The sequence below is a fragment of the Neltuma alba genome, unplaced genomic scaffold (genome assembly GCF_004799145.2).
Source record: "Neltuma alba isolate B1F8T4 unplaced genomic scaffold, ASM479914v2 tig00011195_pilon, whole genome shotgun sequence".
Taxonomy (NCBI): domain Eukaryota; kingdom Viridiplantae; phylum Streptophyta; class Magnoliopsida; order Fabales; family Fabaceae; genus Neltuma; species Neltuma alba.
In genome coordinates, this window is record NW_021635919.1 from 321,167 (window position 1) to 393,255 (window position 72,089).

The 72,089-nt window shown below is 33.2% G+C and overlaps 5 protein-coding genes and 1 long non-coding RNA gene across 6 annotated transcripts in view; 5 read left to right on the forward strand and 1 right to left on the reverse strand.

Annotated features, from left to right (window-relative positions):
- The first annotated feature begins 681 nt into the window (after window positions 1-681).
- Window positions 682-5,950, forward strand: LOC114762124 (disease resistance protein RML1A-like). The gene is made up of 5 exons (XM_028951582.1): window positions 682-777; window positions 1,891-2,956; window positions 3,066-3,365; window positions 3,463-5,528; window positions 5,863-5,950. The coding sequence occupies exons 1-5, from the start codon at window positions 707-709 to the stop codon at window positions 5,948-5,950; spliced, it is 3,591 nt and encodes a 1,196-aa protein (XP_028807415.1). The 5' UTR covers window positions 682-706.
- Window positions 5,951-10,403: 4,453 nt separating this feature from the next.
- On the forward strand, window positions 10,404-17,233 carry LOC114762125 (disease resistance protein RML1A-like). The gene is made up of 7 exons (XM_028951583.1): window positions 10,404-10,944; window positions 11,502-12,579; window positions 12,685-12,984; window positions 13,064-14,040; window positions 14,070-15,000; window positions 15,363-15,507; window positions 15,838-17,233. Exons 1-5 carry the CDS (start codon window positions 10,445-10,447, stop codon window positions 14,962-14,964), a joined length of 3,750 nt encoding a protein of 1,249 aa, XP_028807416.1. The 5' UTR covers window positions 10,404-10,444; the 3' UTR covers window positions 14,965-15,000; window positions 15,363-15,507; window positions 15,838-17,233.
- Window positions 17,234-31,273: 14,040 nt separating this feature from the next.
- On the forward strand, window positions 31,274-37,436 carry LOC114762126 (disease resistance protein RML1A-like). Its single transcript, XM_028951584.1, has 4 exons — window positions 31,274-31,752; window positions 33,659-34,703; window positions 34,811-35,113; window positions 35,214-37,436. Exons 1-4 carry the CDS (start codon window positions 31,274-31,276, stop codon window positions 37,434-37,436), a joined length of 4,050 nt encoding a protein of 1,349 aa, XP_028807417.1.
- Window positions 37,437-50,139: 12,703 nt separating this feature from the next.
- Window positions 50,140-51,680, forward strand: LOC114762128 (TMV resistance protein N-like). The gene is made up of 3 exons (XM_028951585.1): window positions 50,140-50,670; window positions 50,809-51,558; window positions 51,659-51,680. Exons 1-3 carry the CDS (start codon window positions 50,177-50,179, stop codon window positions 51,678-51,680), a joined length of 1,266 nt encoding a protein of 421 aa, XP_028807418.1. The 5' UTR covers window positions 50,140-50,176.
- A 13,700-nt stretch (window positions 51,681-65,380) lies between these two features.
- LOC114762129 (disease resistance protein RPP4-like) lies at window positions 65,381-69,916 on the forward strand. Its single transcript, XM_028951586.1, has 5 exons — window positions 65,381-65,862; window positions 66,500-67,553; window positions 67,661-67,966; window positions 68,073-69,828; window positions 69,900-69,916. The coding sequence occupies exons 1-5, from the start codon at window positions 65,384-65,386 to the stop codon at window positions 69,914-69,916; spliced, it is 3,612 nt and encodes a 1,203-aa protein (XP_028807419.1). The 5' UTR covers window positions 65,381-65,383.
- The window catches only part of LOC114762103 (uncharacterized), a 17,455-nt gene continuing 15,282 nt past the window's right edge, over window positions 69,917-72,089 (reverse strand). Inside the window, exon 3 of the long non-coding RNA XR_003742223.1 lies at window positions 69,917-70,000. This is a non-coding gene — a long non-coding RNA (uncharacterized LOC114762103). The remainder of the gene's footprint in view (window positions 70,001-72,089) is intronic.

Sequence of the window (72,089 nt, forward strand, 5' to 3'; positions counted from 1 at the left end):
CATTAATTGATAATTGATTCGTACAAATCGTGGTTAAAGGGTGAACAAAGTTTCCTGGGAAACTGTGAATATAATGAAGGTGGGGTAAAATGGTGACGAACTGCACGTATCCCCATGTGAAAAGAGTAAAGTTCGGTTGCTGTTCATTTGGCTCCCAAGCTTAGCAAGTAAGCCAAGTCCATTCGATGCCATAATATCCTCCATCGTCACTATGAACTTTTCTCATCAGCAAAGAAGAGAGTGCAAACTGTGTTTTTGATCACTCTGAATAGCTGATCACAGTACCATGGGCGCTGCAGCTTCATCATCCTCCTCCTCTTCTTCTGCATATTTTCCCAGAAAATATGACGTTTTTCTGAGTTTCAGAGGTGAGGATACTCGCAAAAACTTCACCAGCCATCTTCACACTGCCCTATGCATGAGTGGTATTCGAACCTACATAGATTATGAACTCCCAAAAGGGGATGACATTTCCCAATCTCTCATCCAAGCGATTGAAGATTCAAGCATATCTGCAGTAATCTTCTCAGAAAACTATGCTTCCTCGAAATGGTGTTTGAATGAACTGCTTAAGATACTGGAGTGTAAAGAAGTCCAAGGACAGCTCGTTATTCCTATTTTCTACCAAGTCGACCCATCTCATGTACGCAATCAAAAGGGAACATACCAGGAAGCTTTCGAAAAACACTATACACAAAACCCAGAGATGGTGAAGCAGTGGAAACGTGCTCTTTTTGAAACTGCAAACTTGGCTGGTTGGGACTCTCGGATCTATAGGTCAGTACGTGGTTGAAAAATTATACCTTTGAATTATTAAAATAGACTTTCATACTTTGTTCTTTTTTGGGTTAATTAGCTACTTGATTTCGTACTTTTGTTTATTCTTTTGATTTATCTTGCTGACCAGAATTTCATTGAGATCTATACATATTCATTTTCAATCTTTCAAGTTGATCTGCTTCAGCTTTCTGTTGAGAAAACTTGTTTAAACTATGTTAAAATTGTGCCTTCAGCTCTAACTTCAATTATTATAGTTAATCAGCCTTCAATATATTAATTGGGAGTATGAAGGACATGAATATAAATAATTAGTAGTATTACAAACATGTTTTGTGTTTCATTTGAGATTGAGATTATACGTGTTTTCTTCCATTCTTTTCATGAGAGATTTGTGTACTTTTGGTAAATAGTGAAGATGACTTGGTAAAAAGATTAACTTTCTTAACTTGATATGAGTTATCATGGCTTTTTTTTTTTTTTTGTCGAATGAGTTGTTGCGGCTCTTATCTCTTAAGCAAGTGATTGGTAGTTAATTTCCATCTTTTGCGTATGGGAAAAAACTAGTTGAGTAGCATCTCTCTATCCTCTATATATGCCTAGAAAGCTTAGTATCTATTATTGATAGAAAATAACCCCTCCCCCAAAAAAAAAAAACAGAGAACTGCGTAATCTCAACAAAAATTATGTTATTTTGCATGGTTTGCTATTTCTTCTAGGAATGTCTACTCTCTTTTATCCAAAATGGTTAACTCCACATGCAAGAAATCAACAATTATGAATGAAACATTTGTTTACTTTAGTTCTATCGCTCTTAACTCACTTTCTTAATGATATTCACATTGAAGATCATATGGTGCAATCACTTCAATTTTTCCTTAGAAAATTATGCAAATTCCTACCATGCATTGATAACTCTAAAAAATACATCAAATATCACTAAATATAGAATGTCATCAGTTATGTAGATGTAATGAAATTTATGTAATTTGATCTGAATAAAATAACATCAATTTTATTTATTACTTTATTCAATATATATATATATATCATTTATTTAGTAGTTTCTTTTTTTAGTTGTGTTAATATTTTTCTTTCTATTTTATATTTTAGGGACGAATCACAACTCATTCATAATATTGTCAATGACATTTTGAAAAGATTGGAGCACATGTATCCAAGTACATTACAAGGTCTTGTTGGAATTGAAGAGAACGCTGATTGTATTGAATCATTATTGGAAAATGCCTCAATAATTGGAATTTGGGGCATGGGTGGTATAGGCAAAACAACTATAGCTAAAGCTGTATTCGCCAAGCTCTCCTTCCAATTTGAAAGTAGTTGTTTTTTTGAGAATTTAAGAGAAGAATCAGAAAAATATGGACTAAAGCATATACGTGATAAACTTCTTAGAGAACTATTGATGGAAGAAGAGTCCATGGTTAGGTCCACGTCATTTGCCATGAGAAGACTTAGTTGTAAAAAAGTTTTCATTGTGCTTGATGATGTCAACAAGATAAATCAATTAGAATATTTGGCCAAAGAATGTCATGCCTTGGGACCTGGTAGTAAAGTCATCATTACTACGAGAGATAAACATTTGCTTCTTGGAAGAGTAAATGAAATATATGACGCCAAGCCATTGAGCGATTACAAATCAGTTAGCCTTTTCAACCTCAAAGCCTTTCACAAAGATGATTATGAAAGCGGATATGAAGAACTATCTGAGAGAGTTGTTGCTTATGCTAAAGGCAATCCTTTAGCTTTAATCACCTTGGGTTCATTTCTATATTCCAAAACTATAGATGAATGGGAAAGTGCATTGACAAAATTGGAAAAGACAAGCCATGAAGATATTCATGCAGTGTTAAAATTGAGCTATGATGGACTAAACTTTGAAGAGAGAGAAATGTTTTTAGAAATTGCTTGCTTTCTAAAAGGTGAAAGTATTGCTAAAGTAGTAGCTCTTTTAGACAGCTATGGCTACCATGCAACAATTGGCTTGAGGACCCTCGTAGATAAGGCCCTCATACGCATTTCTTCTTATTATGTGGAGATGCATGATTTAATACAACAAATGGGTCGTGAAATTGTTCGTCAAGAGTGTGTAAAAAATCCTGGAAGACGAAGTCGACTATGGAATCCTGATGAAATCTATGATGCATTGAAAAATAATCGGGTAAGAAAAAGAAGCAGTTTGCTTTCACACAAGAAATGTCTACAAGTGAAAACAATTACTAATATATGATGATATTTTCTTACTTTTATTTGAATTTTGTGTACTTCAGGTAACTGATGCAGTTGAAGGCATAAGTTTAGATTTGTCTCAAATTGGAGATATATGCTTAACTTCCAACACCTTAAAAAAGATGCCTAATTTGAGATTTCTCAAATTCTATTCATCTAATTCAGATAGAAGGTCATGTGTGAATATTCCCTCAAGCCAAGGGTCATTTTCCAATCATTTATCTTATCTTCAATGGGATAATTTTCCTTTTGAGGCTCTACCATCATCTTTTTGTGCAGAGAAACTTGTTGAACTTAGTATGAATGGCAGCAAGCTTAAAAAATTGTGGGATGGAACACAGGTGCAATATTCAAATATGATTAGTTCAATTTTTTCATGTCAATTGAAATTTTTTACTTTTGTTTCCCAAGTAATGTTTCCCTTTTTAATTCATACAGGATTTGGTAAATTTAAGGGGATTAGACCTTGGAGGATCTAAGCAATTGGCAGAGCTGCCTGATTTCTCCAAGGCACGGAAACTTGAATGGGTGAATCTCTTCTCATGTGAAAGTTTAAGCCATCTGCATCCCTCTATTTTATCTCTCCATAGATTAAAGTCTTTGGGGCTCACTAATTGCATAAAGCTGAAGCATTTGCAAAGCGAGAGCCCTTTAAAATCTCTAGAGAGCCTTAGTGTTGATAATTGCTATGGTCTCAAGGAATTTTCATTATCATCAGAGAGCATGACAGTTTTACAATTAAATAGAACTGGCATTGAGTCATTGGGCTCTTCAATTGGTTATCTCCAGAAACTCACTAGTCTCTCACTCAATTGCTCAAGACTAAAGAATATTCCAGTCAATGAGTTTTATGGACTGAGATCTCTAAAAGATCTTACTTTTTCTGATTGTGGAGAGATAATTGATGAATCAAAGTTATATATCCTATTTGATGCTTTACAATGTCTAATAAGTATTCATTTGGATGGGAGTTGCATCTTGACCGAGCTCCCCGACAATATCAAGCATCTATCAAGACTAGAATTTCTTTCCTTGATAAATTGCAAGAGCCTTCAATCTTTACCAGAGCTTCCTCCATCCATCAAAGACTTAGATGCTACCAACTGCACATCATTGGAGACGCTAATACTCACTTCTCATACTGAATTTCCATTGTTGCCACAGCAAATAATGCAGAATTTAACACCCTATTCCTCAATCAGGTATCTCAGAAATCTAAGAAGGCTTATTCTTTCATGTTGCAACATAGGGAACCGTTCACTTTCCCATATTATGGCGTTTGCTTACTTCTGTTTGAAGCGTGGTGTGCAAACAAATCAAATGGTTGATGTTTGCTGTCCAGGAAGAGAAGTTCCAGATTGTTTTAAACATAATCAGACAACTAAGGCTCCCAATTTCATAACTATTGAGCTTTCTTCAACCATGAACAACTTGCAAGGCTTCATTTTCTACTCTGTTCTTCCGCAGATCACTCCAAAGGAAAGCTGTTCTTACAGAGTAAAATGCCAAATTTATGATGAAGATGGTGAATGCGGCACAAGCTTGAGTTTTGTTATAACAAATGTTAATTCACACCATGTTTTTCTGTGGACCACTCATAAAAACATATTCACAAAATATCCAGACGCCAATTACAAGCCAAAGCTTTCATTTGAATTCTATGTTGTTACATATGATAGCGATGATTTTATTGGGTTCGGTTTTATGAAGGAAACAAAACACGATGGCTTGATTGAAGCATGTGGAGTCTGCCCAATATATGCCCCAGATTATCACAACTTCCTTCAGCAAGAGGAATTGGAGGTGGGAACAAGGGAGCAAAGGACTTTTGAAGATATTGAGGAGCATTCATTTCGTGGAATACTGGAATATGCTAGTTTCTCACTGAAGCAAGCAAAATATGGTGGTTTTGAGACAAGTACTATTCCAGAGTGGTTTGCATACAAAAGCTTGACAACAGGGTCTTCTGTCTCTGTTCAGCTTAATCCTAGTTTTGATGGCTTATTGGGTTTCGTTTTCTGCTTTGTTATTCCTCAATTCTCCTTAAAAGAAAGGGATCTACGGCACTCATCATGTGGATACTATGATGAAAATAACATTTATCAAGAAGGCCCTAGAGGATGGCATTATTCAATGATCGGATTGAATTCAAATAATGTTTTCCTATGGTATGATCCCCTCTATTGTGAACTCATTCTGGAGGATATTCAAAGCAGAATAGGCCCCAGTAAATCTGAGAAATATGAATCAAAGGTCACATTTGAATTTAAGTTTGGCGATTGCTTGATCAAAGAAGGTGGAGTTCGCCCAATATATGCCTCAAAATACAGAGAGTTCCTTCAACAAAAGGAATTGGAGTTGAAGTTAATAACAGGAAAAAAGAGGTGTCGGAGTATTGATGATGAGCCACAGCAACCCACTGCCACAAAGAAATGGAAGACGTCTTCAATCCTTCAACCTGTTCCCCTGAGTTCTGAGTCCAAGACATCTCATGATTTTGATGAGTTGATATTTTCTCTATCACAATTGAATTTGGAAAGCACGAACGATAGCATTCGTCACATATAAATTATCTGTGATTCCTGTTCTGGTATTTATATGCCTCTCGTTAAAATTTCATCTAGTAAGCAACTGTCTTTATCTATTATGCAGTCATTGTGTTAGCAAAAACTATAGGGATGGTGAAAAAATGTATAAAAGTGGATATCTTCCAAATAAAATATCCGTTCTGTTTTTATGTGAAAAAGCTATTACCTTCTAATGTATTTAATTCTGTTGATATGTTTGAATCGCCTTGTTTCCTAACTTAAGCTTTTATTTATTGTTGGCTTATTACAGTGGCCAGGTTTCTTCTCAAGCTAACATTGTTGGCATTTTCCTGGATGCAGTGTGTAGCAATAGGCTATATGCAGTTGAGTTGGATTAAAGATTGAGAGGTGCTATTTGTTACCTCGAAGCAGAGTACTAAAGTGATGCATGTATGACTTTGAGCAGATTAACTTCCTATTGGTTTTTCACCGTTGCTTCGAAAATAGTAACTATTTAGAATTACTTCTTCTAGCATAACTCTGAGCAGATTTGTATTCCTTTTCTACTATGTTGTCACAGAAATGAATTATAAACATGAGCTCAAGAACATAATGCTGATCATACCTGTGAGTTTCTTGCACTTTTGCCAACTGAGACTTGTACCTCAGATTGTTCCCAGCTACTATTTCATATCTGCATATCCTCAGTGAAATTGATGATATTGTTGTTATTCATAACCTGCTTGATATAACACTTTGCAGCTTTCTTGTTCAAGCAAACAATATTAGAAGAACAACTGTTCATTATCTATGAAAAGTGGAGTTCCAGAGTGATCAGATAATATTGTTTTGTTTGTTTTCTTTCTTCTTCATAATTTTACCGCAGCTTAAACCACTCTCTGGTCAGGAAGTCTTATCGGTCTCTTCCACCCCAAGCAACTAAAATTCATTCTGATTTAACAGTATCCTGTCATAGATTTTAGTTGAATTGCAATTTGTTCTTTGGTTATTAACATCTTTTTTTAAAATATTAAATGACTTCTGTACTAGATTTCTGTTACCCCAAATGGTCCAATAACACAATAGCTCAAATACGATTTAACAAAATGCTGTGATGAAGGGGATCGGGTGTGAATGGACGTCACAAAGTAAATTATAGTCAAAGCACATTGAGAAAAGACAATAATAAGGATTATTTAATCATAATGGAGGAGCACTAGTGCTTCTTTATTCATCTGCCTTCTGTGTATTATTTAATATGCGTTCATTTAATAACAAGGATTTGGAAATAATTATTGAAAAATTGTAAAAAAGAGACCGTGAAATTTGAAAAACTTTAGACAAGGACCTGTTTATAAAAATTATTGTCAAAACCTATACTATTATTGTCAAAACCCATAATAATATTGTTACGGGTTTTATTTGCAATGTTTCAAATTCTACGGCTTTTTTTAATGATTTTTTAATAATTATTTCTCTAATAAACCATAACTTCCATCTCAATTGTTATCGCTCTTTGTTCCTCTTAAGTTAAGATCCCTTTTCTTCATTTAACCATCTTCTTTTGGTATAGCTGTCGTCTTTTTGTTTGGTTAGGATTTTTTACTTATTAAATAAATCTAATTAATTACTTTCAATTATTTTTTTTGGCCAACACCGTTGCTTTCAAATTACATCTTCTTTGGACCATTTGCAAGAGTCAACTCAATATAATCGACTTTGTCACAAACTGCTTTGTCATAGGCTTATTGACTTATTTAATAGTTTTAATGAATAAATAAATTGATGTAATTTTAACACTAATTAATCAATAATTAACGCATTTGCATATTGTTAAACACTAACGCTTGAGTAAATAAATTGATTCATTTATATGATCAATAGATGTACATTCAATACGCAGTCTATTTTGCATCTAATATTATCTGATTTCATTTTGTTTTTGTTGGCCATGCTTGACTCACTAGCGTAAAAATAAGAAAGTTTGTTGTTTCTCAATTTTTAATGAAGAAATTAAAATTATCCGTAGAGAAATAATTTGCTATGAAAATGTATGTTAAGTCAACAAATCAGGTTACATTTATCGAGATTTTCTGGCCAAGTCATCCTATTTTAATTTTATATCATCCCCTCATATATAGGGAAAGAATTTTAACTCCGAATCAAAGCGAAAGTTAAATTGAAGTCAAGATAAGTAATGGATAAATAAATAAATAAATAGAAGTAATTTTATATAGGAAAAAATGGAAAAAAATTCCCATTAAACATTTTATTGTTGATAATGACTTACTAAACTTTTATACAAAAAAATGTTAATATTCTGTAAATTTTGTACACAGATGATGCCGGTAATCTCTTATTTACATTCTTATTACTAATAAAATTTAAATATGACTGAGAAAAAGCCTAAAATAAATGGGTGTGGCTCAGAAATTGACGGAACAAAAAAAAAAGTCATAATATTATACTATCCTCCGATCCTTAATATAAAACCCATTTAACTAATTTAATTAGATTAAGGAAGTTAGGTAAGTTAGTTCATTATAAAAAATATGACACTTTTTTCCTAAAATACCATAATCATCTTTCTTAATACCCCCTCTTCCTCTTCTACTTGATTATGGTTGAGGGAGTATCCATAGGGGTAATTTAGAGAGGATTGATAAATATGATAAATGGGTCTTATATTTAAGACCAAAACTAACTCAACAATTGGGTCCTATATTAAGAATCGGAGGAGTATTATGCTATATCTGATCCTTGATCTAAGAGTTCGTTTGACTTTTATTTTCATCTTAAATATAAAATTTTAATTTATTTTATTTTTTCTTTTATATTTATTTATTTTGTTTCAACGTAGTCCTTATAATAATGGTAATTCTAAATATTTACTTATTATAAATAATTAACTTAATTAATTTTTTTAATTTATTTAAATTAATGAATTAATTTTTATATTGAGAATTAGAAATACTACTTAAAAAAAGAAAAAAAAGGCAACGACTTTTGTTGCTTATTTTACTTGTATATTTTATTGTTTTAATGATTGCAATTGGACATGGATGTTTCTTTGGCCAAAAAAAAAAAATGGACGTGGATGTGTTTACCCCCGCTAATAGGAGAGTGAATTATTAAAATGGGAGAAATTCTTACATGCTCCCAGTGCACCACCGTATCCATGCTCTGACAAATAAGATCATGACAACTCAACAGCTTTTATCTTATGTGTCAGCCTATGTGTCAACCATTCTCTTCCTATTATTTTAATCATTTATTTTTGAAAAGCGTGCTGTTATCACCTCCCTCCTCTCTCTCATGCGTCACTTTACTTTTACAAAAACCCTCATCCCTCTTTCTCACTTGCCATCTGCTACCAGCTCCCCGCCTCGATCTCTCTCTGCCCACCCACAAGTACACCACTCTCTCCGCTCCTTCCTCCCTATCTCTCTCATTCTCATATTTTGTATTTCTTCATTTCTTAAACATTTCAAGTCTGATTTCTTTCTCAATCATAATATTTTATTGACCTTTTTCTTTTAAAAAAATAGAATTGAAAGGTAAATATATATATATATAAGTAATATATAATTCTGTTTTTTTATTCTCACGTTTTCTTTTAAGGAATAGAATTAAAATAATTAATAACTAAAGAACATAAAATGACAAATTTCAAAGTGAAAAATAACAACAGATTCATGCTTGATTATCTATCAGTAAAATTTTTTAATAATTAAATTTGTTTTGGGACCCCTGATGATTCTCCCAAGTCCCAATATATTACTTCTTTGGTACTATTTACAGGATACTGAGAAAATTTTTTTATATTGATATATAATTTTACCTTCAATTGATTTTTTTACATAAGGTATATTATATACTATCTCTAGTTCTATTTATATTTATAGACTATAAACATGGTCTTATAATTAGAACTGGGGATAGTATTAGATAGGGATAAAGTTGAAATATTATTGAATTTTAAATGATAGTTAATAAAGTTCAAAATTTTTCTTGGTTTATATAAAACATGTTAGAAGTGACTTATAAATAGGATCAGAAAAATATGAATGAAAGGTCTAAATGAAAAAATTGGAGTTAAATCTAGATATTATTAAAAAAATCAGGAGTTCAAGAAGTGTGAATAAAAAAATTAAAGTTAAGTAGAGATATTATAAAAGAATCAAGAGTATATTATAAAAATAAGAGTTCAACGAAACATCAACTCTATTTTTTTAAAAAAAAAGAAAAGGTAAATAAAATATTATGATTGAAAAAAAAAATCAGACTTGAAATGTGTGGGAAACAGTAAGAATGAAGGAATACAGAATATGAGAATGAGAGAGATAGGGAGGAAGGAGGAGGGAGAGTGGCGTGCTTGTGGGTGGGCAGAGAGAGACCGAGGCGTGTAGCTGGGAGTAGATGGCAAGTGAGAAAGAGGGGTGAGAGTTTTTGTAAAAGTAAAGTGACGCATGAGAGAGAGGAGGAAGGAGATAGCAGCACGTTTTTCAAAAATAAATGATTAAAATAATAGGAAGAGAATGGTTGACACATAGGCTGACACATAAGATAAAAGCTGTTGAGTTGTCATGATCTTATTTGTCAGAGCATGGATACGGTGGTACACTGGGAGCATGTAAGAATTTCCCTTAAAATGGACCTACCATCCAATCATCGTCGTCGATTTCGAGTCGATTCTACAGAGCGGCTCCTTGTTTTTTTTTGTTTTTTTGGTGAAATACAGAGCGGCTCCTTTACTAATGAAGCTGCCACATCCTCATCAACCATCGCGACCTCCTCATTGTCATTCTTGACTGATCAAAAAGCTGAGTTTTTTCTTTTTATCCCCCCCCCCCAAAAAAAAAAAAAAGAAGTTGCTGCCAGTAGTCACTGCGATGGGTACTGCTTCTTCTACTTCAAGATCTTCCTCTCAATCAACTTATTCAAAGAACTATGATGTGTTCATCAGTTTTAGAGGAGAGGACACGCGCACAAATTTCACCAGCCATCTTCATTCTGCTCTCACCCACAAGTCCCTGAGAACCTTTATTGATTATGAGCTTCCCAAAGGCGATGATATCTCGGAATCTCTCATCCAAGCAATCAAGGATTCTAGTATATCTGTCGTGGTCTTCTCAGAGAACTACGCTTCCTCAAAATGGTGCTTGGATGAACTCGCCCAGATACTCCAGTGCAGGAAAGATTTAGGCCAGTTTGTTATTCCTGTGTTCTACAAGGTTGACCCATCAGATGTTCGCAAGCAGAAGGGGACTTACGAGGAGGCATTTGCAAAACATGAGAGAGATTTCAGGCACAACCAGGACAAGTTGAAGAAATGGAAAGATGCTCTTTTTGAAACTGCCAATTTAGCTGGATGGCACTCTCAATCCTTCAGGTAATTATTCCTTTACCAATATTGAATGATTTTTACTTAATTATTTCGGATCGAGTAGTTGGTTTCGTCTTTCTTGGACATCCATGTTTTGGATTACTTATTCTGTAAGGGGTTTTGTATTTTATGACACAAACTCCCTCGCATATTTATATTTATTATGGAGCATAAAATCACTTAAAATAACTCATCTAAACAAGCGTGAATCTAAGATTTTCTTTCCGCGAAAATTAAAATTTTATGGACTTGTGGCAAGTCATCCTCATCTGTCACACGTCTTGATGCTAACTATGTGGTGGTCAAAGCCTAAAAGAGAATTTGTGTCATATGATATAATTAAGCCCAGGAGCCGTACAAAACGCGAACAAAAACCTGTTTATAATAAAAACCTATTTATAAATAATTTATTTATTTTTTAAATTAGTATTATTAAACTGCTATGTTCTTAACTACTAGTTAGTTCGTCAAATTTTATTTTCCACTTCCGATGATACTATATATATATATATGTGTGTGTATATTGACTTTTCCTTGTTTTCTTCAATATTTTTGTGTGCTAGGGACGAAGCTGAACTAATTCAGAACATTATTAAGGATGTTTTGCAAAAATTGGATCGTAAGTATCCAAGTACATTAGAAGGTCTTGTTGGAATTGATGAAAATTGTGAATGCATTGAGTTGTTACTGAGAAAATTTTCAATAATTGGAGTTTGGGGAATGGGTGGGATAGGTAAGACAACCATGGCTAAGGTTGTATTTGACAAACTATCTCCTCAATATCAAAGTTGCTGTTTCTTAGAAAATGTAAGGGAAGAGTCAGAAAAGCATGAATTAAAATATATACGTGATAAACTTGTTTCAGAGCTGCTTATGGAAGAAAATATCCATCTTACCCAACCGAAAGTTTTGGGATCTACTTTTGTTAGGAGAAGGCTTAGCTGCAGAAAAGTTTTCATTGTGCTAGATGATGTTAATAGTTCAAAGCAATTAGACTATCTCGCTAGAGAATGTGATTGCTTGGGGCAAGGTAGTAAAGTCATCATAACAACAAGAGATAAGCATATGCTTATTGGTAGAGTTAATGAAATATATGAGGCCAAGCCATTGAAGTATCAAGAATCCTTCAAGCTTTTCAACTTGAAAGCTTTTCACAATGATCATCCTGAAATTGGATATGAACAGCGATCAAAAAGGGTTGTTACTTACACCAAAGGCAATCCTTTAGCTTTAATAGTTCTGGGTTCTTTTCTTTACTCCAAAACTAAAGAAGAATGGGACAGTGCGTTAAGAAAATTCAAAAGGATTCCACATGAAGATATTCAGGAAGTGTTAAAATTGAGCTACAACGGATTAAACGATGAAGAGCAGGAAATATTTCTAGACATTGCGTGCTTTTTGAAAGGTGAACTTAAAGAACATATAATACAGCTATTAGACAGCTATGGATTCCATGCAAGAATTAGCATTAGAACCCTCCAAGATAAGGCTCTTATTACTGTGGGTGAAAGATTGTGGATGCATGATCTAATACAAGAAATGGGTTGGGAGATAGTTCGTCAAGAATGTATTAAAGAACCAGGAAGACGCACTAGATTATGGGACCCTAAGGAAGTCTATGATGTATTGAGAAGCAATCGGGTAAGCCCTTCATCTCTTAAACCTCTGTGATCCTTGGTGAGAAATGTAGCTAGCATGGTTTAGTTTACTTACTGTTATTCTAATTTTCATTTTGATAATTGTTAGGGAACTGAAGCTGTCGAAGGCATAATCTTAAATGTGTCTCGAATTAAAGATATATACTTGGATGCCGACACCTTCAAAAAGATGACTAATTTAAGATTCCTGAAATTTTATTCCTTATGCAATACTGGATCATTCAATGTGCATCTTCAGAAGGGTCTTGAGTCTATTTCTGATAAATTAAGGTACTTTCAATGGGATGGGTACCCTTTGGGTTCTTTGCCATCAACTTTTTGTGCTGAGAGCCTTGTTGAACTGAAAATGCAATACAGCCATGTTCAAACACTTTGGGATGGCGTGCAGGTATAATGTGAATTAGTGTGTTTTTCATTTTTAATAATTGAAAGAAGTCTTTCTGATGTCTGTTAGTCAATTGTTGCAGGATTTTGTAAATTTGAAGAGAATAGATCTTCGTTTTTCCAGAAAACTGAGACAGTTGCCTGATTTCTCCAAGGCCCATAATCTGGAATTGGTGAATCTATATTACTGTGAAAGTTTGCGTTATGTCCATCCATCTATCTTATCTCTCAAGAGCCTTGTTTCTTTGGATTTAGGCAAATGCAAAAACCTCGAGAGTCTCCAAAGTGATACTCATTTAAGATCTCTTAGAAAAGTCCTTGTTCATGACTGCCCTAATCTGAAGGAATTCTCTTTATCATCCAAAGAACTAAGATGTTTATTTTTAGGGTCAACTGGTATAGAAATTCTACACCCATCAATCGGAAGTCTTGCTAAGCTTAGAAGTCTTCATCTCAATGGTTCAAAATTGAAGAATCTTCCACTAAAGGAGTTATGTTGCTTAAGATCTCTTGAGGATCTTGGTATCTACAACTATGCGTTTGACAAACATGTGCTGCAAATGCTATTTGATGCCTTGCCTGCTTTACGAATACTAAGCTTCCTGAATTGCTCTAACTTAACTGAGCTCCCAAACAACATCAAGCAACTCTCAAGACTTCAAAGGCTTCATTTGAGAAGTTGCAGAAATCTTCAATGTTTACCAGAGCTCCCCATGTCTGTTAAAGAGCTAGATGTCTCCAACTGCCCATCAATTTCAATCAACTGTAAGTTGTTGAAGGAAGTAGGAAAATTGGTTCCAGCACTGCACACCTCCTCAATTGGGCATCTTGCCAATCTCAAAACTCTACTTCTTGATGCTTCAAGTCTTGGCAATCTTCCAATAACTGAGTTATGTTGTTTTAGATCTCTCATGGAGCTTCGCCTTCGAAAATGCAGACACCTAGTGGATGAACCAAAGCTACATATACTATTTGAATCCCTGCAATGTCTACAAATACTGGATTTGGAGGACTGTTCTGGCTTAACTAAGCTCCCCAACAATATCAAACATCTCTCACGGCTGCAAAACTTACTTTGAACGGTTGCACTAAGCTTCAGTTTTTACCCCAGCTTCCACGGTCTCTTAGAAATTTTATGGCCAGTAATTGCACATCATTAGAGAGAGTGTTTGCTTCAACAATTTCAAGGCTATTACGGGTAAATGGTCATAATTTCATTTCATTTCACAATTGTGAGAAATTGAACGAGCGTTCACGTTGTGCTATTGAGAAACATGTGGAGTTCTCATTGAAGCAAGCAGTACATAACAAGCAAAGATTTACAGTTTTTTATCCTGGAAACAGTGTTCCATTGTGGTTTGGCTATAATCGGTCAACAAAGGGTTTGGTAACCTTAGAACTGTCTTTGGCCTCTGATCATTTATTGGGTTTTGTTTTCTGTTCAGTCATTCCTCAATTCATCTCTAAGGAAAAAAATCAAGCGGCTGTGACCTGCAAGTGCTCCTTTGAAGAAGGTGAAGCAGTTGAATTTCAGATTTTTGATCCACAATATGCAGAATTCAGCTCAGATCACATTTTACTTTGTTGTGATCCATACTTCTCTAAATTAGTATTGGAGAGATTTAAAGGAGGCAATGGAAATGATGAAGACACCACTTCTAACAAAAAGGTTTTGTTTAGTTTCGTTTCTTGTGATGGCTTCATCGAAGAGTGTGGGATCTGCCCCATATATGCCTCTGAATATCAGAATTTCATTCAACAAAGGAAAATGAAGTGTGAGTTGGGCAAGAGGTCAAAGCGGCATCGAGATATTGATGAAATGGAGATGGAAATCTGTAAATTTGGAACCGGAGTTGGAAACTCTGATGGGGAAGAAACAGTGTCTCCATGCAAGAAATTGAAAATGGAGTTGTGTGCCCAGCCTAATGGACAAGAAGATATTGAAGAATTGGAAGCTTTGCTCATGAGAATCAAAATCAGCTAGAACCATTTCTTAAACAACACCAACAGATCATTAATGGTAATAAACCTTCTACCATTACTTAATCATCGATATCTCCCTCTTGCATTTTATTCTAGACTTTTTTCTGTGTGATTCCATCTGAAAAGGAGGAGCGTTTACTCATACTTGATATCATTGATACCGATGCATGCTGGCAACTGTGAAATATAGGTTTTGGGCATAGTAAGTATTAAATTTAAGCTTTTATGGATAACATAAAAAATAATAACCTCAGACGGAATATGGTTGTCAAATTTCAAAAATAAATATTGGTTTTTTTTTTTTTTTACCTTTTGATTTTAAACTCTTCTCTGTCCCTTGATGTCCTTGTTTATGATCATTGCTTTCATGACTGCTTTTTGACTTGGTGCGGTCAGCAGGTTTTTTTTTTTTTCCCAGAGAAATTTTTCAAATCTGGTAAGCTAGGAGCCTAGGACTGAAATAGCCGTCTTCTTGTTCGTGCTGTTGTGTTTCTTAATTTAAGAAGAAACATAAAAAATAATTTGAAAGTGCAGAAACATAACAGTAAGTTCTCAGTGCTTATGCTTTTGATATTGAGGCAATTTCTTTTGTTTTCATAACCTTTTTCCTTTCTTTGCCATGCTTTCTTCTTTTTCTCTGCTGTTAGAAGTCTATTGAATCAGGTTGCGTAGCTCTATATAACAACAACAACAACAAGCCTTATCCCATTAGGTGGGGTCGGCTACATGAATCACACGACGCCATCGTGCTCTGTCAACAATTGTGTGGCTCTATAATTTAAACTTAAATTATTTTTCAGTGTCAGAGTAAAAGATTGTCTTCAAGATGTTGTTAACTTCAATTGTAGATTGTGAAGAGAAATTGATTGTGCAGGAATTCCATCTCCTTGCTTGGGCCTTTTTCTGCGGCGGAGGATATCTTGATGAGGGCTGATGACACACTGCAAGAACTGCTTCATGGCTAATCTTAATTATACTTGTAACGAAGCTTGAAGCTATCATGTACAATAGTATTTTATGATGCCCATGTGGTGTGTATAATTGTTGAAAATTTAAGGGAAAACATATATGGGAGTGCTTATAGTTTCACTTGATTTTGAATTAGGCATTTATAGTTTTTCTTTTTATTAGATCCTTAGAGTTTTTTAACGCTAATTACTAGTCCTTCTGCTCATATTCTGTCTGCTATTCTAAATGACAGGTGACTGTCACGTGGCCAAGAAGAAGAGTGTAGTTTTTTGCTTTTTTCTTTTTTTTTTTGCCTGAAGAAGAGTGTAGTTTTCAATAGTCTTCAAAACCAATTTCTTTCCGACGACATGTGATGCTGCGCAAGTTACCTTGCTTTTGATAGTATTCCCAGCTGGTTCTTGCACAGGGAAACCAACCTTGACTAGTTTTGTCCACCTTTAACCAGTTTCATCACTATTGATTGTGCCTATGAAATGGCGTTTTGACCGTGCTTTTCTTTTCATCACTGTTGCAAAAAGGGACCAAGCCTCACATGGGAAGAAAATTCAAGAAAGATGATGCATATCTAAGAAAACATTGTGCAGCGTTATTGACGCAAGAAGAATAGGAAATCCTCTTCCTGTCCGCCGTTAACGAGTTACACACAACTGACACAAGCCTCATAACTCTTAGCTTCTTCGTTATTGTTTCCAAAGCGTCCAAAAATAGGGCCAAACAGAGCAAAAGCGTCGCAGTATTTTGGACGACATGGAGCCAAGTAGGACGATGATGGATTTATTGGCAAAGGCAAAGGTAACGTCCGCCGCTAACAACACTAATAAGAACATGAATCTTCTAGCAGTCTTCTTCCCCGAAGACGATTCTGCCATTGCCAACAAATCCAAGCATTTTTCTTCCCCCTGTATCGCTTCATCTTCATCGTTTTCACCGTCTAATCACTCGGTTCCTCCTTCAAAAGAAGTTGGGGCTACCTTCTCTGTGCGGGATCTAGCTGAGAGAACTACTAAAAGCAAGGAACTTGCGGAGCATGAAATATGCTGTCGGAAAGAAAATCGGTTTTGGAGACTACTAAAAACTAAACTCTTCTGCTTAACCACGTGGCAGTCACCTGTCAGATAAATAAACGCCGTTGAGAATAGCAGACAGAAGGAATAGTAATTAACGTTAAAAAACTCTAAGGATCTAATAAAAAGAAAATAAACTATAATCAAGTGAAACTATAAGCACTCCCATATATGTTCTCCCAAAATTTAAATATCTATTTGTTATAAGGATTATAAGTTACAGTGCTTTGTGGATGTTTCAAGCCTTCCGAGATTCGATTTAATGAAGTGAACTTTGGGTTTTTCTTTTTCCTCATCAGTTGGGTAATTCCATTACAGGGAAATGATGACCTTATAAACTTCATACCAATGAAAATTTTGGCAGGTGAATTACTCTTAACGAATGAGCATGATGGTGTTTGTAGATGAAAACAGAGCAAAGAAAACAGAGCGTGAGCTCTTACTCCTCCAAAGTGAGTTTTAAATGAAAGTTTTTTAATATAATTAAACTGATTATGATTGTCATATTGATATTTGTCGATGAAAAGTGGAGACTTGAAAACAGAGCATGAACGAAACGTGCCATAGTTTGCACAAGCCAACTTGCCATATTATAGCGATTGTGGTAATTATCCTTTGTAGATTATCAGTCAGTCTTGGTGGAGCTTTTGCATTATTATTCTGTGTGTCATTCTCAAACCTTGTGCATTTTAATTTGGCAACAAAGTCTCTTAATATTTCAATGTTACAGCATATGTAGCATCAAAATATACTTCAAGGAAAAAAAAAATGGAGTTTGCAAACTTGCAATACATAGCATTTATGTAAATTTAATACTACCTCCCCTCATGAGTATATGAGCTAGTTGGGGATTAAATTTATTTTTAAATATAAGATTTTAATTTATTTTTTCTTTATCTTTTATCAAAATATCTCTATTAATTATAAGAGAGTACTGTTAAAGGCAAGGTTAAAAAAAACCAGATCAGTTATTGAACCAGTCAAGATAGCGAGTTAAGAATTAATGGGTTAGATTGGAGTCAATCTAAAGTTAAACTGATCATGATTTATAAACTATAATTTAAATAAATGTTTCAAAAGTATTCACATTTAATTATAAAAATAATTCAATATAAGTAATATTTTAAATATCTTATATTAAAAAATAAAAATAAGATATGTATATATGGTGTATTGTAATATACTCCATCCATTCTTTTTGATAACATAAAATTAATCAAATTACGTTGTTGGAAAAATTAGTTAAAATTAGTTAGGTACAGTAAATATGTAAAATTTAAATTTTGTTTTCCAAAGGAAAATATGGGTGAGAGAGATTGAATGAAAAAGAGAGACGAGAGAGACATTTAATTAATTGAGGCTAAAACTATAAAAAAAAAAAAATCTTTCCGTTCTAAAGATAAGACCCATTTTGTAATATAATTTACACTATAAAATGAGTCTTATATTTAGGACTGGAAGGAGTATTAAATATTTTAAAAAAACTCTAAAATGTATCTTACAAAAAAGATCATAACTATTCAGAGCAATAGAGTAATAAAGTAATAAAGGACCAGTACATTTTTGCTACCGTCGGGCTAGGCTTCTTCAAATATAGGGTGATGGTTGCATGGCAGAATGTGAAGTGCAATACAAATACTATTAATATTTGCATGACGACTGATATAGCCTTGGAAGACGAAGAGAAAGAGAAACTCCTAAGCTACCAGCCACCTATTACACGTTTTCCCGACCATCATTAACGCATAAGGCAGCTTTTATTCATCCTTCTTTTTGAATTTGAACTTCTGCCTTCTTCACTCCGCTGTTCAGTTGCCTGAAACTTCTTTTACTTTCTGGTCTCTCTCTCAGCTGGAAGAACAAAGAACGAACTTAAAGTCCTCCCTCCTTTGAGATTATCATTTTCCTCTTTCTTTCATGCATTTTCTTTCAAAAACAACTCCTTCACTTCATTTTTTGTTAAGATTTTACTGTCGTTTTTACTGTAAGCTTTTTTTTTTTACATCTTCTTTGTTATTCTTTTTATCTTCTTCCTCTCTGTTCTTTTTTCTTCTTCTTTCTCCAGATAAGCCTTCTTTTCTTTCCAGATTTCTGGCGTGATTTATTCCAGTAAAAAAGTTGAACTGGTTAACCCATTCAACCCAAAGAGTTACCCCAATTGACAACGGGTTGCACTGGTTTTGTTCTGGGTTGACTTTTGGCCGATTCAAAAGCTAAACCAGGCTGGACGAATGGCCAGTTTACCAACTCCGGTGCACCTTGCTGAATACAAGAAATGGCTTTACAAATTGTTCATGAAGAGAATATTAATGAACCTGGAAAAGCCATAGAGAACAACAATACCTTACAAATAACCAAATTGAATAACTAATTTATGCACATGACCATAACAATAATTGTGGTAAGGGATTCATATGTTCTCATGCTTAACCACGGCAAATATGACTTAAATAGGCATGCAACCAATACAAAATATAATAAATAGTGATCCTACTACTTTTTTCTTTCTCCCTTTCTCTTACTCCTTCTTGGTGTCTCTTTGGCGGGTTTGGACACAAATCAAATCCTATAAATTAGGGAAAACCATATTGAAGATGCCTATACTTTCTTTCAATTTTTAATTTGGTACCTATGTGTTTTTTTCCTTTCAATTAAACATTTAATTTTATCTTTTTAGTAATATTAACTCTTGTAACTTTGTTCTATTGATATTTTTAGTTTATACATAAGGATTAATAATGTTAATAGAACAAAATTAAAAGATTTAGTTAAGAACAAAAAACACATAGGTACCAAATTAAAAATTGAAACAAAGTATAAGTACCTCCAATATGGTTTTCCCAATTATGTGTGTGTGTGTGACAGGTCAGTATATAAACTTTTTGTTCATTTTCTTTATGCATAATTAACCTTTACCAACCGCCAAACTCACGTTACTTTTAGCTCTTTAATTGTTGCTATTTCCTTAACTTTGTTATTTTCTATATATGTAATTCCTTCTTTACTATTATAAATATCTCTTAGGGCCTACTATAAATATATATTAGGAGTATAGCTGGGAATACGGGCCAACCCGCGGGTTGCGGGCCAGCCCGCCACAACTCGCGGGTTATGCGGTGTGGGCTAGAGCAGCTCGCATTTTGGCAGGTTAGAAAAGTCCCAACCCTAACCCGCCACAGCAAGTTGGCGGGCCAGCCCGCTAGCCCGCCATCTTTTTTTTTTTAATTCTCTATTTTTAAATCTTATTTTTATTTAATTTTTTAAACTAATAAATAGTGATCCAAAATTTCAAAAGTAATCACAAGTATAAATTATATTTAACCACATTTAAAATAGTCAATATAAATATAAAACAATATATTACAAATATTTTACATGACTAACATTCAACATCAACTTATCAAGTGATAAATTTTATAATTTTTTTATACAAATGTCATGTTTGATACAAAACACTATCTCTTAATAAATTAGAAGTGCATTTATCTAACTTTTTTTAAAGTTCATTCACCTTATTTTTCTAAAATACTTTTTTTCTATAATAAATATTATCTTATATTTGATTGTAGTTATTAAATTTTTGCTACAAATATGGTATGCTTATTTTTAAAAAATATTTGTTGTTTACATATGTATTATGTAACATGAAAATTGAGATATAAATGAGAGAAGAAAAATTTCAAATATAATAATATATTATTTATATGAAAAATTTAAAAAAAAAAAAAAGGTGACGGGTTAGGCGGGCCAACCCGCCAACCCGCGGGCTATACGGTGCGGGCTAGAGCAGCTTGCATTTTGGCGGGCTGACAAAATGCCAACCCTAACCCGCTCTTTTATGGCGGGTTGGCGGGCTGGCCCGCGGGCCCCAACCCATATTCCCGACTCTAATTAGAAGTGGTTTGGGGATTTTGAACACTCACTTCTAGTTTAGTATCCCCAAAACAGTAAAGAATTCTTAAATTTCAGCTTTCCAAATTTCCATCGTATTCTTACTTCAATAAATGAAGTTTAAGCCTTGACTTTCAATAATCCAATTTACTATAACAACCATAACCATGCATACATACAATATAGCATTTTCTTAACCCCATGTCATAATAAGTTCACCGGTTTAAAGCAATTACCATTATATATACCTATTGAAATACTCATTTTTAATAAATTTGAATTCTTTCCTTGAATAAAATCAGCTGGTCGAACAGAGTTTGGGGGGGGGGGTTAACTTAAGTCACTTAATCTTCCGTTACTACCAAGGAGCATCTAGGCCATTTTATTACTGAGTTTATCACTTTATAGCAATCATATCCTATTTTAGAAGCTTCAACCTTTCAATTTTATATTATACATCCATCCTCAGATGTTCAACATCTCTAAAAAAATATTCTAGCTTCAAGATCAAGTTTTAAATCTTTATTTCAGTTTCTAATTAAGCATAATTCAAGCATATAAAATGACCATTATTCTTTTAGGAGCTAATATCTCCTAAGATTGTGAATGGTCGGTGTGACGGTATACTGAGATGTCCGTAAGATATGTCACTACAAAAAAAAAATCAAATTAGTGACGAAAAATGGAATTTCCGTCATTAATTAAAATTAGTGACAGATTAGTGACAAAATTTAGTTACCGACGGAACTAGCAACGAAATTTTTTCATCACTAATTCCACTGTCACTAATTATTCAGTGACGGAATTCAAAATTTCATTGCTAATTATTGATTGATTAGAGACAGAAATTAGTGACAAAAAATTTCTATCAGTAATCCATTGCTAATTAGTCAGGGATATTGTAACACCCCAAATTCTCTAACTTAGGATGAGCAGAAAAGAGAAAATTCATTAAAATTATTTAATGGCCAAATAAAATTGGGAAAAATTATGGAATATTGATTTTCAGGGTTTAGAGATATTTTGGAAAAGTTATTTCCCCAAAAATGGCTTAAATAATTTTAATAGATAATTTTAAGAGAAAAATGGTTTATTTTCTTAGAAAATTATTGAAAAATACCTAGAGATTTGTATTTAATCTTAACATTTTAGGATAACCATTTGAGATAGTAAAGAAGGTAATTGAGGCATAAAATCCTTAAAATGATTTAAGGATTAATTGTTGGAATAAATGGCTATTTTCTTGGATAATTGAATAAAAATAGTTAGAATAGGATTTTGATCCAAAAAATTTTATGGGAATTAATTTAAGGGTCAAATAAGCTATTGGATAAGGGAATTTCAAATTACTCTTTATGGATTAAATTGTGGAAGTATTCATTGCTTCAGAAAAATAGGAGACGGATGAGATTGGAAATGATGAAGCATAAAAGGATAAAGGAGTCATTTTCACTCCTCACACACACCTCACACGTGTGCTTGGCCCTTGAACCATCAGATTACATACCCACCTCCCTCATTTCACTTCTGCTTCACGCAGAGAATAGAGAGAGAGCGCGAGCGAGAGGGACCAGAGGTGCGCCACCGGCGAGAGACCATAGGAGATCAAGAACCTGACATGCAATCACTGTTCTGAGCTTGGGTAAACCTCCTAACTACCCTTCCATCTTTATTTCTTTCGATCTGTGTTTAGATTTAGCTGCTCTGGTTAGTGAGAGAAAGGGAAGGGCTGGAGAGGAGGATCGATGAATTTATGTCCTATAGTAAGATTGAAGTGTGCGATGGTAAATTTTGGGTCTGCATGTTGATAGACAGTGTTGCATGTCTTGTCTATGATTTTGAAGCAAGGTTTGAGCAACCTGGCATAAGGATTTGAAATCTCTGAGTTGTGTTTCATGGATTTCGAATTTATAGAGTTAAGAAGTGAAGGCCGAAATTGATAAATATAAGTGTGTGTATATATGTCTAGTTATGTGTTCTTGCTCTGTTTTTAAGTCTACCGAACAGGGGCTATAATCTCTACGAATTTAAGCTTTGGTTCCTTGTTTATTTAGTTATAGGAGTATGTTTTTGGTAGTTATATGTGCTTTGTTCTCTCTCTGTTATGGCTGTCGAAAACAGAGACCATGGATGTTGGTGAAGATGCTGTGTTATGCAGAGAGAAGCATGTAGTTGCATTATTTGTTGTTGCATGTGAGTGAGTGCTTTGTTTTTGGTTAGGCGGAGCAAAGATTTTGCTGGAGTGTGTGTGTGTGTGTATATATATATATGGGAAAGCCGTGAGAATTGTGGAGTGGAAAACATTGAAATTGAAATGATTAATTGGGAGGAAGTTTAGGCGTGATTATATATATATATATATATGTCTACTTATATAGGTGTTTTGGATCTGAAAATAGTTGAGGAAAAGGTTGTAACGGTGGAGCATTGTCATTATCTGTTATATATATATATAGGCTAGGTGGTGGCCGAATAAAAAAGGAAGAACTGAAACTTATAGGTGGATGTTTGTAGCTGTCATGATGCTTGAGACTATAGCATGTAAGATAGTGGAAATAGGAGGTGGTATGGGTGAAATGGATTTGAGGGCGAGGGAGATCAAAGAAGAATAGAAGTATGGGTTCATGGAAGTGACATGTAAATATGGAAGAAAAGGTGATTTAATTAGATAAAGAGTTACTGTTTGGTTTTGAATAAATATGAGTAAATGAAATGTTTAGATGCTTATGGGAAAGAGAAAAGGAGAAATCAAGATAGGATGATAAGCTTGAATTGTTGGTGTAGTATTGGTTTAGGTGTTCGAATGATAAAGAGATTAAGAATGAAATTGGAAGGAGAATAATGGGATTAAGAACATGGTTTATAATCAGTCATGATTTTAAGTTATTTAAATGGGGACTTCATATTGTTGATTTGAGGTTGTTACATTGAATGGGAAAAAGAAATTATTAATTGAAGGGTGTACATAGAAGATTAACCTTGAGGTTGATTGATGGAACTTAAGTGAATTTAATAGAGCATTGAGTAAAAAGAACTTGAGGTGAATATAGGTGAGTATATATGTGTGTGTCGGCCAAAGTTTGTAAAAAAAAAAAAAAATTGACATGAATTTGATTGTTTGAGATTTCCAAATGGTGGTTGGAAATTTTTAACAGGCAAATTAATAACCATGATATTTATAAATTATTTCAAAGGTGCACATTAGGAAAAATTTTAATGGCACAGCCAATGGTTAATATGGGATAAAAGTTGTAATTAATAGAATTTATGAGAATGGTTATTTGAGGCCTGTAAATTTAAAATTAAGGAGATTGAAGGATGTATAGAGGTTGAATTGCTTAGCTTACCTAGTTGGGTTTCAATATTGATTAGATGAATACTTAGCTTACCTAGTTGGGTTTCAACATTGATTATATGAATATATTTGTTGTAGCGTGTGTCTTGGTAAAAAAACTAATTAAAATTAAACTTAGTTGATTGAGACTCAAGTAAGCAAACTTGTATGTAAATGGTTAGAATGGGTGGTGACCAGTTATTAAGTAAAGTAACTGTTTGGGTTGAGATAAAGAGCGAAACCCTCCACAGTGAAAATATTGAATAAGAAAATTGTTCAGGATGACCAACTATTATGTAAGGATAAAATTTAAAGAAATTTGGAATTTAAAGAAGGTTACTTAATTTATAAATTATATTGGATCAAGCATTAATCTACCCTTACTAACATAATGGTTTTAATATTTGCAAAAGCCCACTGAGGAAGCTAAAAGAAAGGAAGAAATTAAGGTTTAATTTTGAAGTGGAAGGCTCAGGTAGTAGTTCTTTCTTATCTTACATTTATGTATGATTGCTGCATATTTGCTTGTGCCATATTGCTGTTTTAAAGCATGAGAACATGTAATCCTTGATTCCTTGCATGGATTATTTAGCCGTGATCACGTGTAGTTGATAGATATGGGGCATTATCTGCTAATTATTTGCGTATTATTTATTTAGATTGTCGCTGTCATTGTGCATAAATGCTTAACTGCATTAGCTTGCAAGGTTATGTTCCACTTTGGCTTGTTTTGCATGCCTTATGTAATCTGCATTTGTGTTAGCTAGAAATTACTACTATGGGGATTCGTTTGAATCTCACCCTCCCTTCCTATAATATACAGCCAGGACAAGCAATTCCAAGGGAAAAGAAGTAGAGTTGTAATCAAGTGGGCTAGTTGAAGAGCAGGAATGCCTGCTATATTTTGTATATGATTAATAGTGTATATTTATAATATTTCTGTTTATACCTATACCTATGCTATATGGCAAGTAACTATTACTTGTCTGTTGTAAATACTATTTTGTATCCTCCATAAGGAGGTAAAGTATTGCCGGGTGCAGGTAAGCGCTATCGATCTAGCTGGCTATGATATTCTAGTATTATATTATAGGATTTCTATGCATGAAATCAATTTAGGTGAGAACAAGCATGTTTAAAGTTAGGGGTTAGTGGATCACTTGTCAGAATTTTGTAAAAAGTTTTAATTATCTCAAACAGCAAATTCCAATGTTAATCACAAGTTCAATCTTGCATTGGAATTTTGCTATCAAGTGATTCATGTTTAAAAAAAAAATTCCTAATTTTTCTAGAATAGAAACCTGGCGTTTAGTGATTCACAGACATTATATTGACTTTATTAGTATATAGAAGGTTAGGTGTTAGAGATATTCTACAAAAATTCTATCACGAAATACTGACAGGTTTGTTGTTATTTTCATAACTACTCTGTCACTAATTTTTTTTATTTTATAAATTTAAAATACCATATGGCAACTACTAATTCCACCATATGTGATTCAGTGCTGCCACCTCATCACTGGCTGCCGCCACATCATCCCCTCATCCACATTATCGCCACGTGTCCATCATTGTGAGCTGCCACATCATCAATGGCAGCCACCTCACCACCTCCACTCTCTCTCATGTCGCCATGTCATCTCTTCATCCATCTCATCACAGATCGCCACCTCAACTCCTCCTCTTTCCTATATAGCCACATCATCCTATTGTTCATATCATTACCACGTGTCCATCATTATGAGCCACCATGTCACAAATTGGTTCAATTATTGAAAGAGTGCTGGTTCCAACCAGAGACCTCCTGCACGTGTGCTGAAACCTTTGCTAGTTGAGCTGAGAAACACTTACGAAAATTTTATGCAAAAATATATATAATATTTCTAATAACAAATACAAATATATATAATAAATATTATATACATAATTTAATATATTATTATTTATTTAAATTTAATTTTTGTATTTTAGTAAAAAATTCTAATAATTTATATTTTTATTCAAATATTTAACAAAATAATAATTATATTATATATTTTTATTTTTATTTTCTTTTATAATATTTGTATTTTTTATTTTTATATAATACTTATCTGGTTCTTAATATAAGAACTAATTGTTGAGTTAACTTTGGTCCTAAATATAAGACCTATTTCTCATATTTATTAATTTTTTCTAAATTACCCCTATAGGTACTTCCTCAACCATAATTAAATAGAAGAGGGGGAGAGGATATTAAAAAAAGATGATTATGATATTTTAGGAAAATATGTCATATTTCTTATAATTAACTAACTTGCCTAACTTCTTTAATCTAATCAAATTAGTTAAATTGGTCTTATATTAAAGACCAGGAGGAGTATATTATTTAAAAATTATGATATATTATATTTTTATTTTAATAATAAGCATTAAAGATTATTATCTATTTATATTATATTTTTTGTGACGAATTAGTAATGGAATTGTAACATAAATTAGTGACTGAAAAATTTCGTCACAAAATGTTTTGTGATGGGAATTAGTGACAAAATTTTTCCATGACTAATTTTCCTCACTAATCATTTACAACAGAATTAGCAACGAACTTATGATGAATTAAAATTTCGTTACTAATCAGTAACTAATTTAGCAACAGAAATTTTTTTATCACTATAGTGACGGAATTTGTGACAGATTAGCGATGGAATAAAGTTTCGTTGCTAAATTCCATCACTAATTTCCTTTCTTTTTTTTTTTTGTAGTGCGTTAAGTTTAATGCTCATGAAATATATTGGTTGATATTGTGACAAACCAATAGATTTGCAACCCCCCCCCCCCAAATAAATTAACGTAACACACCTACACATATTATTTACAATAAACTTTTCTATAAAATATCAAAGGATATATTCTTGAAAGATTCTGTTGTAAAAAGGTTTTGGTTACACTTTGATGTTATTAGCAACACAAGTCAGTTAGGTTATTTGGAAAGTGAAGCTCTTCCTCTGGGACCTGGTAGTAGTAAAATCATCATAACAAGTAAAGATAAAACATTTACTTGATGGAGAAGTTGACAAAATACATGTGGGCATAGCAATGGGCTACCACAATTCACCTTAGCTTTTCAGCCTCAAAGCTTTCTACAAAGATGGTTATAAAAGTGAACATAAAGAACTAGTTCAAATACCAGGCGTTTATGCCCAAGGCAACCCAGTAAACTGATCTTAACCACTTTAGCTCTTCCTCATTCCAAAACTGCAGAGGAATGGGAGAGTACATAGAGAAAATTAGAAAGGACGGCCCATCAAGATATTCAAGCAGTGTTAAAATTTACTCATGATGCAAGACAAGCTAGACCCACTGTGTTAAAATTTCCTTTGTGTGCATGATAAGAGGAAAGCACTCAGCAGAATCTCTCTCCTCTTTAATAATTTATCCCTTTAAATATGCTTGATTTTGGTGGTTGACAAGCTAGATTTAAGTTGTCTTGAACAGCGGAAATTAACTAATCGCATTGCAAATAATTACATATTTAGGATCAGAGTGTATATGTCAAGCTAAAATTCACCTAATCCCAAGATACTAGCCTACTTAAAATTTCATTTTTGTTACATTGAATGCACGATTTACAAAAAGATATATATTCCTTGACTTTTAGTTCCATAAAATTTTTCTAGAAGAATAAATCAAGTCTTTGCTTATTGATAATTATTCTTTTTTTGCCAAAGCATTGATAATTATATCTATAGCAGTAGCAATGGATATCATAATGCAACCCTAATTACGTTAGTATTTAATTACTTGGTTTTATTTTTTAAGTCTTTGGTCAGAAAAATGGGGCTGAAAGGCCCAAAAAGTTGTTTGTATCGGGAAAATAATTGAATTTATGTTTGGAATCACGTTTCAACTTTTTAATGGAAAAGCATGGCAGAGCCATCTCACTTGTGTTTGGATTTGCATTTTCAAAAGAAGCGGCAGCTTTGATTAAGATTAAAGGAAATAACCGTTGAAGGAGCAGTAAATGCATTTCAAATTTTTCAAGTCTTAATGTGCCATCATTTGACATTTGCCCCTCCTCCTTACGTTGTATCTTCCCTGTGGCCGACGACAAAAGCAAGCACTTACTTAGCTGTGAAGATTTAAAAATTAAAGTAAATCAGAAATCACAAAGTTGGTGTCGTGATTCACTGAATTACAGCAACCACTTTCATTGATCGTTCGAACATGCTGAAAAATATTTTGAGATTATATATATATTTTTTAAAAAATTATTTTATTATTTATTATAAACATGGGTCAAAATTATTTTTTTCTTTTTATTTTAAACAAAAACTTGCACAACTACATTGGTATTCTTGCGGGGCTTTTATAATCTCACACAGTTTACTAATGGATCCAGGAGGTTCTAAAAATCTCAAATAGTACAGATTTAAAAATGCGTTTTCAAAAATAGAAAGAAAGAAAATCCAAAAATGCTTTATAGAAATTCAAGTTAAACACAGCAGATAAGAATGGAAGTTCATACCTGATGCTCCACTTATCAATTGACTTGCCTCATTTTTCATTGAAAAATTCTAAGTCCCTTCCTCCCACCTAGAGTTTTTCAATTTTTCTTTAATTTTTGTTTTTAATTTTTCTTAATTATGACTCATAATATAAATTACTATTTAAGCACTAAATCGTCATGAAATTGTGATTTTTTATTTTAATTTTGTTTTCAAAATTTTTTACAATTATTATGACTTCAAAAGATATTTCTAAGTTGAGGAGTCAATCATCTTAAATGAGAAAATTTGATTTTTATTTTTGATTTTATTTTTTTAAAGGACTCCATCCTGTATTTTCTAATTTGGAGGTCAATTGGCTTTTAATTGCCATTTATTGTAGGGAGGATATTCTTATTTAATTTTTCTTTTTGATTTGTCACGTGGTGGATTTCTCAAACTTAACCTCCAAAAAGAATCAAAGAGAATATTACTCTTTTATTATTCTTTTATTTCTTTTTTATTTATTTCATTTAAATTTAATTTTTTTGTGGGGCCCGGATAAAATTGGGTGTTGACTAATTCATGATATTTATTAATCCATTTAGTACCCAAACCCATTTCAGGTTAAACTAAACCAACAAAAAAAAAACATAAAGTCACGTGTTAGTCTAGGGGGGTCTCTTTGGATATGAGTTCAAATCCCACAAAAAAGACACTTTTGTAGGGAAAGGAAGCCACAAATCCCGAACCGGATTAGCCTCATGATAATTGCACAAAATTCATTCTATATAAAATCTGAAATAAGATTGAGAAAGGGCCAACAATAAAAGGGGTGTGCTCCAGAAATTCACGGAAGCAAGTCATAACGTTATATTATGCTTAAGAAAAAAGAAAAGGCAACTGCCTTTTGTTTTTTTGTTTTACTTTTCTATTTTTTACCGCTAATAATAGACATGAACTATTAAACTGGACCTGCCATCACATCATCATCATCATCAAGTCGATTATACAGAGAGGTTCCTTTACGAATGAAACCGCATTTTTCACATCTTCAACATTATTTTTATTGATTATGAGCTTCAAGTTCAAGGCACTTTTTCTAATCATTTTTATAAGAATTTTTTAGTTTTTCTTAACATATATGAGGCACAAGCCAACTTGTCATATTACAGTGAATGTGGTAATTATTCTTGTAGTTGATTGGTCGGTGTTGGTAGGGCTTTTGCATTATTGCTATGTGTATTGGTTCTCAAACCTTGTGCATTTTAATCTGACATCTGGGTCTCTTACATATTCCAATTTGTTTTGTCACAGTACAAGTAACATCGAAATATACTTCAAGGTAAAAAAATGAGTTTGCAAGTTAAACTTACTATACATAGCATTTATGTAAATTTAAAGAGTTTAAAAAAGAAATTGTCTTGTTTTCAGGATTGCTGATAATTATAAAAACAATTTAATTTTCTACTTAGAGGAAACCCAAAGAGTTTCCAATGTCCTACAAGTTCCTATATCCTTGTATAGTCTGTGTTATATGGTCAAATATAACACATGTTTGGTTTGGATGGAGGAAAAAATTGTTAAAAATAAGGGGAGAAAATACTATGAACAAAACTTCTAAAAATAATTAGAAAATTACTTTCTTTTTTTGGAATTTCCCTTCGCCAATTTAATATGAAGGCCAATGCATGCAATTCTGCCAAAGACTTGAATTCTGAATAATAGTATATTTTAGTTTGGTCGAAAAAATAACAAATATTAGAACCTATCATTGAACACACCTGCAAAAACTATTGACCACGTAATTGCTAACAATTACTCTCCTAAGTTCTTTAAACTAGTTGGAGTTATATTTGATTTTAAATATAAGATTTTAATCTACTTTGCCTATCATATTTATCATTTTTTTTAGAATAATTTATCTATATTATAAATTAGTATATAATTTGATAGTTTATAAAAATATTTTAAAAAAACCATGTCATATTTATTAGAATTAAATAATTTATTTAACTTTTTTAATATATCAAAATTATCTAAGTAATTCTTATATTAAAAATAAAAAATACTAACAGCAATTACCCTGGCATGAAGCATCAGCACCATCTTTTACGTGCCAACCATTCACATGCAAAGGGAGGGAGAACAAAAAAAAGGTAACACCCATTCAGAGACAACGGACCCTACAATTGAAGGTGCAACCTTTCCTTTTAATTCATGGTATATATGAGGGACAATGTTGTCATAATCTTTTATCTATACTTTTTGTCGGTAAAAGAAAGGTGGGGGGCTAGGATGGGAATGAAATTTGCTATTAATTCCAATGTGAAAAGGGTAAAAGTATCAGATGCCGCCAACCGCCTCTAGGCGGAGTGGCACCTAGTGTGTGCGTGTGTTGGTAATGTGCGGGTTCGATCCTGCCCCTCATGTAACCAAAAAAAAAAAAAAGTATCAGATGCCGTGTCATTTGGTTTTGAAGACTTGAAAAGGTGAAAAAAGTCTATCCGCTGCCATACGTACTCCGTCATCAGTTCACTTTTGCCATTTCTCAGCAAAGAAGACAGAGAGAGTAATCAGAATATCATGTTTGCCATAGCTTCCCCATCATCATCTTCTTCGTCCAGGAAATATGAAGTGTTTCTGAGTTTCAGAGGAGAGGACACTCGCAGATCCTTCACCAGCCATCTCCATACTGCCTTGTGCGTCGGAGATATTGAGACATACATAGATTATGAGCTCCCAAAAGGTGATGACATCTCCCAATCACTCATGCAAGCAATTCAGGATTCATCCATCTCTATGGTGGTCTTCTCTGAAAACTATGCCTCCTCCAAATGGTGTTTGAATGAGCTCCTTCAGATCCTTCGCTGCAAACAACATCAGGCACAGATTGTTGTTCCTATCTTCTACGAAATCGACCCATCTCATGTGCGCAATCAGAAAGGAACTTATGAGAAAGCATTCTCAGAACATTTCAAGAAAAACCCAGAGAAGGTGGAGGAGTGGAGACAAGCACTTTTTGAGATTGCAAGTCTAGCAGGATGGGACTCCGGCAACTACAGGTCCCTCTTCATTCTCTAATAAGTCTCAATCTTTGAATCACAGTTTCATTAGCAATTATGACTTGAGAGTTTCATGCTTTTATTATTCCTTTGATTGATCTTCGTCATCGTAGAGATTGCTTTTTCTTTTCATATTAGCTTCTCTGACAACTAATTAACTGGTCTGGCAGTGAGTATTTGATGTTTAAGGAACTTCTACCTTTATTCGAATCAAGAAAAACATTAAACTGTATTAATTTTTTATTAAAATATAGTAATTTTTTAACATTATTTTTATTTAATATATATCTATCTTTCAAAAAAAAATTTATCTACACTATAATGAATAAAGGACAAAATAGTACATCCATGTTAAAAATTTAATAAAGTGACTAATAAATAGGACAAAAAATAATCTTTTCTTTTTAATAAACAGCACCATACGAGTATAAAATTAATTTCTTTAATTTATTGGGGTTATATGAAGAAAATATTATTTAAACGGTGTCATCTCAAAATTGGATACTTCACCTCCAAAGTTGATTTTTTTGGCAACTGTGAATTTTATTTTTGATCTTATTTTTCATGTATATTTAGCATTTAATCATTTTAGTAGTGTAATTTTACCTATAATTTTACCACTAAAAAAATCAAGATGCTATGTGTACTGGAAAAATAAGATCACGAGTAAAGATTTTACTCTTTTTTTTAAATAAATGTTCTACCCTTCTTTAATTAATTGTCATTATGAATATACGAATAACTCATATATAGTAGAGTAAATTATGTATACATTTCTTAATAGGGGTGTTCATGAGACTCTGTGTCCAGAAAAAAAAAAATCCCAGTCCAGTCTGAAAGAAAAAGAAGAAACCCGAAAAATATATATATATATATGTGTGTGTGTGTGTGTGTGTTGAATAAAGTATGTTGCTCTGTCCGTTTAACCCTGCTTGAATATATATATAGTATATATAATGTAATATTAATATATTATATTATGATGTTTGGAACTGATGTGAATGTGAAATTTGGAAAGATTAAATGAAAGACAAAAGGAACGTGAAATTTCATATGTTCCGCAAGTTTGACTTTGACAATTTTTCGGTGAAATTTTTCTGTGCTAGAATTGATTTTATTATATCATATTACAAAACAAGTATAAATTATATTTTATCATCATTCACATCAGTCCTAATTGAAGAACTCTCACCGCACCTCTAAAGTTTCAAGCACCATTTGATATTTTTTATATATTATATTTATATTTTTCTTTCACATTAGAATACAAATTAAGAAATCAATTAAAACAGCAAAAGTAATAAAGTTGATTTAAATTGTAGATTTTTTTCACATATAGACAAGGCATCACTATTTAGATAGGGAAGCTTGCCCTGCATCTAACTCACTCTTACCCAACTCAAAATAGTTAGGGATTCTACAAGAAAGGTTAGGCAATTGGCCGCAAAATGCAGCCTGCTTATTCTTGACTGGGGCTTTACCCTGCCCGTGTGCTCTCTATTTCTTATGATCAAATGAAACTTGCACATATTTCTAAATTTCACAAAAATGATAAGATTTTACGGCATTTGTCTGTAATTTTCAAAGTTATAAAAACTTGTTCTCTAAAACAAACAGTATATAACATCTTATCTCTATAATTATTCACAAATGTCCTGTTTACCAGAGTAGAAATCGATGAAATCTTAATAGAATTCTACTTGATAATTTTGAAAACGGGGGAAATTAAAATATACACACAATTTTGATAAAACTCTATAGAAATTAGTCACTTATTAAATAATTATCTTACCATGTCACCAAAGAAAAAAACTGCCATCAATTAGTTGTCACTTTATTTAAATCATTCCTTAAGTTTCATTTGATGCATTAATATTTTCTTGTGCAATTCTTTTTCTTATAATAGGGATGAAGCAGAACTCATTCAAAATATTGTCATGGACATCAACAAAAAACTAAACCATGGGTCCCCAACAACTGTATTAGATAATATTGTCGGAATTGATTATGAGAATTTGGATCATATTGAGCTGTTACTAAAAGGATTCTCGATGGTTGGGATTTGGGGTATGGCCGGGATAGGCAAAACAACCATGGCTAAGGCTATGTTTACCAAACTCCACTCTCAATTTCATAGTTGCTGCTTCTTAGAAAATTTTAGGGAAGAGTCAGAAAAGCATGGGTTAAAATATGTGCATGATAAACTTTTCCATGAACTATTAAAGGATACATCTCTTAAAAGACTCAGTCATAGAAAAGTTTTGATTGTACTGGATGATGTGAGCAACACAAGGCAGTTAGATTATTTGGAAAGCGAAGCTCCTCTTTTAGGACGTGGTAGTAAAGTCATCATAACAAGTAGAGATAAGCATGTACTTGATGGAAGAGTTGAGAGAATACATGAGGCCAAGGCATTGAGCTACAACAATTCACTTAAGGTTTTCAACCTTAAAGCCTTCTGCAAAGATGGCTATAAAAGTGAATATGAAGAACTAGTTGAAAGAGCTCTTGCTTATGCCCAAGGCGTTCCATTAGCCTTAACCATTTTGGGTTCATTCCTTTATTCCAGAACTGTAAAAGAATGGGAAAGTGCATTGAGGAAATTAGAAAGGACACCCCATCGAGATATTCAAGCTGTGTTAAAATTGAGCTATGATGGGCTTGATGATGAGGACAAACAGATATTTTTAGACATTGCTTGTTTTTTCAAAGGTGAATTAAGAAGTTATGTAGAAGCAATGCTAGAGTACTGTGGCTTTGAGGCAAGCAATGGTTTGAGAACCCTTATGGATAAGGCGTTGATAAGTGTCAGTTGTGATGCAGTATGGATGCATGATTTAATTCAATCAATGGCTTTCGACATTATTCATCAAGAGTGCATCACAAATCCTGGAGGACGTAGTCGACTATGGAAGCCTGATGAGATCTATGATGTTCTAAAAAATGATCGAGTAAGAAAAACATTTACCTTTCTAATTAGACATTTTGCAATTACTTAAACGAAATTGTTAACATAAAGTAATTTATTTACTTTCTTTTGGATTTTTGTGCTGTTCAGGGAAATGATGCAATTCAAGCCATAAGTTTAGATTTGTCTCAAATTAAAGATTTGGAATTGAGTGCTGATGTCTTTAGAAAGATGCCTAATTTAAGGTTTCTAAAATTCCATTATTCACATGGGCATGAAGGATCGTGTACTGTGAATCTTTCTTCAGGGCTTGAGTCATTGCCCAATTCATTAAGGTGTCTTCAATGGGACAATTTTCCTTCCAAGTGTCTACCATTGTCATTTTGTGCAGAGAAACTAGTCGTACTTCGCATGCAAGGTAGCCACCTTGAAAAACTATGGGATGGCATGCCGGTAAACATACAATTAAAAGTTTTAATTTTTTTCTTTATAATTTAATTGAAATTTGAGAATCTTGCTTCTCATGTAATATTTCTCTTTTTAATTGTTGCAGAACTTTGTGAAGTTAAGGGAGATAGACCTTGCTGGGTCCAAACAATTGATAGAGTTGCCAGATTTCTCAACAGCCCAAAATCTTAAACAGGCTGATCTGACAGATTGTGAAAGTTTACGGCATCTTCATCCATCAATTTTATCTCTCCCAAGATTGAGAGATCTGAAACTTTGTGACTGCCGAAACCTAAAAAGTTTGAAATGTGAGAGTCCATCAAAATCTCTCTTACACCTAGATGTCTGTGGTTGCTCTAGTCTCAAGGAATTTTCATTCTCTTCAGACAAAATGGAGTATTTAAGTTTAGAAGGAACATGTGTCGAGATATTGGACTTTTCAATTGGGCGTATGGAGAAACTCAAGGGGCTCTGTCTCAACGGCTCAACATTAAAGAATCTTCCGATCAATGACATCTGTTACATGAGATCTCTCGAGGAGCTTCATCTTTATGATTGTGGAGGAACAATTGACAAATCAAAGCTTCATGGCTTATTTGATGCTTTGCTATCTCTACAAACAATTGATTTGAGCGGGACATGCAAATTGACTGAACTTCCAAACAATACCAAGCATCTCTCAAGGCTACAACATCTTAACGTAAGCGGTTGCAAGGACCTTCAATCTTTACCCGAGCTTCCTCCATCCATTGAAGTATTAGATGCCGTCGAATGCACATCATTAAAGACACTACAATTCACTTCTCATATTGAATCTTCATTGTCGACAGATGAAATAACGCCGGGTTCAAACTTCAAGCATCTTTCAAATCTAGAACGAATTAAGTTGAGCAATTGTAGAAGACTTCGTTCTCTACCAGAGCTACCGCCGTTCTTTGAACATATTGATGCCCAAGGTTGCATATCATTGGAAACGCATGTTATGGAAAGTGCTTATTTCTTATTGAGGCGACTGGTATACGCACAAAAAGAAGGTTGCATTTACTACTCCGGAAGAAAAGCTCCAGGGTGGTTTAGATTTAATCAGGCAGTAGAGGCTTCCAAAAATATAACTATTGAGCTTCCTTTCCCCACCAGCGACCTAATTGGCTTCATTTTCTGCTGTGTTCTTTCTCGATACCCTCCCACCTACTTTGAATGCAAACTGTATGTTGGTGATGGTTTTCCATGGATTACGACAAGCTTTATGGGAAATATGACAAATTTAGATTCACATCAAGTTTTTCTGTGGTGTCGACCTTGCACATTCAGGGGCTTCCATAACAAGATGGACGATCAAAACACCAATTATAGACCAAAGTTGCTATTTGAATTCAGTCTTGTTGCAGAGAGTGGGGATGTTGATGGTGTGATTGAAGAATGTGGAGTCTTGCCAATATATGCCTCGGAATATCCCAACTTCATTCAACAAATGGAATTGCAGTCAAACTTGGGTACCCAAAAAGAGACTTGTCATGATGCTGATGAGAATTCATTTAATGGGATCCTAAAATATGCTAGTTTCTCCTTGAATCAAGGAAAATGTGGCAATTTTGAAGGAAGTCTTATTCCAGAATGGTTTACTTATAAAAGTTCAACAATGAATTATGACCTTTCAGAAGTGAGGATCGGTGTTCAGTTTGCTCTAGATTTTGACAACTTAATGGGTTTCATTTTCTGCTTTGTTATACCCCAGTTCTCCTCAAAAAAAAGGGATGAATGTCACTCGTCATGTTATTTCAATTTACATGACTTGAGTGTATCGTCTGATAGGAGTGAAGATAGGAGTTGGATCTATGGTAACAATTGGAAAGGTCCATTAGGATGGCACTATTCAATGGTAAAATTGAATTCAGATAATGTTTTTCTATGGTACGATCCCCTCTACAGTGAACTCATACTACAGAAACTCCGAAAAAAGGGAAAAGGTCATGATGAGGAGCTGGAATTTAAATTTCATTTTGGTGATTATTATACCAATAATTGCAATTCTGAAGAGTACAATTGCTGGATCAAAGAATGTGGAGTTCGGCCAATACATGTCTCAGAGTACAAAAACTTCCTTCTTCAACAAAAAAAATTGAAAGGAGGTATGAAAAAAAAGAGGCCTCGAAATATTGATGATGACCAGTACCAACTCCCTTTAACAAAGAAATTGAAGGAGTCTTCAATCATTCAATCTATTCCCCAGAATCCTGAGTCCAAGACTTCTCATGATGTCGATAAAGTGCTCCTCCTGCCGTCCCAATTGAATTTGGAATCTACAAAGGATCATAGTCGTGAGAAATAGATTACCTGGCTATAATCCATTACTTGATCGGTATGTATCTCTCTTTTACATTTTATCTATTAAATTTGACTTTGGTGCTTTTAAATAAAATATGCTGCTCTGCAATATATTTAATTCCATTGATAAGTTTGAATCCAATTATTTCCACTATTAGGCTTTCAAATTGGCTTCTTACAATGGGTATATATCTTCAGACAACTTCACTTATATGTTCCTTGATGCGGAAGTCCGTTAAGGCATAACATAATTGGAAACTTGGTATGCATAGCATAGCTTCATTACATACCATAATAAAAAAAGCATCAGTGAAGTGAAATCATCAACCAAAACTTGAGATGATTTAGATTTAGGATATCTTCTTGTAATTTTGTCCATTTAAAAAGTTGGCTTTCATAAGTCCGATGTATAATTTGTTGGATTTCAGTTTGTTTAGAAGGGAGTTCGACTTCTGCAGTGAAGCTTTTATCTCCTCTGGATTTCATAAGTAAGCTACTGATATATGCACACATAGATACTTATATATCTACATTTAGGTGAGATGGTTATTCCTCTAGAAGAGGATATATGTATGTGTGTTGGATGGTTATTCCCCGTGCTTATACATATGAGAGGTATACTTGATGTACTATAAATTAAGGAGGTCAGTTATTCCTCATACTTATATATATATATATATATATATATAGACAAACAAAATATGCTATAATGTAGGTGGAACGCTTATTCACTGGTAAAGATTGTGATGTGAGGTGTATAAGTGAAAAGATAGTTGTGGTTGAATGCCTTGTGATTATTGGCTATTGTTATAGCCTGGTTTTGATCATATTTGTTTTAACTTCTCTTCTTGAAAATATGTTTTGGAAAAATTCTTATATGTCATTGCTTGACTTCCTCACACTTTGTTATTTGTGACTCATTGAGTCAATAATAGACTGACCCCTTTTTCATTACTTTGCAGATCAGCATGCTAGAGAGCTCTGTTGTTGCACTTTGTGGACACAGGTTGAGTAGGACAAGCTAGAATAATGACGACGTAGTATCCCATGGTGTCATGGCTACTATGGAGGGGTTAGTGTTATTGTGTCGATCGTGTCAGCTTCAAATTTATGTTGAACGTTTGTTTAAATAATGCTTGACTAATGTTGGCTAATTTGTTTTGAAATTGGTACCTTGCATTATGCAAACTGTGATTTGTTTTGATACAAATGAAGGCTAATTTTTTTTTATACCAAAATTTTAAGAAAGAGGTTGGGCTCACCCACAATCCAAAGGCAGGGCACCTAATGCTTGATCCTCTGGGGCCTATCCCTATGGACACGAGAGCATGACAAGCAAGTCCTTTTTTTTTTTTGCTGGCCCAATAGGTAGGAATCTGCCAACTTTACTACGCTGTGGAGATGCCTCCCCCAGCGCCACAACTGGAGCCACAACAAAGTGGCATTCCCCAGGATCGAACCCCCTCCTTTTGGTGAGAGAGTCCGACCCTTTTGGTGAGGTGAGAAAATGAGGGCTAATTTTCTTTAAACACTTTTAGGTTGTATGGTGTATTGGTGTGAATGTGGTTTTAATCCAAGCTAGCTAAACCAAGTGTACTTAATTGTATTGGCTTGGTCAATACGCGGATCACGGCTCAAATTTTGAGTCATGACAATTTACTGCATTGTTCACGCAAAATAGAAAATGATTTATAGAAAATATACAACAACAAAAAATTCTTTAATCTTACCTTTTTAGGCTTATATAGGACGGTTCTTACGATCCTGATTTACTAAACTCAAGATAAGATGCAGTTCTTGACACTGGCTACAAAGCAGTGTTTTGAGTTGAATGCCTCTTCAATGAGCTTTTTAAGATTTTGGGAGCTTAAATAGAGTAACCATATCTGTTTTTCTTTTTTACTAAGAATAATCATATCTAATAATTTTATAAAACTACTAGCCAAGATAATACTTCTATGGTTCTATTTATAAGGCAAAGAGAGAATACATTATTTGGTCCTATTTATAAGGTACTAAGAGAAATTTTTTGTATGGATGTATAATTTTAACCTTCATTTATTACTATGTTGACTTTGTTTACATGAGGTATAATGTATATTAAATAGGAATAAAGTTGGAAAGTTATTAAATTTTAAATGAGAGTTAATGAAGTTTAAGTTTTTTCTTGATTTATGTGAAACATATTGAAAATGACTTATAAATAGAACAAAAAGAATAATAGTAAGTACCTGTAACATATACTCCGGCTATTTCATTAATTGAGTGTCCATTAAGTTTACATTTTGTATTTGGGATGCGTCCACTAAAATGAGTGAATAATTATTGTTATTTCTGTTCAAGTCAAATCTTTGTTCCTTTATAGGAAAGACATGAACCTCTATTTGACAAACTTGGCACTCCATGTCTTCACTTTCCGAAAATGAAAGAAACTAAAAAAATCAAAAAACAAAAGCAGTTTCTTGAAAAGAAAGAACCTAGAAAAACAAAAATTAAAAGCTGCATTCCTCTATTTCGTAACCACTAATGAAGCAACAAAATAATGGAACTCCAAATCTTTTTTCCACGAATCCTTTGTTAAAACAGCATCACAAAATCACATTGGACCCCAATAAAATGTCACAAATTTTACTCTCGTCCAGACAATATCCATGTAACGTATATCCTTTATATATTATTTGAGAGAAATTAATTTTTTAATCCTTCAATTTTTAACTCACTTATAACTCAGCCCTTTAAATTCCTGTTTGTTTTGAGGATTACAAGTTACTACTTTGTTATTTGTGGGAAAATAATTAATTAATATGATTAGTACTCCCTCACGTCTTAATTTTTGAATTGGTTTGATAAGATCCAGTTTGGAGTTGTATGAATATTAAAATGTTTTTGTTTTTACAAATTTTACTCCTAATTATTTCTATTATCTGTTGTTATCTTTTTTCTTTTTTCATACATTCTCTTTTATTTTTTTCACTATTTCTCTCTCTCTCTCTCTCTCACTTGCCCCTTTATAGATAAGGATATATCTGCCCAAAAAAAAGTTTATTTTTTACATATTTATTATTTTAAACTAATTTTAACATATTTCTTAAACTAATTTTAAAGATTGGAGTCAGTCTTATACAATATTGATCAAAATTGAATTATGACTTGATCATTTACAACACTATTCACACTAAATAATTTATAGAAAATAATGGCTAAAGCGACAACCAAAAGAAAAGATTCTTCAATCTTACCTTTCCCGCCTTAGGACGAATCTTAATGGATTTTGATTTACTAAACTTAAGACAAGAGGCAGTTCTTGACACTATCTGCAAAGCAGTTTTATAAACTACTAGCCAAAATAATAATAATTGACTAATTTGAATAGATTAAGAAAATTAGTTAAGTTAGTTATTTGTAATAAATAATACCTCTAGTCTTTAATATAAAAGCTAGTTAACTAATTTGAATAGATTAAGAAAACTAGTTAAGTTAGTTATTGATAATGAATACTACCTCCCGTCTTAATTATAAGATCTCGTTTGTAGTTTACAAATGAGGTTTTATAATTAGGACCGGAGGTAGTATGTATTGTCTTTTCCTGAAATATTCTTATTAATCAAATATAGTGGCTAGAACTATTATTATTATAAGGATTAAGACAAAGTGGATTAGAGTCTTATAATTAAGATAAAAATAAAAGTCAAACGAGCTCTCATATTAAGGACTGGAGGTAGTATATGTTATCTTTCCTAAAATACTATTGCTAATCAAGTGTCATTTACTAAAATATTTTATATGTGTAATTACTATAAGAACTATTTTAAGAAAAATAAATAAATATAAGAGATAAAATTGATTGAAGTCTTATATTTAAAATCAAATTAAATATTAAACTAACTCTTATATTAACCTAAGATGGTAATAATAAGTGCATGGAACCTAAACACCGCATATTTCAGTGGAGTCTCCAATAAGTTTACATTTTGTATTTGGGACGTCGCGGCTAAGTAGATGAACAATTCTTGATATTTTTCATTCAAGGCCAATCATTATTCCTTTATGTTAGGGATATGGACCTCCATTTAACAAACTTGCATTCCATGTCCTCACCTTCTCCAGGAAGGGAAAAAAAAAAAAAAAGGAATCTAAAACAAACAGTATTCTTTCATTCACTAAGTACGAATGAAGCGGAAAATAAATGAACTCAGTCTGTACGATTCCTTTTGTTAAAACCAGCATCACGAAACCATGCTGGACCACAATAGAATGTCACTAGTTTTATTCTCCTCCAGGCAAAGATCATGAAACGTGCATATCCTTTACATATTAACTGCTTTCTTAGTATTTGCCATCACATATCAATCTTGAAATATTTTAGCTTCACATACTCCATAATCAAATTAGAAATCCTTGGCACAAATTTTAGGCATATGCGTCATAATAGAATATTATATTCAGTCAAAGACTACGAGACCAACACGTAGAATCCTTTAAACTGTATGCAATGACGTACCCGGTTCCTTTAATTATAAAATTGATTATACTCTCAAATATATATGTCGTAAAGGTCAACCAATACGTAATAAGCACATAATTTTAGACATATTTTAGAGAAAAGGAATAAATCACTTCTCGAGAATCTTCGATCAGTGGAGTGGCCGGAATGGTATGATCCCTCCAGTCTCAAGCTCAACAAATTGGAGGACAAAATGACTGTCGCTAACAAAGGAAAACTAAGACAATTCAAATATGGATGAATCCACTCCTGTTCTTGTAAACATCATTTCAGAAGTGTTCTTGTCAAATGATAGATTCATTAGTTTCAAGTATCATCCTTAAACGAAGGCGGTAAAAAGGTAATCAGAAAATAATTAGAATTTTAATGAGAACGTAAAATTCTAACTAAGAAACACAAGCATACCCTCCATCCACAATCTCATCAAGACAGAAAAGAATTAGATCCAAGTTCTCAAGCGCCTCCCTTTTGTCAACGTTGCTCATGAAATTTGAAATTTAATAAAGGGCTCATTTTAAATCTTGGATAACATGAGCAACAGGGCACTCTTATTTCAATAGTTGAAAGCAAAACATAACCTAATGCCTCAACAAATAGGTGACTGAAGCCAAAATGAGCACATTTTCATCATCACCACCAGTTACAAAGAAATGCAAGTCTTGTACAAACTTGTATAATGAATCACAACAGACATAACTACAGATCAAGCCGAGAATTGGCAATGACTGCGCAATTCATTATTAAATCAGGGCCCAACACTGCAGCTTAATTTCAAATGAGCATAAATTCTTGATTCACAATAGGGGCTTTGAAGACATGCATGCATAATATAAAACTTTAAAAAGAAAGATCATATCGCTCCATACAATGATTTGTGAAATATGGGTTTGGCCATAGTAAATGTTAAATTTAAGCTTTTATGGATGGCATGAAAAAAAATGACAACCTCGGACAGAGCATAGTTATCAAATTTCAAAAATAAATATTAGTTAAATTTAGGCTTTTATGGATAGCATAAAAAATAAATTTTGGCAGGTGAATAAGATAAGTTGCTTTTAACATATGAGCATGATGGTGTATGTAGATGAAAACAGAGTAAAGAAAACAGAGTGTGAGTTCTTACTCCTTCAAAGTGAGTTTTAGGTGAAAGTTTTCGAATATAATTAAACTGACTCTGATTGGCATATTGATGTTTGTAGATGAAAACAAAGTAAAGACTTAAAAACAGAGCATGCACGAAACGTGCCATAACTTGCACAAGCCGACTTGCCATATTATAGTGATTGTCGTAATTATTAGCTGATACAAACTTGCCATATATTCCTCCGGTCTTTAATATAAGACCTATTTAACTAATTTAATTAGATTAAGAAAGTTAGATAAGTTAGTTAATTATAAGAAATATGACGTTTTTCCTAAAACACTATAATCATCTTCTTTAATATCTCCTCTCCCTCTTCTACTTGATTATGGTTGAGGGAATATCTATAAGGGTAATTTAGGAAAATTTGATAAATATGATAAATAGGTCTTATATTTAGGACCAAAATCAACTCAATAATTAGGTCATATATTAAGAACTGAAGGAGTATATATATATATATATATCTTAGACATAAAGTAAGAAATTGTTTACTTATCTTCTTTCTGATGCAAACTCCGCATTGAGTCGTATATACTCCTCCGGTCCTTATTATAAGACCCAATTTGACTTTTTATTTGGTCCTAATTATAAGACCCCAATCCATTTTATCTCTTATATTTATGCATTTTTTTCCAAGATAATCCTTCTAATAATGATAGTTTTAGCCAATATACTTAATTAGCAAAGATATTTTAGGAATGACAACACTTATTTATTATAAATAACCAACTTAACTTACTTCCTTAATCTTCTCAAATAAGTCAATTGGGTCTTATAATTAGGACCGGAGGAGTATTTATTAACTGATACTTTTATGATCTTCTCATGGTGTATGTACTTAAGAAGAACATAAATCATGCATCTTGGAAAAAACTTACGCTTGGCAATTCCTAGTGTTTTACATAGGGATAAGGTGCTTAATTTAAATACCCCAGAATTATTCACGAAGGAACACTTAATATTTGGATTTTTTTTTTACTCTTATATGTTCTGGAAGTTTATTTTAGTAGCAAAAATATCCTAACCATTATCCGTTATTAAGTTTGCCTGTTAAATTATACAATTGCCTAGTGTTTTTAACGGTCAAACTTAATTGTGTATAATGACTCATGACAGGAATACTACATAAGATGGGCAATTTGCTGATTGCTATCACAGCAAATACTGATTGCAACAAACTGAGATTTGAGGGTAACCAAGAAAAGTAAATTCCTGAATGGATTAGTTACAGATCTGGCACCTCATTGTCGTTGAAAGGCTCAGATTCAGTTGCATTGTTAGTCTGTGTATCGGTTCTCCAACCTTATGCATTTTAGTTTGCCAGAAAGGTCTCTTATATGTTCCGATCTGTTACAATACATGTGGCATCGAAATATATTTCAAGATAAAAATGGAGTTCGCAGATATGCAATACCAAGCATTTATGTGAATTAAGAGTTGTTTGTTTAAACTGTCTTGTTTTCAGTATTGCCGGTAATTAAAAGCACACTTTAATTTTTTGTAAATTTTGTGTTTAAGCTAAACCCGAAATGGTTCTAAGGAGTTTACAACTTCCCACAAGTTTGTATATCATTGTATAGTGTATATTATTAGCTAGCCCAATTACTTGGTCTAATAGTTCATGACGGGTCATTTATCCTCCCCTCCATTCACAACTTTTCCAATTAGGATATGCTCCACTTTAATATGGAAGCCAACCATGCAAATGTAATTCTCCCAATGACTTGACTTCATAATTACTGTGCCCCAAAAAAATAAGACACACTCCCTGCAATTTTAACTATAGCAGTTATGTAACTAATTTATGGAGTTAAGTTTATTATTTAAAAAAAAATGTGTTTGCTTCACCTAAATACTCGTTTCATAATTGTATTGAAAACTACCACATTAATAGAAATCCCCTTCAAAGTGTCCTATAATAGTGATAATATAAGAAGAAAATTATAAATTTGAAAGATAAAATAGATTGAATTCTTACATTTAGAATTAAAATACTCCTTCAATTCAAATTAGATCTGGGGACGTCTAATAAATCATGAGTTCTTGCTATTTATCAATCCGTTTAGCACCCAAACCAGCCAAATCCATTTCAGGTTAAATTGAACGTAAGTAATGGGCAAAAACAAACAAATAAATTACACAGTAGGTCATTCTCTATAAAATCCGAAATAAGATCGAAAAAGGCCAAAAAAAAAAAAAACGGTGTGATTGAGAAATTCACGAGAGTTTTACAGAGAGGTTTACAGAGAGGTTCGTTTACCAATGAAACTGCATTTTTCACATCCTCGACATTATTTTTATCGATTATGAGCTTCAAGTTCAAGGTACGCTCTCTAATCCAATCATTTTTGCAAGATAAGAATTTTTCAGTTTTTTTTTTCTTTTTATATGAGGCAAAAGCAACTTGTCATATTATAGTAATTGTGGTAATTATTCTTGCCGATAATCGGTTGGTGTTGGTGGGGCTTTTGCATTATTGTTTTGTGTATTGGTTCTCAAATCTTGTGCATTTTAATCTGACAATAGGTTCTCTTGCATATTCCAATTTGTTTTGTTACAGTATAAGTAGTATCGAAATATACTTCAAGGCAAAAAAAAATGAGTTCGAACTTGCTATACATAGCATTTATGTAAATTTAAGAGTTAAAAAAAAAAATCTGCCTTGTTTTCAAGATCTGATAATTAAAGAACACTTTAATTTTCTAATTAGAAAAACACTTTAATTTTTTCTAGTTACAGTATGGTTCCAAGGAGTTTTTAACTTCCTATAAGTTCAGATGTCATTGTATGGTGTATGTTATCTGGTCTAATATAAACAGGCTTGGTTTGGATGGAGGAAAAAATGGTTAAAAATAAAATAAGGGGAGAAAATACTATGAAAAAAGCTTCTAGAAATAATTAGAAAATTAGTTTCTTTTTGTTTTGGATTTCCCTTACTAATATTCTTTTCCTTTTATTTTCCTTCACGTCCAAACTAAGCTAAAGTTTTAAGGGTCATTTATTCTTCCTTCTATGCACAACTTTTCTGGTGAGGATGTGGATCAATTTAATATGAAGGCCAATGCATGTAATTCTGCCAAAGACTTGAGTTCTAAAAATATAAGTTACTAAAAACAATGACTCTACCATCCACAGGTGGAATTTGAGAGGAATTGAATTTTGATGAAACGTCCCACTTGGCTCCGTTAAGCAGCGGGAAGTTGCCGAGAAGTGACAGAGCAATTAGCACGAAGCGCCAACATCACCTTTTGGGTACAAACCATTCACAAGGCAAAAAGCAACGCGCATTTAGATACAATGGACCCTAAAATTGAAGGAATTGGATCGCCGGTCCCCTCCACCGTGCTTCCCATTCTTTTTTCTTTTTATAACTATTAGATCAAAATTTAATAGTCCAGATTTAACATGTTATAAAATAAAGTTATTAATCAATAAATAAATAAATTTAAAATATTAAAATCTGAGCTGAACAATTCACATATATAATAAAAAATAAAAAAAACTTGCTTTATAATAACAATTTACAGCTATAAATACTGTTTAGATCAGATTTTAACACTTTAAATTTATTTATCTATTTTTATAATAATATTTATTTTTATAAAATATTAAATTAGAACTATTGGAGTTTTGATCCAATAGTTGTTAAAAAAAAAAAGAGGATAGTGAAAGGGAAAACGATGGGTAGGGCAATAGAAAGAGTCCAAATCCACAATTGAAGGTACAACCTTCGGCTTTTTGGCTGTGTATGCCCTATAAAATAGGGCAATTTTTAGAAAAAGAACCTAAAATTAGTATTTTTCAATTGAGGCACATAACACTTTAAAAGAAACAAAGAATGAAGTAAATCCAAATTAGAATTTTAAAATTTAAGAGAAACAACAAAAATGCCCCTTTGTTAATTCTATTGAAAAAATGTGTTGTTAGTTCTAAATCAAGACTTATAATTTCACAATTAGGACTTGTTATTTTTAATTGATGCACATGTTATGTACTAAAAAAATATGTTGTTAATTTCAAATTGAAACTTATAATTTCACAGTCAGGACTTATTATTCTGAGATAAATTGTTGTCATTTTTAATTGATTCACATGTTATTTATCAGAAATAAACATGTTAATTCCAAATCAAGACTTGTTGTTTTACAATGGAAACTTGTTATTTTCAGATGAATTGTTATTTACGAAGGCCCATTTTTGTCATTTTTTTAATTTCAAATTTTCAATTTAGGTTTATTTTTATTTTGAAGTATTAGTTGTCTAAATTGAAAAATACTAATTTCAGGGTTCCTTTTTTGAAATTTTTTTCTATAAAATATTAGCAAAAATTATAATTGCATTATTATATCCACTTTGTTTGATGTTAAATATAAAATCTTAATTCCTTTTGTTTTTTAAATTTATAGTTTTTTTCTAAAATATTCTTATTGATGGTAAAGAGTTTTCATTCAGGGTAGTTCTAATATATGATTAAATAAGATAGTTTACGAAAATCAATACAAACTTAACTAATTTTCTTATTATCTTTAAATTAATTATCTAGCTTCTATACTTAAAACAAGAGATATTGTTTTTTTAAACTCCAAGCGGATGTCGTAATTATTCTCGTAGAGGATCAGTTGGTGTCTCTGTTTGTTACAAGGAAGTGAACCTTGAGTTTTTTTTTTTTTATCAGTTGAGTAATTTCATTACGGGGGAAAGGATGATTTTATAAACTTCATATCGATGAAATTAAATAAATTAGTCAAATTAACGGGGTGAGCATGTTAGTGCTTGTAGATAAAAACAGAGTAAAGAAAACAGAACGTGAGCTCTTACTCCTTCGAAGTGAGTTTTAGATTAAAGTTTTGAATATAATTAAATTGATTTTGATTGGTATTTTGATCTTTATAGATGAAAACTAAATGAAGTCTTGAAAACAGAGCATGATCGAAATGTGCCATTACTTGCCCAACCCAACTTTGCAGATTATCCATCGGTGTTGGTGGGAATTTTGCATTATTATTCTGTGTATCAGTTCTTAAACCCTATGCATTTTAATTTGGCAACAAAGTCTCTTACATATTCCAATTTGTTACTGTACATGTAGCATCAAATATACTTTGAGGGAAAAAAATTAAGTTTGCAAACCTGCAATACATAGCATTTATGTATATTTAATATATGCGAATTAAGATTTTTTCCCCTTAAAAAACTGTCTTGTTTTCATTATTGCTGATAATTAGAAAAACGCTTTAAATTTTTTATTTAGTGTAAACTCAAAATGGTTTGAAGGTGTTTCCAACTTCTTGCAAGTTCCTATATCCTTGTATAGTGTGTATCTCTGCCTGGCCTAATATAACAATGGAGCCTTAGTTTAGATGGAGTTAAAAGTGAGAGGAAAACAGGGGAGAGAATACTATGAATAAAATAAAAACATTTGCTATTTTTTTTAAAGTTTTTTCTTTGAGTATTATTTTTCCCTGCATGCACAACTTTTCGAGTGAGAATATGGACCAGTTTCACATGGAAGCCAATGCATGCAATTCTATCAAAGAATTGACTTCTAAATAATAGATATTAATTTGGTCCAAAGTCCAAACAATAACAAATATTAGAACCTATTAATTATTGCTAACAATTACTCTCCCATTCCTGATACAAAAACTAGTTAGGAGTTAGATTTGATCATGTAAAATTTTAAATTTGATCATAAATATAAAATTTTAATCCACTTTGTCTACTATATTTATTATTATTTTTAACTAATTTATCTAACTTATAAACTGATATATAATCTAATATTATATTAAGATATTTTAGGAAGATCATATCATATTTGTTATAATCAACTAATTTATTTGATTTTTTTTCTCTACTTAAATTAATAAAATAACTCTTACATAAAGTGCCGGAGGAACTTACAACTATGGCCCTACCGTTAGTTGGCGAGAGTTGCATGGAAATCTCAGCAATTGAACTTTGATTCAAAGTTATCACTAGATTGATTCTGCCAGGGAATATCCCATATCCTAATTGTTTTTTTTTTCCCGGATCTAAATGAAAACGTGAATAAGGTCAAGGTACTGCCTCTGATCCTTTTTAAAAAATAAGAATTTGCAGTCTTTTCTTTATATTATATTTTGTTAATGTTAATTCATTTTTTTTTTAAAGTGACATCAAATGACTTTAAATAATGATAAAATTGGACACTTCTGTAATTTTTGAAAAAGAATTATGAATGAAAATGAAAGGGGTAATTATTATTCCACCCGGCTATGTTAACCAGACAGGAAATTGCAGAGAAGTAACAGAGCAATTGGCGTGAAGCATCAATATCAACTTTTACACGTAGGCCACACATTTTGTTGGACCTTAATTACGCACAACCTTTTGCAATTTCCCCAAAGACTTAGACTTCATAGGCATTACTCCCTCCGTTTCTTATTATAAGAGACGAATAACCGAATTACGTTGATAAAAAAAACAGTTAAAATTAGTTAAGAACAATTAATATGTAAAAAGTATAATTTTTTTTCCAAAAATACCCTCATTAATAAGGAGAGAGAACATGAGAGAGAACAATGGTAATTTATTAAAAGAAAGAGAAGTGGAAAGGAGAGAGAGTATGAGTTGGAGACAATAAATATGGGTAAAATAGGAAATCAATACAAAAAAGTAGAGACAACTTTTAAGTGTCTCTTATATATAGGAACATGCCATAAGCACCAAATGTCTCTTATAATAAGGAACGGAGGGAGTACTATTTGTAAGTCATAAATAATACTGTATCAATCAAACTGTGTTAAAATAGTGATGTTTTCATCAGGATCCTGCTCAAATTATTATCTATAAAATGCATCTACTTTATTCACATGTCCAAATTATCCAGGGCCAGAAACAAAGGTAAGATTTTCTTTTTTTAGGGGGGGGGGAGATCGGAATTGTATTCCAACGCGAAAAGACTAAAAAGTATCATTTGGGGGAGGGGGGGAGTATCAATTGCCAACTTGCCGTGTCATTTAGCTCAGAAGACTTAAAGACTGAGTCAAGTCTATTGAAGCGGCAGCAGAAAGAGTGTGTAAACTGTTCTTCCCGCACCTTGAAACAAACTGCAATGGTTTCTGCTTCCTCAAGCTCTGGCTCTAGGCTGAATGCTCCAAGAAAGTATGATGTGTTTGTAAGTTTTAGAGGCGAAACCCGCAACAACTTCACCAGCCATCTTCATGCTGCCCTCAACCGAGAATTTGTTTTGTCCTTTCGTGACGATAAGCAGATAGAGAAAGGTGATGAAATCATGCCATCACTCATCCACGCAATCAAGGATTCCAGTGTATCTATCATAGTCTTCTCAAAAGACTACGCTTCCTCAAGATGGTGCCTGGATGAACTCGCCCAAATCATGCGGTGCAGAAAGGATGAGGGCCAGTTTGTTTTACCCATCTTCTACAAAGTTGACCCCTCACATATTCGAAAGCAGACTGGAGCTTATGAGAGGGCATTTGAACAACATGAGAAAGATTTCATGCATGATCCAGAAAGAGTGAACAGGTGGAAAGTAGCTCTTTCTGAAGCTGGCTCTTTAAGCGGCAGGCACTGCCAAGACTTCACGTAAGTATTCCTCGATCAAAGTCATCCAAAATGTAAGTATTGCCCGAGTATCCCACCCAAAGTGGCAGCTTGGTATGTAAAATTGATGGTTTACTCTATTTATTTGTTTTTTTTTTTTTTTTTGGCTTTGTTCAACAGGGATGAATCCAATTTAATTCAAGGAATTGTCACTGATGTCAGCACAAAACTGGAACAAATACATAATTGTCGACAAACATTAAAAGATGTGATTGGAAGGGATGAAATGATCAAACCCATTGAAGAGTTACTGGGAAAATCTCACAGAGTTGGAATTTGGGGGATGGGCGGTGTGGGTAAGACCACAATGGCAAATGTTGTATTTGCCAAATTATCTTCTCAGTATGACACTTGTTGCTTCTTAGAAAATATTAGGGAAAAAGCAGAAAAAAGTGGATTGGGAAGTGTTTGTAGCTATCTTGTCTCGGAGCTGCTAGGGCAAGATATGCCAAGTAACCCATCAAATGGTTTAAGAAATGCCTTTGTTGCCAGAAGGCTTGGTAAGAAAAAAGCTTTAGTTGTGCTTGATGATGTTGATCATTCTGACCAATTAGAGGGTTTGCAGGACAACATATGCAATTTCCTAGGAGAAGGTAGTAAAGTTATTACAACAACAAGAAATAGGAAATTGCTTCGAGAAAAAGGTTATGAAATACATGAGGCCAAGGGACTGAGTTATCAAAATTCGCGTCAACTTTTCATCTACAAGGCCTTTGGATCAGACCATCCAGGACATGGATATGAACAGCTCATAGAAGGATTTATACGTTATACCCTATACAATCCCTTGGCTTTAAAAGTTTTGGGTTCATATGTTCACTGTGAAGATAAAAGTTTATGGGATGGTTTGCTGAGAAAACTACAAGGAGGGTCTCCAAATGACAAAATTCAAGAGGTGTTAAGATTGAGTTATGATAAGTTAGCCGATGAAGAGAAGAAAACTTTTCTAGACATTGCCTGTTTCTTAAAGGGTGAAAGTGAAGGATTTGTAGAAGAGCTATGGATTCCATCCAACTGTTGGCATACCAATCCTTATAGATAAGGCTTTAATAGTCAAGAACAATGGGAAGGTTGAGATGCATGACTTAATACAGGAAATGGGTCTGCAAATTGTTCGTGAAGAGAATGTCAATGAACCTGGAAAGAGGAGTAGATTATGGGATCCCCATGAAATATATGATGTATTGAAAAACTGTGAGGTAAGAATACGATGACCTTCTCCACTCTAAGAAAACGTTATTTGTCACCAATGCCAGAAAATGTTCTTTATTTTTCTTACTATTTCTCTAAAGTCTAAACTTTGTAATTTTCAGGGAGAAAAAGAGGTTGAAGGTATAATGTTCAATATGAATGAGATCAATAGAACTTTGGATTTGACTGCGAAGACCTTTAATAAAATGTCGAGAATAAAATTTCTCAAATTTAATCCTCTTAAGTTTGGGCGCTTGTCCTTGTCTAGCCCAGCAGGTCTTGAGTCAATTTCTGCCAAAATAAGGTACTTCCACTGGGTTGGATACCCGTGGTGGTCCTTGCCAAAAACTTTTTGTGCCGAGCTCCTTCTTGAACTTAACTTGGAACACAGCTGGGTAGGAACACTTTGGGACGGAGTACAGGTATTATATATCATTTTTAGTTTTAAATATTAATTAATATTTGAGATCTTCGATTTCCGACGTAATGCCTCTATTCATTTGTTTTTTAGTATTTCCTAATGGTTTCCAGGATTTAGCGAATCTAAGAAGAGTAAAACTTCGTGGTTGTTTTATGCTGAGGGAGTTACCCGATTTTTCCAAGGCTCGTCGTCTTGAAAGCGTAGATCTAAGATTTTGTTGGTGTTTGCCTCAAGTGCATCCATCTCTCCTATCGCTGCACAGTCTCATTTATTTGGATGTAAGCGGCTGCCGTAGTCTTGAGAGTCTCCAAAGCATGATTCATCTAAAATCTCTCAAAGAAGTCAATATAAGAAGCTGCCGCAGTCTTAAGGAGTTCTCAATGTCATCATCAGAGCTAACATCCTTAGATTTAGATGGAACTGGGATAGAAGAATTGAGCCCATCAATTGGGCGTTGTTCAAAGCTCAGAAGACTCAATCTCGGTGATACAAAATTGAAGAATATAAAGGTATTAAGTTGCTTTACATCTCTGGAGGTACTCCGTGTTTCCCGGCAGATGCTTGACAATGTCGACCTACGTGTGCTATTTGATGGCTTACGCAGTCTCCAATCACTAACTCTCAAGAAGTGCCGCAGCTTAACTAAACTCCCAGATAACATCAGACACCTCTTGAGTCTGCAAGAGCTTCATTTAACTGGTTGTAGGAATCTTCAATATTTGCCAGAGCTTCCCCGCTCCCTTAAATTAATAGATGCCACTGATTGCAGAGCACTCTCGTTCGACCTTTCCTTTGTTCATCACCTTAGCAATCTCAATCGTCTCCTGCTCGATGCTTCAAGTCTTTGGCATCTTCCACGGACCCTGCGTTGTTATTTTAAACTCGTGGAGCTTCGTATTCAAAATTTCAGGCAGAGAGATGGAGACGTGGAGCTGGCAGTTCTATTTGATGCATTGCCATCTTTAGAAGTGCTGTCTTTGCAGAAGTGGCCCCACCTAATTGAACTCCCCGACAATATTCGGCATCTTTCTGAGCTACAATACCTCTCTATAGAAGGCTGCAGCAGGCTGCGGGGTTTACCGAAACTTCCTGCATCCCTTAGGAAGTTGATTGCCACGGACTGCAAATTGCTGGAGACGGTGTCTGCTTCAACGATTTCAAGCACATCTGAGAATGATGGTGAAAAGTTATTTTCATTCATCAACTGTGTGAACTTAGATCTGGGCGCCATTGAAGAACAGGCCATGTTGCTGTTAGAGAAAGCAGTTCACGAGAAGAATGTTGTTACAGTTTGTTACCCGGGGTGGAAGGTTCCGAAGTGGTTTGGGAATAATAGGACCCAAAATGATTCGGGCATCGTCGAACTACCTCCAGCTTCTCATAATTTAGCGGGTTTTGTTTTTTGCGCCGTCTTTCCTTATTCCTGCCTAAAGAGAAAGGCTGAGCACCTTAAAGTTTTCTCCGGCTTTAAATTGGATGAAATGACTAAAATGACTGAATTACCACTAGGCGAGTGTTTCGGTCCTGGAAATGTTTTGCTGCGTTCCAATCCAGAGCTATCAGAATTGATACTCGAGAAAATTGAAGGGAACAAAAGAAATCATGAAACCACCACTTATGACCAAAATCTTTTGTTCAAATTCGGCGTTGAGATTGATAATGATGATATTCTCGCCAAAGAGTGCGGAGTCTACCCCATATATGCCTCAGAATATTACAATGTTGATCAACAAGGGAAATCGGCGGAGTTCAACTTGAATTCCCGAAAACGCAAGGCCATAATGATTGAATAGGTATTATCTCCTTCTTAAATTAGCAAATTAAGAGCAAGTATTCATACTTGACCATGATATTTTGAATTCTCCTAACTGCTTTGACAATTATTACATGCTAACGATTGTCACCACTCACCTATATAGGTTCCAGGAAAAAAAAAAAAAAAGCTATTTGATGCCCTTCTTTTGTAATAATTATTGCACTCATGGTTGAATTTTAAGTTTTTTTTTTTTTTCATCAGGTCAGTGATTCCATTCCAGGGAAATGATAATCTTATAAACAACATATCAATGAAAATTTTCGCAGGTAAACAGGGTGAAGAAAAACAGAGCATAGGCCATCGCTCCTTCAAAGTGAGTTTTTGATGAAAGTTATTGGATACATTGAACTGATTCTGATTGGCATATTGATATCTGTAGATGAGAACAGAGTTAAGATCTGAAAACAGAGTATGAACGAAACGTGCCATAACATGGGAAAAAAATGATCAGTTAGTGTTGGTGGGTCTATTGCATTATTAGTCTGTGTGGCGGTTCTCAAACGTCGTGCGTTTCGGTTTGGCAAAATGATCTCTCGCATTCCAATTTGTTCCGGTTCATGCAGCATCGGAATATACTTCAGGAATAAAAAATGGAGTTTTTAAACATGCAATACATAGCATTTAAAGAAGGTAACATAAAGGCTAGGTTTGTATGGAAGAAAAAATAGGAGGAAAAGTAATGGGAGAAAATAGTATGAAGGAAAAAATTTTATTTTTTAAATCACATATAACTATTTGTTTTATTTTTTAATTATTAATATTTAATATCATTTAATTATAAATATATATGAAAAAATATAAAATACATGATCATATATGATTGGAAAACTTGACATAATGAATGTAAGTAACCGGACCTAAGTATTTTTCTTCTGTATAATACTACCTCCAACTCTTAGTATAAGATATATCTATATATATAACTAATTTGTGAAACTATCAAATCTCTAAATATGTAGATAATAAAAATAATTTGGGCAGAAAATTATAAATTTGCAGGGAAGTAACAGAGTAATTAGCGTATTATTCCTCCAAAAGTTGCAGTGAAATAGCAAACCATTAGGTATATGAAAGCATCAACGTCATCTTTTCAGCGTAGGCCACACATTTTGTTGGACCTCAGTCACGTGGAACCTGTCACATGCAAATGTAATTCTCCCAAAGACTTAACTTCATAATTCTTCCCCCAAAAAAATAACATATTCCGTCGCTAATTTGCGACGGAACAAATTCCGTCACAAATTCGGTCACTAATCAACTGTTTTTTTGTAGTGTTACAACGAGGACATGCTTCTAAATTTAAAGAGTATTTATAAAAAGTTTTTACAAACACTCATTAATAAAGCTCCCAAATCGAGAGTTGGAACTCATACTAGCTCTTCAAAAACAGTTTTTTGGTTTTCTTCACATGCCAACCCAGCCCAAAGCACAAAAGTTAGATCGCTGGTCAATCTTCTACCTATTAAGCATAAGTGAGCCAATTCACATGGGGGCTAACTTTTTGTTCATCACAATAAACCGCGTGATTTGTCACATTAACAAAAAAGTTATTAATATAAATAGTTCGTGAAACTTACGTGAAGTTTCACAGCAACTTGCCAATGTTTCCCTCATAAAACATAAGCCATCATGTCAAGGATTATTTTTAAATTTATTTTTATATATACTATATAAAACTCTTACAAGCAATAATGTTTAGAAATGTTAAACAGTTACAGATTAAAGCTTAGATGGGATATTTAGATTTGTGGTCATTAAAAAGGGATCCATTCTTACAAAACAGTGATACAGTTCCTCAAATACATTCATCTTTCTAAGAAATAATCATTCTAATCTGAAACTAGTTAATAAATTTATTTTGATTTTAAACATAAGACCTTAATTCAATTTTTTTTTTCATATAATTCTTCCCCAAATTAACTATATATCTTTATTGATTGCACATATAAAGGAAGTTTCTATGCGTTGTCATGGTTTCAATGCATATATATTATTAATTAGATGAGGTATTTGAGAAAAACTAACATGCATCTTTTAATAAATAACTAACTTAAATAATTTTTTAATATTCAAATCACATATCACCAAGTTGCTGTTCTAATTCACTGAGTTATATCACCCACTTTCGCTCATCAAATGGTTAGATGCAAAACCATCCCCTTCCTGGAGGCTGCCAGAGTGCCGGCCCTTAACGTATGTAAGTTTTCTTTTATCAAAGTGACTTTATGGTTTTTCCCTAGTGACTTTTGACTTCATATCAATTGACTAATAATTTTATCTTGTTCTTAGCAGCTGGCCATATTCACTTTCGTTTCCATCCATCCAATTTCATGTATTAAAATTTCTGTCACAAGTGATGTTCTAGGCCAAATGCTCCAAGAAAGTATATGTTTGTTAGTTTTAGAGGCGAACCCGCCACAACTTCACCAGCCATCTCCATGCAGCTCTCAATAGTACATGACTGGTCATTTATTCTTCCATCCATTCACAGCTTTTCCAACGAGGATATGCATCGCTTTGATATGGAAGCCAACCATGCAATTCTGCCAGAGACTTGAGTTCTAAACAACAGATACTGTTTCAGTCCAAAAAGTAACACATATTAATCAAAACTTTAACACGCTTTCAAACACAATTGACCCTACCATCTCTAACAACTAAAACTCTGACCCTACCATCACTTGGTGAAAGCTGCAGGGAAGTAACGAGGTAATTATTATTCCTTCAGAGAAAGTTGCGATGAAATAGCGAAGCAATTGACATGAGAGCATCAACGTCAACTTTTTCAGCATAGGCCACTCATTTTGTTGGACCTTAGTTACGCAGAAGCTTTCACATGCAGATGTAATTCTCCCAAACACTTGACTTCATAGTTACTTTGCCCCAGAAAAGTAACATATACTCCCTCCAATTTTAAATATAAGAGTTATGTAAGTAATTTATGGAATTAAGTTTATTATTTAAAAGAAATACGTGTTTGATTTACCTAAATACTCCTTTATAATAATTGTATTGAAAACTATCACATTAATAGTGTAACAAGAAAATTATAAATTTGACGGATAAAATACATTAAACTTTTATATTTAGAATTAAAATACTCTTTCAATTCAAATTAGATCTAGACATCCAATCCTTGTATTTTGAATGTATCACCTGATCTAATGTAACATGAAGGCTAGGTTTGGATGGAAAAAAAATGAGAGAAAAATAATGAGAAAAAAATAACGGAAGAAAATATTGTGAAGGAAAAATTTTTACAATACTAAAAAGATTTATTATTTTTAAAGTTTTCTTTTTGAGTATTCTTTTCTTTCTATATTTTTCACATATTTTTCACGTCCAAACAATAAGGGGAATTTTCAATCCTTTATGCACAGCCTCTCGGTTGAGGATATGGCCGAGTTCAATATGGAGGCCGATGCACGCAATTCCACTGTAATTCTTGAGTTCTAAATAATACTACCTCCAACTCTTAATATAATATATATATATATATATATAAAACTAATTTGTGAAACGACGAACTCTCTTGATATTTGTAAACAATAAAAATAATTTGGGCAAAAAATTATAAATTTGCAGGGAAGAAACAGAGTAATTATTATTCCTCCAAACCCCATTAAGTCAGAGGAAGTTGCGGTGAAATAGCAAAGAAATGGGTATATGAAAGCATCAACATCATCTTTTCAGCGTAGGCCACACATTTTATTGCACCTTACTTGAGCAGAAGCTTTCACATGCAAATGTAATTCTCCCATTGACTTGACTTCATAATTACTGTGCCCCGGCCCCCAAAAGAAAAACATATATACTCCCTCCAATTTTAAATATAGGAGTTATATAACTATTTTATGAAGTTAAGTTCATCATTTAAAAAAATATGTGTTTGACTTGCCTGAATCCTCCTTTAATAATTGTATTAAAACTACCATATTAATAGAAATCCCCATGTACTATAACAGTAACGGTGTAAAAAGAAAATTATGAATTTAAAAAATAAAATAGATTGAATTCACATATTTAGAATTAGAATTGCCAGTCAAACTCGTGGTTCGATGGTGAAAGCAATTTGCTTTCACCCCTCAACCCCGAGTTCGAGCACGGCAGCCAAAATCACAGAACTAAAATACTCCTTCAATTCAAATTAGATCTAGAGGGCGTCTGATAAATCATGAGTTCTGATATTTATCAATCAACCATTTCACGTTAAATTGAACATAAGTAATAACCGGAAACAAACAAAAATTTTTTTTTTGGCCATGTAAATTTATTTGAAGAAAGCGATGGGGTGGGATTTAATCTCACTATCTCCTGAATATTTAAGCCAACAAAAAAAAGAGTGTCTATTGGACCACAAGTGATTTCTTAATATTATAATGCAACAAATAATATAAATTAACTCTTTTATTCTGGTTTGACAATAATTTATCTGAAAATAATAAGTCTCAACTAGAAAATAAAAAATCTAAACTTGAGATTAATAAGACTTTTTTTTTCCTAATACATAACATAAAATAACATATAAATAAATTAAAAATAATAATAATTTATTTGAAAATAACTGGAATGCCCAACATAATTAAAATGATTATACCATCTAGCACAATTTTTTTCTTTTTTAACCCCAAGTGGACGCAGTAAAACATAGCCGTTACAGACTTACCGGGTGGGGGCAAAGGTGGGTAAGGCCTCTTCAGCCTTCACAATGCTTGCGCGGGGCAAGAGAGCGCGCGCGTGCGCACACAGAGAGAGAGAGAGAGAGAGAGAGAGAGAGAGAGCCATCTTTGGTCTGCCACGTGAAGGAGTACAGTTGGCTGCATCGGTTGTCCGGTTGCTGTGGGAATTTGTTCTTGTAGATGATGAGCCGGTGTTGGATGGAGAAAATACTGGAGAAAAATAAGAGGAAAAAAATACTACTCCTCCTATTATTAATATAAAACCTGTTTTGTAATAAAAATTATAATATAAAATAGGTTTTATATTATATTAAAGACTAAATAAAATATTAAAAAACTTTCAGTCAAAATATTATTATATTCGATTCTTAGTATAAGAGTTAAATCATTGTTTTTAAATTCGCAAGTTGACTTTTGGAGTTTGATAAATTTAATTTTACTTATTTGGATTGAAAATATATTTAAAGAGAATTGTTGTTGTTTTTATATTTTAATTATTTAATTATATATTTTAAATATTAATTTATTAATAAAGATAAACTCTTACTATTCAAGTTTATATTTTTATCATGAGTTTTTTTAGACTCACGAGTTTGACAATTTTAGTTTAAATAACTTATTTGTAAATATTAAAAAAAATTAGTTAAGTTGTTTATTATTTCAAAATTGTGACAATTTTTTCACTTATGATAAATACTCGTAAAAATGTTTACATAAATCAAGATAAAATTTCTTCACATACTTATTTCTTATTTTATAAATTAAGATTGAACAACTGTTTTTAAAGTATCCCGCCCCCTTCCAAAATTCAAACAAGACATGAATTGATTGTACGAGGGAATATGTTATGTCGTGATTTTTGTGTCTAGATTAAAGCATTAATAAGCTCAAGGTATTTATTATGTTATTCTCATATTATCTTTAATTTAAAATTAGTTATTTTTTCGAAACTACACCAAGTGAGTAATAATGATAAAATTGGATGCTTCTTCGATTTTTTCCCCAAAAAAAAGGAATTTTAAGCTTTTCTTAATTTCAATGTTAATGATGAAAATGACTCTAAAAAATAGAAAGAGTAATTATTGGGAAGAATGTTACAAAAAGAAGATTGAAATTACTAAATCTAAAATCAGATTTGATTCTTGTACTTTATAATAGATTTTAACAATATTTGACTTGTAAAAAACAATACTCCTCTGGTCCTAATTATAAGACTCAATTGACTTATTTGAGGAGATTAAGGAAGTAAGTTAAGTTGGTTATTTATAATAAATAAGTTTTGTCATTCCTAAAATATCCTTGCTAATTAAGTATATTGGCTAAAACTATCATTATTAGAAGGATTATCTCGGAAAAAAATGCATAAATATAAGAGAGAAAATGGATTGGGTCTTATAATTAGGACCAAATAAAAAGTCAAATTGGGTCTTATAATAAGGACCGGAGGAGTACATTTTATTGGTTCATATAAATAAAACAAGATAGAAGTGGTAGTTGTCTCGTATAAAAAGAAAGGAAAGTGTGTACTTTCGCAAGCTTTCACTTTCAAACGCAATTGACCCTACAAATGAGTTTGGGTGATCTGGACTGCCAGATCCATTTCTTTTAACTTTTATTTTTTTAAAAATATTTTAATTTATACAGAACTAAAAATAAACATATTTTTTTTAATTTTCGGTTTTATAAACAAACAGTTTTTTATTTAAAAGTTGAGTTAAACATTCTAAATACTGGCTAATGAAATTATATTTAGACCGTACAAACCTCGCGTGGTTATGGAGCACCAAATTGGGTCCATTACTGATTACTACATTGTTTGTACCTACCATAAGTAGAAGTAGCGTCGCTAACATTAACGACGTGACCCCACCATGAGTTAGCAGTGAGGGAAAGAACAGTGCCATTAAATTTTGATTCGAAATGTCCACCGGATTAAAGTTGCTTTGTTCAGTGTATTAGGAGGTGTTTGGCAACTCTTAAAAGTGTTTTTAAAAAATATTTTTTTGTAAAACGACACAAACTCTTTTATATATTTATTTCGTAAATTATAAAAATACTTTTAAAATTATGGTTTGGTTTTTATCTAACGATATTCTGCCACTTTAATAATTGTGTACATTGGATACTCCGCTTTTTCACAGAACTGAATTTAGCTGGAATACTAAACGGGCGATTCCACAAAGACTATTTCCGTCATCACCATTGTGCGTAAACTGTTATTTCTGCACTTTGAAACAAACAGCAATGGCTTCTACTTCTTCAGGCTCGGGCTCTTGCATTATTGGTCGGTGTCTCGGTTCTCAAACTTTATGCATTTCAGTTTGGCAAAATGGTCTCTTACGTATTCCAATTCGTTACAGTATATGCAGCATCAGATATTACTTCAAGGACCAAAAAACAAATGGAGTTTTCAAACTTGCAATGCATAGTATTTATGTATATTTAATACATGTGAATTATGAGTTGTTTTTTTTCCCCAACAAAACTGTGTCTTATTTTTAGGATTGCTGGCAATTAAAAACACACTTTAATTTTACATTTAAAGTAAACCCAAAGTAGTTTCAAGGAGTTTTCAACTTCCCACAGGTTTGTACATTATTGTATCGTGTATATCATTAATCCAGTTACTTGGTCCAATAGTACGTGACGGGTCATTTATTCTTCCCTCTCTTCACAACTTTTCCAATGAGGACATGCACCATTTTAATATGGAAACCAACCATGTAATTCTGCCAAAGACTTGAGTTCTAAATAACAGACATTGTTTTGGTTCAAAAAGTAACAGAAATTAATTATAACATTACTCTCTCTGTCTCATTTTATAAGTAATAACTACCATCTGCCTCTTATGTGGACTTGGATTCTCTCCACTACCTTCCCATCCTCTTCCCCTCCACTAGCATTCTTTTCTCTTCACAACCATTGGATCAAAATTCTAATGGTCCAGATTTAACATCTTGTAAAAATAATGTTATTAAAAAAATAAATAAATTTAAACTGTTAAAATCTGGTCTGAACAGTTTACAATTGTAATAAAAAAAATTTGTTCTATAATAACAGTCTGTAGTTATGAACTGTTCATATTAGATTTTAACAGTTTAAATTTATTTATCTATTTTTTATCATAATATTTATTTTTATAAAATGTTATAAAATATTAAATCTGGACCATTGAAGTTTTGATCCAATGGTTGTGAAGAGAAAATGAGGGTGGTGGAGGGAAAGAGGATGGGAAGGTAGTGGAGAAAATCCAATTCCCTCTTATGTCTAAATATAAGCAACCTTTGCAAGTTGCCTTAAATTTTTGTAGTGGATTTCCTATTTTGCCCTCATTAACTACTTACTTTTATTACTCAATATATTTATGATCTCATTCCCCAAATCATTATCTTTTCATCACACATTCTCTCTTTTTCATAATTCTCTTTATTATAATAATTTTCTTATTTTTTCTTGTATACTTTCTCTCGGCATTTTAGTGAAAAAACTTCTAATTTCTACATATTTATTATTTTTAACTAATTTTAACTAACATTTTGATTTATGTGATGAGCTCCAATGTTATACTACCTCCGGTCCTTAATATAAGACCCTGTTTGACTTTTGTTTGGTCCTAATTATAAGACCCTAATCCATTTTGTCTCTCATATTTATGCATTTTTTCCAAGATAGTCCTTCTAATAATGATAGTTCTAGCCAATACACTTAATTAGCAAGGATATTTTGGGAATGACAACACTTATTTATTACAAATAACTAACTTAATTTACTTCCTTAATCTCTCCAAGTAAGTCAACCGGGTCTTATAATTAGGACTTAGTATATAAAAAGGAACAGAGGACGTGTTTAATACGCTTTCAAACACAATTGACCCTGCCATTATCTCTAACAACAAAAACTCTGACCCTACCATTAGCTGGTGAAAGTTGCAGGGAAGTAACAAAGCCAAGGCGCACTAAGAGGAAGTTGCAGTTAAATAGCAAAGCAATTGCTATGAGCGCATCAGCATCAACTTTTCAGCGTAGGCCACGCGTTTTGTTGGACCTTAGTTAGGGAAAACCATATCATGGGTACCTCTACTTTCTCTCAATTTTTAATTTGGTACCTATGTGTTTTTTTCTCTTAATTAAACATTTAATTTTATTTTTTTAGCAATATTAGCTCTTATAACTTTGTTCTATTGGCATTTTTAGTCTCTATATAAAGATTAATAATGTTAATTGAGTAAAATTAAAGATTTAGTTAAGAACAAAAAACATATAGGTATTAAATTGAAAATTTAAAAAAAATACAGGTACCTCCATTATGGTTTTCCCCCTTAGTTACGTAGAAGCTTTCTTTCTTTCTTTCTTTGTTGTTTTTTTTTTTTTTTTACCCGAAGAAGCTTTCATGAAAATGTACTTCTCCCAAAGACTTGACTTCATAATTAGTGTGCCCCAAAAAATAACATATACTCCCTCCAATTTTCAATATAGGAGTTAGGTAATTTTATTAATTATTTCTAAAAAATATTTGTGGGTTTACCTAAATACTACTTTAATAATTTATATAAAATCTACCACATTAATAGAAATCTCCTCCTTTAATTATAAATTTCAAAGATAATGTAAACTGAATTTTCATATTTAAAATTAAAATATTCTTCCAATTCAAATTAGATTTAGACCGATCTAGTGAATCATTAGTTTGTTATATTTATCAATCCGTTCAGCACGCAAACCCATGTCAAGTTAAACTGAACCAACAAACAGGAACATAAAGTCAAGATAAGTAATGAGCAAAAACAAACAAATAGAAGTCACTCTATGTAAAATCTGAAAACAGATTGAGAAAAGGTCAAAAATAAAAGAGTGTGTTTCAAAAATTCACAAAAGTCATAATATTATATTATACTTAAAATGGTGAACATACCAAGATACCTAAAAAATTTTACTCAAAGTATACTCACCATTATAATCTTTTCATAAGTGCAAAAATACATAAAAACTTGCAAGACCAGAGCAAAATGATTTCACCCACGCTAATGCTATGAAAGTATCAAAATGCTGCTAATTCAAAAAAAGAGAGGCAAAGATACAAAAATACTTATAAACTTTTAATCAAAGTGTGCCAAATACCATTATGTTTTTTCACGTTTGTAAAAGTACCAATGACCATACAAATAAATTAATTCTTCCAGTTTTAACAGATAAACTCTATTAAATTTTATTATACTATGATAATGCCAATAATTTTATGGTTAATATATATGTTTAGTCTTTTAAATTTACATTAAGTTTTAATTTAGTCTCTTAAATACGCAAAGTATATTTTTAGTTACTAAATGTTAACATCATAGGTCACATTAACAGAAAATGCTTACTCAATGAATTTAAAGGATTTTTGGCCCAAAAAAAAAATGAATTTAAAGGATGACTTTACCAAAATACCCATAAATTAATTATTCTATTTTTTTAAAAAATTAAATTTTATTATACTATTATACTTTTGCACCTCCACAAAGGTTATGGTGATGGATGCACTTTAGATAAAAGTTTATGGATATTTTTACGCTTTCAACCTTCAAATTAATTATAGTAACTGTGGTAATTATTCTTGTAGATGATCAGTTGGTGTTGGTGGGGCTTTTCCATTATTGCTCTGTGCATTGGTTCCCAAATCTTGTGCATTTTAATTTGGCAACTGGGCCTCTTACATATTCCAATTTATTTTGTTACAGTACAAGCAGCATCGAAATGTACTAGCTAGAACCCACCATTTTAATTGACCCTATCATCACTAACAAGTATTAGAACCCATCATTTAACACAATTTCAAACAGAATTGACCCTATCATTACTAACAATTACTCTATTCAATTTTTGATATAAGAACTGGTTGGGAGTCAAATTTAATATTATATATAAGATCTTAATATGTTTATCATATTTATCATTTTTTTCAAACTAAATTATTTATATTATAAATTGATATATATAATCTAATACTCTATAAAATATATTATAATTAAATAATTTATTTATTTTTTAATATATTTAAATTAGTAAGTACTTTTTATATTGAAAAATAGAGGTCAGTAACAACAATGTCCCTAACACTAATATGTGAAAGTTGAGAGCAATTGAATTTTGATTGGAACGTTCCGCCTAGCTACGTTAAGTAGGGGGAAGCTGCCGAAAAGCAACAGAGCAATTGGCTTGAAGCACCAACATCATATTTTACGTACAAACCATTCACATGCGAAAAAGTTACACAACTTACAGTCATTCACATACAATGGACCCTACCATTGAGGGTACGACTTTTCCCTGTAATTCATCGTATGAGGGACGGACAATGTAATTCACACGCAATGGACCCTACTTTTTGTCGCCAAAAGAAAGGTGGTGGGGTTAGGATGGGAATGAAATTTGTTATTAGTTCCAATGTGAAAAGGGTAAAAGTATCAGTTGGCGTGTCTTTTGGCTCTGAAGACCTGAAAGAGTGAATAAAGTCTATCCGTTGCCATACATACTCCATCATCAGCTCACTTTTGCCATTTCTCAGCACAGAAGGCAGAGAGAGATCCGAGAGAGTAATCAGAATACCATGTTTGCCATAGCTTCCCCATCATCATCTTCTTCTTCCAAGAAATATGATGTGTTTCTGAGTTTCAGAGGAGAGGACACTCGCAGATCCTTCACCAGCCATCTCCATACTGCCTTGTGCCTCAGAGATATTGAGACATACATTGATTATAAGCTCCCAAAAGGCGATGACATCTCCCAGTCACTCATTGAAGCAATTCAGGATTCATCCATCTCTGTGGTGGTCTTCTCTCAAAAATATGCCACTTCAAAATGGTGTTTGAATGAGCTCCTTCATATCCTTTGCTGCAAACAACATCAGGCACAAATTGTTGTTCCTATCTTCTATGAAATCGACCCATCTCATGCACGCAATCAAAGGGGAGCTTATGAGAAAGCATTTGCAGAACATTTGGAGAAAAACCCAGAGAAGGTGAAAGAGTGGAGACAAGCACTTTTTGAGATTGCAAACCTAGCAGGATGGGACTCCCGCAACTATAGGTCACTCTTAATTCTCTAACTTCAAGTATCTAAATCAGGGTTTCATACTTTTACTCATTACTGTGATTGGTCTTCATATTCATATAAATTGCATTTTTCTTTCCATATTAGCTTATCCAACAACTAATTAACTAGCAGTGAATAATGATGTTGGATCATGTTCTGCAATACTCGTGTATACATGACTTATAAACTTAATTTCTTTTCATTGTTGGGTTTACATGAAAAAGACATCATTTAAATGGTGTCATCTCAAAATTGGATACTTTAGCTCTGAAAGTTGATTTTTTCCCTCTTTTTTCCCCTATCAGATGAAAGTTGATTTTTTAACTCTTCAACATGACCTTTCTTTGAATTAATTGTCACGACGAATAACGCATATAGTAGAGTAAATTATGTATACATTTCTTATGTTTGAATTAATCCTTCTTAATAATTTTGAAAATGGAGGAAAAATATCCACACAAATTTGATAAAACTATGAAGAAAATTGTCATTTTTTTAAAAAAATAATAATCTTGTGATGCAAAAAACAAACATCATCAATTAGTTGTCACTTTATTTAATATATTATTTCTTAATTAATTTTCACGTGACACATTAATATTTTCTTCTACAATTCTTTTTCTTATATCAGGGACGAAGCAGAACTCATTCAAAACATTGTCAATGACGTCATCAACAAACTGAACCATGGGTACTCAGGAAGTGTATTAGAAAATATCATTGGAATTGATGAGAATTTGGATCATATTGAGCAATTGCTCGAAGAATCCTCGACAATTGGGATTTGGGGGATGGGCGGGATAGGCAAGACAACAATGGCTCAGGTTGTGTTTGCCAAGCTCCGCTCTCAATTTGATAGTTGCTGCTTCTTGAAAAATTTTACAGAAAAGTACGAAAAGCATGGGTTAAAATATGTACGTGACGAACTTTTCCAAGAACTATCAAAGGATACATTTCTTGGGAGGCTCAATCGTAGAAAAGTTTTGATTGTACTTGATGATGTTAGCAAGACAAAGCAGTTAGACGAGTTGAAGAGTGAGTTGAAGAGTGAAGTTCCTCATTTGGGACCTGGTAGTAAAATCGTCATAACAAGTAGAGATAAGCATGTGCTTATTGTTGGAAGAGTTGATAAAATACATGAGGCCAAGGCATTGAGCGACAACAATTCACTTGAGCTTTTCAACCTCAAAGCCTTCCACAAAGATGGTTATGGAAGTGAATACGAACAACCAGTTAAAAGAGCACTTGCTTATGCCAAAGGCATCCCACTGGCCTTAACCGTTTTGGGTTCGTTTCTACATTCCAGACCTGCAGATCAATGGGAAGATGCTTTGAGTAAATTAGAAAGGATGGCCAATAAAGATATTCAAGATGTGTTAAAATTGAGCTATGATGGACTCGATGACGAAGTGAAGGAGATATTTTTAGACATTGCTTGTTTTTTTAAAGGTAGATCTAGACAATATGTGGAAGCAATGCTAGAGAGCTTTGGCTTTAACGCAAGAATTGGTTTGGGAATTCTTGTGGATAAGGCGTTGATAAGTCTTAGTGATGGTGTGATAAGGATGCATGATTTAATTCAATCAATGGCTTTTGAAATTGTTCGCAAAGAGTGTAAGAATCCTGGAGGACGTAGTCGACTATGGAATTCTGACGAGATCATCAACGTCCTAAAAAATGATCGAGTAAGAAAAATATTTACCTTTCTAATTAAACATTTGAAAACGAATGAAAAGAAATTGTTAATATAAAGCTATTTATTTATTTTCTTTTGGGCTTTTGTGTTGTTCAGGGAAGTGATGCAATTCAAGGCATAAGTTTAGATTTGTCTAAAATTGAAGAATTACAATTGACATTGAGAGCTGATTCCTTTGGAAAGATAACAAATTTAAGGCTTTTGAAACTCTATTCATCTGACCCTAGAAGATCGTGTGTTGTGAATCTTCCTTCAGGGCTTGAATCATTTCCCAATTTGTTACGGGCTCTTGAGTGGGGCAATTTTCCTTTAAAGTCTTTACCATTGTCATTCTGTGCTGAGAAGCTAGTTGAACTTCGCATGCCCCGTAGCCGCCTTCAAAAACTATGGGATGGCAAGCAGGTATAACATACAAATATGAGTCTTATAACTTTTCTCTTTTTTACAATTTGATTCAAATTTAAGACTCTTGTTTCCTATGTAATATTTCTCTTTTTAATTGTTGCAGGACTTGGTGAATTTAAGGGATATAGACCTTTGGGGATCCACAAAATTGATAGAGTTGCCGGATTTGTCAACCGCTGAAAGACTTAGACGGGTTAATCTTGGTGGTTGTGAAAGTTTATGCCGTCTTCATTCGTCCATTTTATCTCTTCCGAGATTGTGGTCAATATGTCTTAGGTATTGTAAAAACCTAGAGAGTTTGGAAGCAGGGAGCCAATCAAAATCGATCTCAGAACTAGATGTTGAAGGTTGCTGTAGTCTCAAGGAATTTTTATTCTCTTCAGACAAACTAACTTTTTTGAATTTATCCCACTCAAGAGTCGAGAACTTAGACTTTTCACTTGGGCCTATGGAGAAACTTCAAAGGCTCTTGCTTAAGGGTTTCAAACTAGAGAATCTTCCAATTAATGACATTTGTTGCATGAGATCTCTTGAGGAGCTTCATATTTGGGGTTTTGAGGGAATGATAGACAAATCAAAGCTCCATAGCTTATTTGATGCTTTGCGATCTCTGAAATCACTTTCTTTGACAGGGTCATGCACATTAACTGAACTTCCAGACAATATCAAGCATCTCTCGAGGCTGAAATGTCTTGATGTAAACGGTTGCAGATACCTTCAATCTTTACCGGAGCTTCCTCCATCCATTGAAGAATTACGTGCCTACGGCTGCACATCATTAAAGACGCTACAATTCACTTCTCATATTGAATCTCCATCGTTGGCAGATGAAATAATGGTGGGTTCAACGCTCTGTTCCTCAGTTAGTTATCTCCAAAATCTTCGAAAGCTTATTCTTGGTGGTTGTCAAAAGTTGTATGAACTCCCTGAAAGCATCGGGTCCTTATCTTCATTGTCTACACTGCTTTTGACTGGAACTAATGTAGTGAGCTTGCCTGCTAGTATCGAGTATCTCTCAAATCTAGAAGCAATATACTTGGCCAATTGTACAAAACTTCGTTCTTTGCCAGAACTGCCGCCATCCATCAAAAACGTTGAAGCCGGTGGTTGCATATCATTGGAGACTGTACCCATTTCAATACCTTTTGCACCACAATTGGAGACCCTATGTCTGGTAGATTGCTTGAAATTGGAGAACCGCTTTTTATCTCATGTTAAGGAAAGTGTTTATTTCTCATTGAAGCGATTAGTGTACAGTCAACGACAAGGTGGTGTCTGTTACCCTGGAAGAAAAGTTCCAGAGTGGTTTGGATCTTATCAGAGAACAGAGGCTCCCAACTATATAACTATTGAGTCTCCTTTAACCACAAACAACCTAATCGGCTTCGTTTTTTGCTGTATTCTTTCTGAGCATCCCCCCAAGCCTTACATGAAATGCCAAGTTTATTATGATGGTAAGCGGTGCTATGGCTCAGAGTTTATATTTTGGACAGATGAAAATGCGGGATCACATCATGTTTTCCTGTGGTGTGAACCTCACTCATTCCTAAAATTTCATAAAGCAATGGACAACCAGAATGCTAATTACAAGCCAAAGGCATCATTTGAATTCTCTGTTGCCAGATTTGAGCGGGAGCCCGTTGATTGTGTGATTGAAGCATGTGGAGTGATTGAAGCATGTGGAGTCTGCCCAATATATGCCTCGGAATATCGCGACTTCATTCAACAAATGGGACGGGAGCCAAACTTGGGGACCCAAAGAGAGTCCTGTCATTATGCTGATGAGAATTCATTTCATGAAATGCTCGAATATGTTAGATTCTCATTGAAGCAAGGAAAATGTGGCAATTTTGAAGGAAGTACTATTCCAGAGTGGTTTACTTACCAAAGTTCAATGATAGAGTTTGTAGATTTCCTAGTGGGTGTTCAGCTTGCTCCAGATTTTGAAAACTTAATAGGTTTCATTTTCTGCTTTGTCATACCTGACTTCTCCTCAAAAGAAAGAGATCAATGTCACTCATCATGTGCATGCTGTCTGGTTGATGACCAGGGAAATTATGACTCCGATTTGCAAGGTCCAAACGGATGGCATTATTCAATGGAAAAATTGAATTCATATGATAATGTGTTTCTATGGTATGATCCCCTTTATTGTGAAAGCATACTACACAAATACCGAAGAGAGGGAACAGGTTATAATGAGGAGCTTGAATTTCAATTTCAGTTTGGTGATGTTGAGATCGGTGAACGTGGGTATTATATTTGTGATTGCTTGATCGAAGAATGTGGAGTTCGGCCAATATATGTCTTAGAGTACACAAACTTCCTCCAACAAAAGAAAGTGGAGGTAAGGATGCCAAAAAAGAGGCATCGGGATATTGATGATGAGCAACATCAACTCCCTTCAACAAAGAAATTGAAGGAATCTTACAAAGATATCATTCAATCTATTCCCCTGAATTCTGAGTCCGAGACATCTCATTATGCTGATGAGTTGCTACTTATGCTGTCCCAATTGAATTTGGAATCTACAGAGCAACGCATTACTTGATCGGTGTGTATGTCCCTTTTACAGTTCATCAATTAAGTTTGACATTGTCATACCATAGCTGTCCTAGACAAATATAGATGATGCTTTTAAATAAAAATGTGTTACTTTGCAATATATTTAATTCTATTGATGTGTTTATATCCAATTGTTTCCAAAAGTAGGATTTTACTTTCTTGGCTTCTTAGAATGAGTATGTATCATCTCAAACAAATACGCTGATATTTTTCTTGATGCAGAATTCCAGTAAAGCGTAACATAATAGGAAACTGGGTATGTATAGATTAGTTTCATTAGATACCGTGATTTAAAAAAAATGTTGGTGAAGTGAAATAACCAACCAAATCTTAAGATGATTATATTTAGGATGAAAAATGATTTATCTTCATGTAACTTTGTTCTATTAAAAGACGAAACTATTTTTCACAAGTCCTTCTATTTTGCTAGATTTCTGTCTATTTACAGGAGAGTTCAACTTCTGCAACAGTCAGCAGAGGCTAAGGAAAGAGTCTTCATGATTTAGCCACCTGTATTTGTAGGTGTAAATGGTGGTGAAGCGGTAAAGCTTTTATCTCCTCTGGATTTCATAACCAAGTACTGATCAATGGGCAATGTGCTGATTGCAGCAAGCCGAGATTTGAAGGTAACCAAGAAAATTAAATTCTTGAATTGATTTTTAGTTACATATCTTTCTTTCTGATGTAAACCCTATATTCAATCATTGATATCTATTAACTAATATTATACCCAAAAATATTCTATTAACTAATATTATTATGTGCTCCCGTCTTTGCAGTTTGACATAACATATGTATTTAATCATCATTCTCGGCCAAGAAAAGGTGACAGTAAAAACCGCGGATGCTGCTGCTTAATAGGAAAATGTGTTCATACTGTTCTTGGAGATAAAAGAAAATTGATGTTTGACATTAAGACGGTTTAGTCTCGTGAGTTGGATATTCTTCTGTTTACTTTCAAATTAATTTCTTTCTTCACTTTGTTATGCTTGCTTTCATTTTCTCTCTGCATTTAGAAAGTTTTGCACTGAAACAAGAATGTGTGCGCTTGACTTTGTAATTTGCAAATGATTTTCAATTTGTTATTACGTTAAATTGCAGATCTTGATATAACAGACACTGATTGTGATGTCCAATTATTAAGGGTGTGTTTGGTATGAGGGATTTGGGTGGGAGGGGAGGGAAGGGGAGGGATTTTAATCATTTCTTCTTGTTTGGCAACACACAAATTTTAGGAGGGGGGAAAATTTTTTAAAATTTTCCCTCCCCTCCCCTCCTCAACCTCCCCTCCAAAATTGGGAGGATTTGGAGGGAAAGGGTTATATTTTGTCATGTTGTGACTATTATGCCCATATTTTGTCATGTTGTGGCTATTATGTCTATATTTTGTCATGTTGTGACCATTATGCCCATATCTTAAATAAAATAAGAGCAAAATTGTCCATATTAAAATATTTTCCCCTGCCCTCCTCTCTTTTTTTATAAATCCAAACAAAATAATATTAAAATTCTTCCACTCTCCTCCCTTCCCCTTCCCTCCATTAAAATCCCTTCC

Bases quoted from the DNA above. Each gene is read 5' to 3' on its own strand.
- LOC114762124 (XM_028951582.1), top strand. From the start codon at position 707: ATGGTGAAGCAGTGGAAACGTGCTCTTTTTGAAACTGCAAACTTGGCT. The intron at 778-1,890 runs GTCAGTACGTGG...TTTATATTTTAG, and splicing joins TGGGACTCTCGGATCTATAG to GGACGAATCACAACTCATTC. The intron at 3,366-3,462 runs GTGCAATATTCA...TAATTCATACAG, and splicing joins AATTGTGGGATGGAACACAG to GATTTGGTAAATTTAAGGGG.
- LOC114762125 (XM_028951583.1), top strand. From the start codon at position 10,445: ATGGGTACTGCTTCTTCTACTTCAAGATCTTCCTCTCAATCAACTTAT. The intron at 10,945-11,501 runs GTAATTATTCCT...TTTGTGTGCTAG, and splicing joins TGGCACTCTCAATCCTTCAG to GGACGAAGCTGAACTAATTC. The intron at 14,041-14,069 runs GCTGCAAAACTT...GAACGGTTGCAC, and splicing joins AATATCAAACATCTCTCACG to TAAGCTTCAGTTTTTACCCC.
- LOC114762126 (XM_028951584.1), top strand. From the start codon at position 31,274: ATGTTTGCCATAGCTTCCCCATCATCATCTTCTTCGTCCAGGAAATAT. The intron at 31,753-33,658 runs GTCCCTCTTCAT...TTCTTATAATAG, and splicing joins TGGGACTCCGGCAACTACAG to GGATGAAGCAGAACTCATTC. The intron at 34,704-34,810 runs GTAAGAAAAACA...TGTGCTGTTCAG, and splicing joins ATGTTCTAAAAAATGATCGA to GGAAATGATGCAATTCAAGC.
- LOC114762128 (XM_028951585.1), top strand. From the start codon at position 50,177: ATGGTTTCTGCTTCCTCAAGCTCTGGCTCTAGGCTGAATGCTCCAAGA. The intron at 50,671-50,808 runs GTAAGTATTCCT...TTTGTTCAACAG, and splicing joins AGGCACTGCCAAGACTTCAC to GGATGAATCCAATTTAATTC. The intron at 51,559-51,658 runs GTCTCCAAATGA...TGTTTCTTAAAG, and splicing joins CTGAGAAAACTACAAGGAGG to GGTGAAAGTGAAGGATTTGT.
- LOC114762129 (XM_028951586.1), top strand. From the start codon at position 65,384: ATGTTTGCCATAGCTTCCCCATCATCATCTTCTTCTTCCAAGAAATAT. The intron at 65,863-66,499 runs GTCACTCTTAAT...TTCTTATATCAG, and splicing joins TGGGACTCCCGCAACTATAG to GGACGAAGCAGAACTCATTC. The intron at 67,554-67,660 runs GTAAGAAAAATA...TGTGTTGTTCAG, and splicing joins ACGTCCTAAAAAATGATCGA to GGAAGTGATGCAATTCAAGG.